The 72089-nt window shown below is 42.8% G+C and overlaps 1 protein-coding gene across 1 annotated transcript; it reads right to left on the reverse strand.

Annotated features, from left to right (window-relative positions):
• Positions 1 to 1374: 1374 nt before the first annotated feature.
• LOC127668480 (palladin-like) lies at positions 1375 to 39786 on the reverse strand. The gene is made up of 9 exons (XM_052162127.1): positions 39773 to 39786; positions 38354 to 38532; positions 28923 to 28989; positions 27226 to 27331; positions 24922 to 24996; positions 18706 to 18847; positions 17810 to 17833; positions 3892 to 4011; positions 1375 to 1721 (listed from the first exon to the last, which is right to left on the reverse strand). Exons 1-9 carry the CDS (start codon positions 39784 to 39786, stop codon positions 1375 to 1377), a joined length of 1074 nt encoding a protein of 357 aa, XP_052018087.1.
• Between the last annotated feature and the right edge of the window lie 32303 nt (positions 39787 to 72089).

Genomic DNA, 72089 nt, shown 5'->3' on the forward strand with positions numbered 1-72089 from the left:
TAGATGCCCTTTCTTTTCCTTTCCTTTTCCTTCTCTTCCTCTTTCTCTCTCTCTCTCTCTTTCTTTCTTTCTTTCTTTCTTTCTTTCTTTCTTTCTTTCTTTCTTTCTTTATTTCTTTCTTTCTTTCTTTCACTCATTTTATCTTCTCAGGGAGAACAGAGAATACAGGTGATAACATTAAGTATGACACATAATGCTATACACAGACCTGGCCAGTAGCTCTGCCACCTTAAACAGAGGCACCAGAACAATGTCAAATGAAATCCTGGGCAGCAATGGGTGGTTTACTACAATCACCTCCTAAGGTTGCCAGAAGGTAGACTTTATAAAGCTGCCTCCCCACTTGCTGAGGTGCTCTTTGAGTTGGTTTGCCTTTGGCGGCGGTCCATGAAATCCCTTGGCAAACAACACAGCAACGTTCAGTGTAAGGTGTCATTCCGGCTCGAGCTTCTAAGTGAGCTACTCTAACACTAACAGACCCACCTGATCGAAGACTGAAGAATGGTTAAGTATTTACTATTAAGGAAGCAAAGAACTCAGGGGTGAAGAAGCCTTCCTACTCCAAGTCAAAACCATCAGACACCACAGGGAACCCAGAGGCTTTCCTGGATGGAGCAGTTTCGTCGCCTGGAAATGTGATTCGGTAGGGAATGTATACATTCCCACCAACCCACCTTAAGGGACAATTAAGAACTGTTCTGCTATGATAGAGAACCTTTGAGGTCTAGCCCTGTTTCTGTTTCACTTTGTGATGGCTGCATTCGTGACAATGCTTGCCGCAGAGTGCCAACAGAAACAGCTCATGCAAGACTTATGATCCTGAAAGAATAACAGAAATCAAACATGAGTGGTGGAAATGTGCAGTTCTATGGATTTCTACAAATGAGGAGGCTGAGGTGTGGTGACCGCTCCTCCACCTGGCAAGCGTGTCTCTCTGCTTTCCGTCTCCTGGCCAGGATTAGCCATTGGGTTCCCAGTCTTCCTTTCTCCTTTCCCCCTTCTGTTCACATCTGTGCTTCTTACTGATGTCTCCAGTTGAAAAGTTTGCCTTTGGTTTAATAGAGAACTCCAAGGGGTTCCCTCCTCCATCCTGCCGGAAGAGCAGTTACACCTCGCCGCAAACTGGAAGGCAGCGGATCTCACGCAACACAGCCACAACCAGTACAGCTTCCAGCAGAGGGCTATTTACCTTCTTTATTTTAAATATTCTTTGTATTTTTGAAGGACCTCACTCAGCAGCCAGTTAAGAACAACTCGCCAGCAGAAAGGGCGGTGTGCCACCCCATCCAGTCCTGGAGAAAGCTTTTTTTTTTTCTAACCAGAGAGGAAATTGCACAGGGATATGGAAAGTATTATAAAGCCATGCAGAAATACTCACAGTTTGGGTTTGGCAAGGAGTGGTGGTGGCTCCTTAGTGGGCGAAAGCAGGGCAGCTGGTGTCGGAGGAGATTTATTGCCATAAGCTTTGCCGTTAATCAACCCGTTGACTCCGTGGCTGGGATGGACTCCGTTGGCCTCCCTCTCTGCAGAGTTGAATTGCATTTGAAGAGCTGCCATGCTAAATCCTAAGTTAGGGCTATTCACCTGCTGGATCTCAGATGGTTTCTGGGTTGGCAGCTCATAGGAACCTGTCTCCAGGATCGGAGGGGGAGGTGGAAAGTGTTGGAATTGATCACTGTTGGGTTCTCCTGTTGAGTCATAGCTACAGTTCTCGGTGTTGGCTAGGAAAAGGGGGGGACAGGACAGGGGGAAAATAATAAATTGCTGCCCATTCAACAAATGCTTTTCATACTCATAGACTGTGGTGGTTTGAATATGCTTGGGCCAGGGAGTGGCATTATTAGGAGGTGTGGCCTTGTTAAAGTAGGTGTAGCCTTGTTGGAGGAAGTGTGTCACTTTTGGGGGTGAGCTTTCAGACCTTCCTCCCAGCTGCTTGGAAGCCAATCTTCTCCTGTTTGCCTTCAGAACAAAATGTAGAACTCTCAGCTCCTCCAGAGCCATGCCTACCTAGATAGATACTGCCATGCTTCCCACCATGATGACAATGGACTTAACGTCAAATCCAGTAAGGCAGGGCCAGTTAAATGTTGCCATCTATAAGAGTTGTCTTGGTCATGGTGTCTCTTTATAGCAATGGAAACCCTAACTTAGACCTAGACCCAGTGGGAGTTCCTTGCATGTCATTAGGGAAGGAGTACTACAGTTCTGTCATGGGATGTAGAGTATTGCCAGCCTCATGGCCTTTGGAGTGGCCACTCCATTGTTTCTGAGAACACAATTGCATGACTTTTTTTTAATTGGCCTCATGACCTAGTGAGTGTTAGTTACCTTGAGCTCACTGTAGAAAAACTCACTTAAGATACGGTATCATCAAACATGACATTGCAATCAGTGTCAACCTAAATACTTTATCCTCTCACACCCACGTCAAGAATCCCCTTGGACATCCTATCCATTCACACTGAAAGTGCTCAAGGTCTGAAAAGGCTTATGTAGTCATCCCTTCTGAAGCCAGGGGAAGAAAAGTTCTGAATCAAAGTGAAATTCTTGTGAGTGCTTAGAAAGTTTTCATGTCAGATAGGAAATTATGTTGTCTCAACCCTGACTTAGTAGAAAACAGATTTTAAAAGGTTGTTCTCTATAGAGGAAATGTATCTTGAAGTCATACCCGTTCTAAATCATTTTCTGAGAGCCCAGCAGACCCTTCTAGTGCACCAAGAAATGTTTATTGAAGTAGGTAGAAAACCAAACAATTTATTGATCGTGTTTGTCATATAGAAGATTGACATAAAAAAATATTACAATTCCAGTTTTTGCCATTTAAACTGACAGAGGCTGGTTTTTGTCCTTATTGTTTGGGGACTGTTGTGATGGGACACTCTTCAAGTCAACTGGAAATTAAAATGCAGGATACTGCCTGCTATGTAACTCCAGCAGCTGCACTGTAGGTTCCAGCTGGTGCTTACGGAATTCATTGATGTCCACCATTTCCCAGTAAGGTGAACCCTTCCCTACTTATCTTAAGGAACAGGCCTTTATAATCCCCAAAGCTAATTCTGGTTGTGCCTCTGCTGCCACCTAGCCCCCAATCTCTTGCTGTTCTAGAAATCAGGCAATGGAATAGCCACCCACTCTCCCTGATACCTACTATGTGTTTTACTGTGTGCTAGGCTTGGTCAAAGGGTTCAGTTTTAAATCTCTATGAGTCACTTGAAAGATGAGGCAGCTACTGCTAGCTGCAGAGCAGAAAACTGTCATAGAAAAACACAAATAAAAGTACAGATCTATTTCTTTCTTCTTCTTGAGTTCCCTGGTGAATTTGTTTTTGAGTTTGGATGTCCCTGTGTTTTTGAACACTGGACTAAATTCTGTTCTTTTATCTTTCATATCAGAGTTGTTCATTATTCACATTAATATAATACTGGAATGAAATCTGCTTTCTAAGATCTTAGCCATTTCTCTACATTTTACTAGTTTGCATTCCTCTCTCGGAAGTTAAGATCCTGGTTTACGTAGTGACACATTCGGACAGGTTTCTGCAGGTCCTCTGCACTTCTGAGGACCATGAGTACACCTGTGACTTAGAGGTGGCATTCTGAGGCAAGAGAACCTAATTTGGCATGAAGATTATGCGCTCCATTGTTTCTGAGAACACAATTGCATGATTTTTTTTAATTGGCCCCATGACCTAGTGAGTGATAGTTACCTTGTTTGTTACCTCCACCTCCACTGCTCCTGCCTCCCCCCAAAGCCTTTTGTTTACAGATGAGGCACAGGATTTTCAGGTAACTCTTGGAGTGGTCATGAACATTCCTAAGGGCTGGGCCCTGTTCCTGGGAAACTACTCAAAAACCGGGGAGGAGAACCCAGGTGCTTTTGATTCCCACATACCGGAGGTTATGACAAGACGCGCAGTGCTGGTCACTGACCCATAGTCATTTGTGGCTGAGCAGGTAAAGATGCCTGCATCTTCAGGGAAACTCTCAGCAATGACAAGGGTGCAGATCTCCTCTGGAAGCAAAGAGACCAAGACAATCTGTCAGAGGGAAACTGAGAAGTCATGTGACGGTCAGCCCAACCTCCTCCTGAGCCTTTCTTAGAGCAACTCTCAGGCTAGTATGACTTTTCTTCTCATTAACATCATCAACGGAGAGGAGTAAGTTTGCCTCCAAACTTATTATATCTTTCAAACACTGAGGGGAAAGTCTCAGCTATGGTCAAAGTGATATCTCACAAGAATTCTTTTTGTTTGCTAAAAGAATCATTTTTATATATAAAAGTGCAAGCAGTAAGTACAAAGATAAACCAGTCAAAGCCCGGGATGAAAAGTAATGTCTCCTTTTATAACCTAATTCTCTCCATATCCCAGTGCCCCTTAATATTTCTCCCGAAACAAACACAAAGTATTTATTTTATTGAAATCTACAAGATAATTACAGCTTCTAAACACACACACAAATATTATCAAAGTACATGATATGGGGTACCATAATATTCAATCAGATGTCTGTCTAAACTTAGGGTTTTTATTGCTGCAATGAAACACCATGACCAAAATCAAGCTGGGGAGGAAAGGGTTTATTCAGCTTACATTTTCACATTGTTATTCATAAAAGGAGAGGAACTCAACAGGATAGGATCCTGGAGGCAGGAGCTGATGCAGAGGCCACGGAGGGGTGCTGCTTACTAGGCTGCTTCTCCTGGCTTGCTCAGCCTGCTTTCCTATAGATTCCAGGACTACTAGCCCAAGGGCTGGGCCCTTCTTCATTGATAACTAGTTGAGAAAATGCCTTACAGCTGGATCTCATGGAGGTATTTATTTCCTCAGCTAAGGCTCCTTCCTCTTTGAAGACTCTAACCTGTGTCAAGTTGACACAAAACCTTCCAGGACAATGTCAAAATGGGGTGTGCCAAACTGAATCAAAGCTTAGTTAAAACAAAGTGCAGGAGCTGAGGAGACAGTGGTTAAGAGCACTGGATGTTCTTTCAGGGGTCTTGAGTTCAATTCCAAGCACCTACATGGCAGCTCACAGTATAATGGGATCCAATGCCCTCTTGTTGTGCACAGATGAACACGCAGTCAAAACAACCATATATATTAAATAAATAAGTCTTGAGAAAAAACAAAGCACAGAATTAATATCATGTGGTTAAATGTAAGGAAATATGTCAGGACAAACATCACAAGTTTCTCTTTATAAGGTCTCTTAACAAGCCAAACTCCTCCTACAGAAGACAGGCGCAGTAGCCGGGCCAGGACATGGGAAGCTATGCTTAGCGTGGATGCAGCTACAAACATGCCAGTGAGAACATACTGGAAAGATCTGCTGTGCCATGGTGAACGAGAACAGCACACAGTGCACTTTAAAAAGCATATTTTGTCATAAACTTTTCTCTTGTTTTGCTCTAGCCGAGACTATTAAAACAGCAGAGTAATGAAATGTCTCTTATGTATCCACTGAAATACCAAGTTAGGCAAAGATTAGAGACATTCCCAAAATATAAAGAAATTCATGTAACAAGATGTTGCTTGGGTAGTGTCCATCTTTGTTGAAGAATAAGAACACATGAGCTACAGTTCTAGCAAGAGGGAAGAAGATAGATTAAAGGCTCCAACAGCCTGACTAATGAGAGGTTCTAAGATACCAAGAAAGACTTCTGAGAGAGAGAGAGAGAGAGAGAGAGAGAGAGAGAGAGAGAGTCTACAACCTCATCCTACACACAGAGCCTAGACATTCCCAATCCACCCATCTATTTGCTGAGTGTGTTAAGGAGTGTACTGCTTAATATTCTGTAGTCCTGCAAGGTCTCATCAGTAAGGCACAGGAGTTATGATTTTTACATTTTATGATCAAAACAGTCCTTTAAAAGACACACTTGGAATACCCAGTGTGCATGTGATGTAAATGGAGAGCCCGCTGCAGAGCTTTCTCTAGTTCTTAAGGTTTACCTAGGAGGAGAGCAGAGCCCACTAAGTTAAATGTCAGCTTCCTGTTGCTGTAGCACTGACAACAGCAAAAAAGCAAAAGATGCTCAAAAATGAACCTTGGGCTCCACACTACACTCCACAACACATTTCAACAATGTGTGTCGTTGGCATCACCTTGCACGATCGGGCAGCTGCGCAGGAATAGGCGGATGTAAACCCAGTTGGCCTCACCTTCCTGCCTCTGCCATAGAAAACGGCCTCTATCTCAAGACGTACTGTGGGACCTGGGCAAACACTGTGAATGAGGAGGGCCAGGCTATGACTGTGTAATTGATATTGAAGGCATTTTTGCCTTTTAAAATGGGCTATTCTACTTATAGAGCAGAGGAAAAGTCTAGAGGCTAGGGAGATGCATTTGGTACTTGATGGATGCCCAGGATCCTTCATCTTTATTTACACTGTGTACATTTACAGCCAGAGTGCCTGGGCCCTTGACTAGACTGGTGATGTTCTGTTGCTGTTGAGGGACTTTACTCAGGAGACCGGCTACGGAGGACTCTTTGCTTTGGAATTTTGATTCCTGCATGGAAGTGCTTCCCAGACCTGACTGGTGATAGGAGTCACCTGCAGCGATTGCTAAGTTTGCTGATTTCTCCGGCTACTCCCTCACCCAGAGTCTGACTAAGCAGGTCTGGGATAGAGCCAAGAATTTTTTTTTAAATATGCTTTCCAGATGATTTTTGTCTTTAGAAAAGTTCTAACAAGTGAATTTTAAAACATTTATTAGAATGAACAGGAGATATAGTCTATGTCCAACCTGTACAAGTATATATACAAACTACACACACACACATATGCACGCGCGCACGCGCATACATGAGCACACACACACACACACACACACATACACATACACACACATGCTCATGCACACAGATGTGTAAGCAAGAGCACACACACATAGTGGCAAAAAATGTCCCACAAAACTTGAAACTTAGGCACTCTACCACTTATTATTTGTCTACTTTTTGTGTTAAATTTTTGATTATAGGACTGGAGAGATGGCTCAGCGGTTAAGAGCACTGACTGCTCTTCCAGAGGTCCTGAGTTCAATTCCCAGCAACCACATGGTGGCTCACAATCCCATTACAGATGGGATCTGATACCTTCTTCTGCCATGTCTGAAAACAGCCACAGTGTACTCACATACATTGAATAAATAAATCTTTAAAAATAATGGAAGTCTTGGGGGTGTAACTCCATGGTAGAACATTCGCGAAGCATGGACAAGTAAGTGCTGGCTTTGATCCCCCACCCCCACCCGCATATGAAAAAATAAAAAAATGGTCACCACCCACCTTGATGACTCATTTTGAGCCACCATTGGAACAGTAGTCAAACAGCTATGCCTCTTGAGGCTGGCAAGATGGCTCAGAGGGCAAAGGTGCCTGGTGCACGCAGGTATGCGCGTTTGATCCTTGGAACCCAGTTGGAGGGAAGAGAGAACCAACTCTTCAAGTGTTCTCTGAGGTCCACAGGTGTGGCCTCACCACCCAAAACAAATCAGGAAATGTGAAAATAGTAAATCAATACTGTTCCATAGCCCTGAGCCTGGTTCCCAGATTACTTAATAACCATCAATCCTGAATCATGAGACTATTAAGGGAAGGGCCTGAGATGTGGGTTTCAAAGACACAGATACACTTATAGGACACACTTATTTGATTACAAATGCTCACTGAATAGAAGGAAAATAACAGAAGGACAGACAGCTGTGAGGCCACCTTGTATGTTTTGACAATATCGTGACAATGGCTTTCCAGTTGAAGCAGGCAGAAAGTGGGGTAACAAGCCAAGCTGGAGTCTCCACATCTGCATGATTAGTCATCGTGTATGTGGGAGACAACTGGAATGGTACAAGACACCTGCAGCTGCAGTGTGGTTTCCTTTTAATTGAATTATGTGGTTATGCATGAGTTAAATGTGGACGTAAGCAGAGGAGAGTAAATAAAACCTGGAGTATTTGCTCTCTAAAAGGTGTTAGACAGACAGGTCCAAAGCCCTGATCAGGTCTGATCTCAAGAATATGGCTAATTAGTCTTGTAGTGCAGCTTCTCCAGGTAGACTCCTGGGCTGGCACGCGGTGTGCTGCTTGCTGCTAGAGCACAAAGCCTCTACAGTTGCCCTGTTGGTTTTCCACATTAACGACATAGGGAGCACGGGGCAAAGGGAGGTAATGAAAGATTTAAGTCTGGAAACGAGTTTCTCCATGCTTAAATGTCTAATTAGCGTTCCCAATATCCTGAGAGACAATGGTTCTCAAATGCACAAGGAGATTACTGAATGTTCCCCCTCATAAGATATCAGATTCCTTGGATCAATTATGCTGGCACTACAAGGAATAAAGTGTCTTTTTCTTTCTTAATTTTTTTTTGAAGTTGAGGAAAACATCCTTAGGCAGTGGCTGCCTCTGAGTAACAGACTTCCAGCAGCACTGAGTGTGTATATATGTGTGCGTGTGTGTGTGTGTGTGTGTGTGTGTGTGTGTGTGTGTGAGCATGCAGAACAGGACATCAGGTATCCAGCTCTGTCTCCACCCTCTGCCTTGCTTGCTTGAGACAGTTTCTTGGAGCTAATTTGGCAGTTTCTGAAACACAGCTTCTGGTCTGCCCATCACAGTGCTTTCGATATAGGTGTGTGCACTTTCGATATAGGTGTGTGCACAACCACGTCCAGCTTTTATTGTGGGTCCTTTGAGTGCAAACACAGGCCCTCATGTTTACACAGCGTGCTCTCACACTCAGATCCATCTCCGAGCATCCTGACAACTCTTAGTGAGTAGTGATGCTTCTTCTTTCTCATCCCATCTAAGACTCTGGGCTTTTCTAAGTTATGTCTCCATAAGAAAATGCAAGGGTCTGTACACAGTTGCCTTTTCTTAGCTGAAGAGCTAAGGAAGAAGAGAGCTGTTTGGTTTCCTGGTCCTTGAGTTACTTGAGTATAAAGTCAAGAGCTGGGATGCAGCAGACAAAATCCTGCGTCTGCCACATCCAGGCAGAATCTGCCAGGGTGCCCTGGGCTGTTGAGCTTTTGTTTTGGAGGATTCAGCTGCTGTCCTTACGTAGCAGTTTCTGAGTTTCCTTTTACACACAAGATCTATCCTAACATCCACACTTCCCTCTTTCTTTAAAAAGGTAGACTTGGTCTGAGCTTCCCCTCACCGTGATTTGAGGATGGCAAGTTTCTATTGGAGACCTGTTATCGACTAAAATGGAATAGCTTACTGAGTAATCACTTTATTAGTTTCATTGGTTTTGTTCATGGCTCATATTCCCAGCATTTGATACATGGCAGCCTCGTCAGAATTGCTTTTTAATAAATGCAGGGGTAAATTTAGATGGCAGAAAGAATATTTGCTTCACCAAACAAAACAAAAAGATTGACTTCCCTATGAGATTCCTTTGTAATTCCAATCCAATCACACAGGACGTATTTTATATGAGTTTTCAGTAATATTGTTTTAAAAAAAGATATGCATATGGTTGTGACCATGTGTGGAAAAGATATGACCTAGTGAACAAAACTAAACAAAGAACAATGTTATATTGTGACATGACAGTAATTGTAATGTTAACTCCAAGTACCAAAGGTTGTTTTCTTTGCTTCTCTTGAAAGTGTCCCTCACTTGGACAACAGGCTCAGGTTTGGAGGTTTGAAAGGCACATCATGGCTTGGAAGGGTTGAACATCATTAGATAGAAGGCAAGTCACAGGGAAATGAGGTGTGCCAGGATGAAATGTGGAATTTCCATCTGATTACAGCTAACTTAAACAAAGGCCCCTATGACATCTGTAAAAGAAATTCTGGTAAGAACCAAATTCAGAAAATGTCCGGGGCTGTGTGTCAGGTAAAGGCAGTTAGAGGCTTGCTGATCTGTATGGAAGAACTGTCTCCAATACAAATAGAAAAGTCTAAGGTTATTAATAACTTTAATTGTGATTCATTTTTAACCCAATTTCTCTAAATTTGATCTCCTGGGGTTGTGATTTGAGGACATCTAATAAATTACTAAGTCAGAAATTACTTTAATTGGTAATAAATACTTGCCAAAGTTAACCTGAAAAATCACTCAAGCAAAACAGAAGGCAGTCTAGAATCTCACTCAAGTTCTGGGATGTATTTAACACTTGGCGAAATAAAGACAAAAACCAAATTTGCAGAAACTCGTACAATGAAGCAGCAGCAAGGCTGAGACCACTTGGTCCCGTAGGTTCTCAGGATGACATTTCTTACACCTCTACCTTTGCAGCCCTTTATGTTGTTTATGGCAGACACAACTATTAAAAAAAAAAAAAAAGACTTTGGCTAAACTCAATGAAGAGGAACTCCAGAGTGCTTAAATGGAGTGTGGGCATCAATACATTCAGAGGATCATGAAAGACGATCAGTTCTACCCAAATAGAGAGAAGGATACTTAAAATGTGCAGGATAAGGAGTGCTAATGAAATGAACCCCTGTACATTTGTGAACTGGAAGAAATAAAGCAATACCAGCACGTTAGAAGCGGCTTCATGTCCTCCTCAATTTAATCCTCCTTCTGTTGAGATAAAGGTTCCTTTGATGATCTATGTACATATCCTTTAAAAACTAGGTATTAAATATGTCTATTTCTATATATGTGTTATTTAAAGAATTGTGCAGTGAGTCCAATTTTGTTATTTTGTGTTTTAAAGACCTGGACACCTAACAGTTGCTGCTGATGGAGTCAGCACCAGGAAATGTCATGCTTCTAAATTCAACATGGCCAAATCCCAGGTCTCAGGACTAGGACAACATGGACCAGGTCCGTGGGGGACAACATGAGTGTCTTTTGAGATCATGTGTCAGTCCATGGAAGAGAATTCAGGGAATTCACTGAAACAGGGAAAACTGGCATTGTCACCCAGTCATTCTGTCGTCAGGGCAAAAGATGGAAAGGAGCTGGGAAGAAGCCCGCGGTGCTGCCAGCCTGCGAGGGTGGGTCTGCCTCCCCACTCACACCCGGCAATCTGGTTTGGGGGCGGGCTGTCCCCCTCCCTGGTGCACAGCTGGTGTCCTCTTCGAGGTTCCCTTTGATCCCTGCTTCCTGTTCTCCACATTTGCATCTTCCTCTTTCCGGTTTAGCTCCCCGGTTGTGGTAGAGAACATCCTCCTTTACAGATTGTGGCAGCACACTTTTGAGGCTTTGCAAGTCTGGAAATATTTTTTACTAGATCTTCACACAGACCTGGGGACCTGGGTAGAATTCCACCTTTGAGGTGATTTCGCATTTGAAGCTTTGGCTTCACGGTCTCTTTGTATCTAATGCGGCTGCTGAGAAGGCCGGAGGCTCGCCGTGTTCCCGGGGAACACGTTCATTCAGTGGTCCCCGTATCAGGGACATTCCGAACTCCACAGGGATGTGCACAGCTCTGAATTCACTTCGCATACTGAACACTTGGTGTGGATCTTCAATCCAGAAGTAAATGGCTTTAGATTTGGCGAATCTGTTTCTGTAGACAAGGAATTCGCGTGCGTGCGTGCACGTGTGCATATTCTTGCTTGTGCAGTGCATGCTGGGGTGAGAAGCGTTTTGACAGAATGTCGTCCTCAGTTGCTCTCTCACTTTTTTGAGACAGGGTCTCTTGTTGAATCTACTGATCTGTGATTGGCTGGACTGGCTGGCTAATATACCTAAGGGATTTCCCTAGTTCCACTGCTAGCTTTGGGGACATAGGGAAGCCCAGCTGTTGTGTGGGTGCCGGTGGGGGGGGGGGGGATATGAGGTGAAGGGCTCAGGCTTGCACAGAAAGAGCCATCTCTGCAGCAACAGGAGTCTTTGAATCATTTCTTTGACAGGGCCTTCCCCCTCTGTCTTTCCCCCCTCCTCCTGGTGTCTCAGTTATATATTGTCTCTTTCCCTGTCTCTGCGGTTTCTACCATTCTACCCTGTTCTGTTAGACTTCTTGGTGTGTGTGTGTGTGTGTGTGTGTGTGTGTATGTACACTTTGTAGGCCATTTCCTTAATTTTTGTTTCTGCTACCTTTTCTTTTCTTTCATTTCAAAAACTCTTATTTTCAAAAAGACAGGTTGAGATATACTGCCTTAAGTATATTAGCATTTTTTTTTACAGTTATCTAAGCCAACAGATAGGCCAATTAGCTCCATGAATTAGGTCATTACTCCCATAGAACTTCATAACTTACATCAGAACAATTTAAATACTGCTAGGAAATCACACAGGCATTAAAAGAAAAATTACTTCTTTGTTCTTAAATAACCACAATTGCATTTTAATGGATGTGAGTATTAGCTAGGGGCTATACAACCCTTTGTAGTCAGATGTGGACATTGCAAAGCTCATTTCCAGACAGATTTTCAGAAATCCTGGTTGCTTGTCACACACTTACCAAATTCTCAGTCATACAAAAATAATGTTTTGTCACATAGAACAAAAAGGATATTGACCCAGTGTTAGCTAGTTATCGAATTCTATCTGCTAAGCATCAAGAGTCAAGGTGTTAGTGTCAAAAATGTCAAACCTCTAACACACCCCTGACAGTGCGGAGACACACCTTGGGTGTCCTGTCATATAGAAAGGGAGGCACAGGCTGCACACAGGGTAGTTTGTCTTACACAGCTACTCTTCTAACCTAAGACATAATGCTAGCTGTGTGTAACCCACTGTCTTCACAGAAAGCATCTACACAGTTTCCCATTCACAGTTCGGTCCTCAGGACAATGAACTACCAGACTTTCCCTCATCTTCTGAAGCCCACAGTCAGTACACAGACAAAGATCTAGGACTGCATTGCTAAGTAGAGCGCCATCTTGAAAAAAGACACAACACATCTAATTTTATCTTGTTTTTTTCAAGACAGTGCTTCTCTTTTGGAACTCACTCTGTAGATCAGGCTGACCTTGAACTCACAGAGATCCACCTGCCTCTGCTTCCTGAAGGCTGTGCTTTTCTTGCAGAGGGCTGGCGTTCAGTATCTAACACTGAGGCAGCTCACGACAACCTGTAACTACATCTCCGAGGGGATCTTATGGTCTCTAGACTCACGAGGTACCAAGACACAAGTGTATTTATGTATGTATATATAGACACATATACATATAAATAAATCTTTTAAAAGAATGTGGATACATTTTGTGTGTGTGTGTGTGTGTGTGTGTGTGTGTGTGTGTGTGAGAGAGAGAGAGAGAGAGAGAGAGAGATTTTTTGTGGCTTTCATTTCCCATGCCATTAGACCATTAGGCAATGCTTCAGAAGTGACCCAAGACAGTCTGTGGCTGGTCCCAGACAGCTGAGTAACAGCTGGAGTATTAGCATCTGTGAATGAGTCTTCATCCTTTTACCCCAGATTAGTCCTTGAAGGATCCAATCAGGGTAAAGCTAGAATGTCAAAAAAGGCAGCCTGGCAGGTAATATGACAAACCAATGTTGGTCTTAAGTAAGCTGACTCGCTTTTAATTCACAAACCAGTCTCAAAAGATTTGTGATGAAGCTGACTCCTGTCTAGACAGAGAGGGGAGTGCAAAACACATTAGACAGACACAGCGCAGTAGTGACAAGAAAAACCTGTTCCCGTTGCACAAATGCACGGGGGAAGGAATCAGCTCCTCCTTGAGCTAAATGTGCAATGCTAATGGACCCATATCTACAGCCCAGGGAATTTCAGCTTTATTTTTAGAGCCTTAAAGTGTCTTATCCATGAATAATAGAGGCAGTGAAAAGGAAACTGGGTAAGAAGAATGAGGGAGTTGGTGGAGAAATGGGGGAAGGAAGAGTGTACGACAGAGAGAGACAGGGATGAGAGACCAGGAAAGGACAACTGTATCAGAGGACGGAAAGGGAGAGCAGTAAAATCTGTTTAAATATTGCCCTGGATTTCAAAGGCTATTTGTGTTTTAGCATTTGGAAAGCATCATGGGTCGAGGCCTATAAAATTTATCTCATGCCTCAGATGTTCCAGAGCCATGTGTGTTTTTCTCTTTCTACTTAACAGTGATTAAGATACAGATATCAGAGAAGACAGCCCCTGCATTCATTCTCTGTAGATGTGTATACCAGTGGCTGGCGAGATAAAGTAATCAATTTGGCTATTTAAGAAAAGTAAGTTGTTTGAATACACACACACACACACACACACACACACACAGGCACACATGCACACACACATACCACATACTCCCTTGATATGGAAAGATGCATCTCTGAGTTGTTAGTATGTGCATGTGTACATTTCTGTAGAAAATAGATACAGCATTGCGTGTCTTTCCTTGATTTCTCTTCATATTATTTGTCTGTCTGTCTGTATATGCATGTATCTATCATGTATCTATGTGTCACTTATTTACATTTTATATGATACATATAAAATGAAGGTAAATAAATCTTTAAAAATGTAAGTGCACCGTGTACTTAGAGTTTAAAAGTTCATCATGTGCGTGGAATGCCGGTTGCGGCCAGCAGAGAGCGCTGTAACTACTGGGACAGAAGTTACAAATGCTTAAGAGCCTCTGTGTGATAGGTAGGAGGGAAATCAGGGTCTACTGCAAAAGCAGCAAGTGCTCTTAACCTTTGTTTTGAAACAGGCCCTTTCACAACACAGCACAACACAACACAAGAGAAACATTTGGAAATTAGAAAAAAACTCATACTTCATTTTGTTAGGTATGCTTAACTTCATTTAAATACAAATATGTTTCAAAATAGACTTTTTTGTTTTGATTTTTTTTAGTTTATATTCTGTCCAACTCACAAAAGCAGTCATGTGACTAGTCACACTTGTGGGATTTTTTTTTTTTTGTTACTGTTGTTGTTTAAAAAGCTATGATCATGGGTTTTATTTAATACTGCCTAACAAGTGTAGAGTTCCCAAAGTGGAATGTATTAGTGTTCCATTGGGAAAATAAAAGGGATGTTTCCAGTTGTTGTGGTAAATATGATGGTGGCGAAAGTATCAGAGGCCAGGAGAAGTCTGTCTTCTTTTTAATAGTTCCCAGCTACATCTTTTTCTTACATTGACAGATTTTCTCAAAATATTTCTCTGCCAAGGTACATTTTGCTTTTAACAGATGCTGTTATTATGGTTGGGATGGGTGAAATTCTGTTGTCTTAAAATGCTTTCAGATATAATTAAAGGGATGAGAAAAATGAGGAATTCAGCCAGCATGGTAAGGAAAACCTTGTATGCCCCGTCAGGCCGGGGGGCTGAAGATGAGTGCCTTCCATGTTCTCAGCCTTCAGCTACGACACCACGATGGGGTGTCTAACCCCCATGCTTGCCCAAGAGGCATTTAAGCAGGTTCTACAGGACTGGAGCATTCAGAACAAATTTTATGAAGCAACTCATTGCCGAACTTTTATTTGTTAAAGCAAAACAAGCTGTAACTGGAATACTAAGACTGTCTGTGGGAGGGGTCTCGAGGGAGTGGGGTGACAGTGGGACCTGATTCCATCAGTCTTTCTCATCCGAACTTACTTGTCTGCAGAATAACCTCACTCTTATCTTTTCCTTTTTGGTGTGTGTGTGTGTGTGTGTGTGTGTGTGCTGTGTATGTATCTGTGTGTTTGTTAGTATGGGCATGTGCATGCGTGTGCATGTCTGTAGAAAATAGAGGTTGGAATTGGCTATCTTTCCTTGATTATTATCTGATTATTCATTTAAATATTTTAAAGATCTATTTACCTTCATTTTATATGTATCAGTGTTTTTGGCGTGCATCTAAGTTCACCATGTGTGTGGAATGCCTGTGGAAGCCAGCAGAGGGCACTGCAACTACTGAAACAGAAGTTACAAGTAGTTATGAGCTGCTGTGTGATCTGTAGAAGTCAAACCAGTCTTCAACAAGGATACCAAGTGCTTGCAACCACTGCATTCTTATCTATACAGTTACCTTATTTATTTATTTATTGATTGATTGATTGGTTGATTGATTGATTGAAACAGGCTCTCTTCCTGAATCTCATGGACTTAGCTGGACTAGCTGAGCAGTGGAGTTCAAGAATACATCTTTTTCTGCCCTGTCCACCAGTGAGTTACTTTTTCTATGCATTCAGGATTAAGCACCACACACAGACATCTGTTCCATACACTCGGGACCTAGCATTATTCAAGTTTACATAAAGACATATCACAAATAAAACTCAAAGCGGTCTGTTTCCATGGTGTAGAAAGTGACAGCCGTTTTTGATGTGGTGACCCATACACTGAATGGGGCAGCATGCTCTAGCTGTAAATCAGAACCACTGGGTCCACTACAGTCTGTCCCAAAGGAGGTTAAGAATCAACCTTTCAACTTCCAGTCCTAAGGGCAGGGCACTTTGGTTTCAGTGACCTGATGCTCAGGTGTGACAGGCTCAGGGTGGCAGGAACAGTCCCATGCCCGCTATAGCTAGCTAACTGGGAACCTTAAAATTCCCAGGCAAGGGTCAGGGCAGGGCCATGGCTCCCAAGGCACATTTGGCAGGCTCTGATTGCCGCCACTGCAGCAGAAGCAGAAACAGCAGAGATGGGAAAATGGCATGTTTTCCTAACCTCTGTGAAGAAATAGTGGGACTGTGTCTTTGCGGATGGGAAAAATTCAAAAGAAAACAATTTGGGGAAGGGAGAGGCATGGACTATGAGATACCTGGACATGCAGTTTTTTGGTCCATGGGGAATCATAAATAGACCAGAGGTCAAAGGCAGAGAAGAAGTCGGCACTCACACTCTGGGATCACAGAGCACTTGAGTGAGGTCAGATGACCTGGTAATGAAGAGAGCTCCCAGGACATGGTGTTTCTTCAAGCTTGTGCAACAGTCAAAGTTTATGGCTTCAGGCAGTAGACAGTTATGCCTGAAGGGTCACTGTCACGCCATTAAAGCCCTCACTCTGGCGCATTCTAAGCCATGAATAATTTAATTATTTTATTTATCTGTATCCCAAATGTTGCTCCCTCCTGGTTGCCCCCCCTTGAAGAGTTCTTCCCTCTCCCCTCCCTCTCCCTATCATCTCTGAGAGGGTGCCCCCTCATATATCCCCCTCTGCACCCTCCCCCCCCATCATCCTAGGGCATCAATAGGATTAGGTGCTCCCACAGACTGTACTGGCTGGTTTTGTGTGTCAACTTGACACAGGCTGGAGTTATCACAGAGAAAGGAGCTTCAGCTGGGGAAGTGCCTCCATGAGATCCAGCTGTGGGGCATTTTCTCAATTAGTGATCAAGGGGGGAGGGCCTCTTGTGGGTGGTGCCATCTCTGGGCTGGTATTCTTGGGTTCTATAAGAGAGCAGGCTGAGCAAGCCAGGGGAAGCAAACCAGTAAGAAACATCTCTCTATGGCCTCTGCATCAGCTCCTGCTTCCTAGTCTGCTTGAGTTCCAGTCCTGACTTCCCTTGGTGATTAACAGCAATTTGGAACTGTAAGCTGAATAAACCCTTTCCTCCCCAACTTGCTTCTTGGTCGTGATGTTTGTACAAGAATAGAAACCCTAAGACACCGACCAAAGAACCATGGAGTCTTACAGTGTCTTTTGGTCAGCAAAAGCCTAGCCTGCAACAAATTTCTCTTTTCTATTGGAATGTTAGAAGGTTTTTCTTTTGGATCATGAGTCTGAGTATGAAATGCTATATCTGAAAAAGCCATACGTCACCAAGCACAACGCTTGTCTGAGCAGCATGTTTTACTAATAAAGATGATGAGGGTTGCAGTGCGCAGACCCCATGATAAAGAAGACATTGTTTTCAAGACGGCTTCGTGTTTCTGAGGAACTGCAAATACATCATTTAGTGTAGTGTGTGGTTTTCAAATAGAGACAAAGGCCCACTGGAAACCAAAAGATACATTACCCCCAATAGCAGAAAACTCTTACCGGGTTCAGCTGTTGATCTAGGTTCTGTTTGTGTGAGAAAGGGAAAAGAAGGGGGAGAGTATTAGAACAGGGTCTCAGGGATAATTAACCCACCCCTCTTCTCCCAACACTTTGCTTAGGCTATGTGTGCAGAAATGGCATGGGCCCCCTCTGTATAGGACAGAGCTAAGGCACCAGCCACTCAGTTTACATTTCCATGCACGGGGAAGTGTGACACAGTGCAGTTCAAGACAGGCTTCCGCCAGTTGACTTGTAGACCTCTTAAAATGATTTGTGCAACTACGTGAGTATGTGGGAATTTCATTCTAAAGAAAAGGCCTAGAGAGCTCATCCACTTCAAAGGGGCTCCTGTGGTTTGTTTGTCTGTTTTTTAAAAATGAGGTAGAACAATTCTTTTATGTATTTCTCAATTAGCATTTTGGAAGAGGTTACGGGGGGGGGGGGGGGGGAGGACGACATTCCAGCATTAAGTGCCAACTCTATGAATATTTTGAACCAAAAAGAACATCAACTGCCCTTTGAATGCAGGCCGTGTCCTGCCATTTAACAAACAATGCAGATGTTTGAAGGCATTACTGAGAGAAAATCGGTATTTTACTTAGGCATTCCAGCTAATAAGCTACTTAACACCATGTGACCAAGCGTCTGAAGGCTGAACCATGGAGATGACACTCACACCATCTGTAGACGAGCTTCCACAGAAGTTCTTTTGATTTACAAGGTGTTGTGAGGAAGGGGAGGGCACAGAGAGGTGTTGAGTTACATTAGTTCACTCCCTGCGCATCTCGGACTATCTAGACTCATTCCGCTTTGAAAATACAAAACAGCTCCTTTTATTTCTCTTGAAACCACAGAAAATCCAACTGAAACTCGGGACAACGGGCACCTCTCCTTACTTTTCTGGAGAATTCTGAAGTCTGGAGAGTCCTGGATCTCACTCCCTTGTCGGAACCACTGGACCCGCAAAGGAGGAGCGCCCCTCACTCTGCATTCCAGTACCACCACCTGGCCCTCCGAGGCTGCTGTGTTCTGTAGTTCCTGAAATTCAAGAAGCAAGTGACCCTCTCAGACTTCACACCTCCTTAAACAACCTCACAATAGGGAAGAAAGATGCCAAACCTTACACAAAACCCCAGAGGAACAACCACCACAAAGGAGTTATCCAAAAATAATCACTGCAGTCTCAAGCAAGGATGAATTCCTTTCAGTCCGTTGGTCAGCAGCTTTTCATGAGATTAGACCGGTTTGTCATAAGGCCTGTGGCACCTTGGGGGTTGTTTACAGATTTGTGCTGACCCTTCTTGTCTGTGGGATTTGATGGTAACAGGTGTCCATTTCTTTTATCTACATGTAGAGGCAAGCTGGTGGGACTCAAGGCTTCCAAACAATTAGTATTCCAAATGGCTGCAGATCCGTAGGGTAGCCAGATTAGAAAAAAAAAAAAAAGACTCAGCTTCTTTTGGCAGGACCCACCCTGTCACGGGTTCCCCACCATCCCTGCCTCACCGGCTTCCTAGTCAGGTTTATGAAGCTAAGAGGTTTGGCTTTTTTTTTTTTTCATTTCAAGATTCTGAGTCAAACAACACAACCCGCTGCACTGCTGCAAGTCTTCCTTGTTGACCTAGGTCTCCGCCTCTCTTGTAACCAACTTGTTGTCTTTACCCTGCTCCAACTGCAGGCTAATAAATTTTTATGATGCAAAAGATAAATTAATTTAAGTTTATGGATGCAAAGAGGTGAAGTTTTTGTACTTGTTATGAAATGCCAGAATGCTAACAATGTCCTCACATAGGTCCTCTCCCTACCTTCCCCTGCCAAGATTAACTAGTGACTGGAGATCTTCACTCATTTAGACTCTTTGGTAATTTTACTAGACGTAGATTTACTGCATTTGCATACCTTATAAGGTGCGTTGGTCTTTTGAAATAATTAAGCCACAATTAAAAAAAATGACTTACCTATAAACAAGCTAATGGACAGAATTCATCAGGAAGTGTGTGGACTTCAGGAAGGTTTGTTGTTTTGTTTTGTATGTTAAGGGTCTGGGGGAATAACAGCAAGTCACAAATCTTACAGCAAGTGGGGAAAGGCAAAGTGCTTCAGGAGATATTCTGTAGGAGGTGTGTTAAGGCACTGTGCAGATTCTAAAAGCCTACAGTATTTTCCAATGAATTATTAAAGTATAAGAATAATGTCTGGTTTGGGGCCATTAAGAAGAATATCATATACATACATATATATATATATGTATATATATATATGTATATATATATAAAGTTTAAGGTTATCAACCACTGGGGTTGGAGTTGTAGATTAGATGGTAGAGAACTTACTTACTATGCTTGAAATCTCATTTATATTCAGCACAGACAGCATATTAAAGTGATCCTCAGCTATATTGAGAATTCAAGGCTATCCTGAGCTACCTGAGACTTTCCTTTTAAAAAAAAAATCAACTAATGCTTGCATTCTTTTCTCCATTTGTGTCTTAAAGTGTAGCAAGTAGCTGGCTTTGAATATCGTCTCATGCTTTACTATATTTATTTATTCCCTGTGTGTGGCACTGGGGTGTACACATGCCAGAGGCTAACTTGCCAGAGTTGGGTCCGTTCTATCATGCGGGTCCCAGGGAATAAACTCAGGCTTGGTACAAAGTGCCTTTATCAGATGGGACGTGATGCTAGCCTTAGAAGGTCTCTGATGTTTAAGTAAATGTTTTGTAGTTCGTGAATGTAGCCAGAGATGAGTTCATTTAGAATTTCAGAGCACAGTGTGCGGTCCAGCTTCTAAGGGCCGACCTATGAAATGTCTCTGGGAAGCTGATTCTGGTACATAACAAATGACACTCAAACAGTTTCCATGCTTGAGCTCGTAGGCATCAAAGGAGATTAGATTTACTCCGGAAATTATGTGGCTTTTCCTCTTGTGTTTAAAAGCAAGAGAGACAGCAAATGCAGAGGTAGATATCCGTCCATAATAAGAACAGAAGTCTATGCTCCGAGCCAACTTGCCTTCGACTGTAGTCAGAGGCATACACATATGTACACAAAGACACACACACACACACACACACACACACAAAAGCGCATGTGCACGCCCCATAGATGCTTAAGCCTAGTAAGACATTAAGACAAACAAGCTTCAGAAATATAAGGAGAAGCCTCAGAACGATGAGGATCCACCGTCAGAAGCTGTGCCTAGCGTCTGGATCATAATTCTGTGTAGTTCCTGGGAACCCTGGACATTCAGACCCCATATGAAGACCTGTCAACCCAGATCACGCTCCCTCGGCATTGTGGTTGTTTGGAAGGGTTTAAGGAAAGAACAGTCCTGTGGAGTAGCCATCCCGTGACCATCCCCGTTACCCGTGCTGGGAAGCTTTAGAGAAAGGTGAGAATATGGATGGAGGGCCTCCTTTGACAGGAAGAGTCAGGCCAGTTGCCATGCTTGTCACCACCATGCACAAGAGGAAGAATCAGGGTGCTGTCTAGGGTCATCTGAGTTAAGAGCAGATCGTTGTCTAAACCTGAGCCTCTAAACCCTGGCCTAAAAAGGATGCTGCAAATCAGAGAGAAGCTGCTTAAAGGAAAAAGGAGAAGGCGGTTGCAGGGAAGAGATTCACCCTGCAGAAAGCAGGCATGCCGCCCCAGGCACCAGGGAAGAGGGCAGAAACACACATGACTTCCACACACTCTCTGCCTAATATTTCTTAGAAAAGGAGCCCACATGAAAAGTGGTATTTCCCAGCCATGTTGTTAGTACATAGAACACTTCATGATTTGATTTCTATGTGTGGTGATGGTGGGAGTGGGGGTGGGGGTTGGGGGGAGATGACTGTTAAGAGTATCTGGGTCCTAGTGGTTGGATTGCAATGGAGGACTCTGAGGTTTCAGTGCTAGGTTTTGAGCATGTTCTAGGTGTCCAGGAAGGAATCTTATATACACGCCAGACTGTGGCAGAGGAAGCATTTGACCTCAGGATGGAGGAAAACCAAGTGGCACCTTTGTGTTCCTCCACCTGTACTCCCAACATGGACTAGATCTGTTTAAATGAAGAGTCATGCATAGTGGTACAATGTTTAAAATCCCAGCACTGAGAAAACTGAGGCAGGAAGGTTGTGAGTTGGAGGCTAGCCTGGGCCTAGTAGTAATATCTACTGTCTTCACCAACAATGGGGGGGGGGAAGGTGTGTTAGCCTAAGGTGCCCCTAAATCAGCTGAATCATGGTTAACAGCGCGTGATTTAACAGTCTTCCAGGACGCCCTGGAGAAGTTGCTGTGAAAAACTCTCACACTTCATGCTGACTGTGAGCATGGTCCCTCCAGGGGGTTCCTGTTGAAAGCATCAGAAGAAAATAATCTGTTCCAGAGCCAGGTTTGTCAGGGTCTTAAAGGGTTTCCTTCCTTCCTTCCTTCCTTCCTTCCTTCCTTCCTTCCTTCCTTCCTTTTCTTTCTTTTCGTTCTTTGTTTATTTTTTCTAGCTTTTTTGGAGGGGCTTTTCAACAGATACCATTTGTTTTCTACGCTCACTGGGAAAGGTGTGATGTGAGGAAAGAGGACTTTACTAAGCTTGGATTCAAAATCAAACCACTTCCCCCACAAAGAGAACAAAGCTGCTTTTGGTGTGGCCTGACAGAAATTCCTTCTCCACATCTCTCTCTCTCTCTTTCTTGAGAGGGTTTGCACTTCCTAGTCCAGGGTTATCTTGAACTCAGTGCACAGCCTTTGCTGGTGTTGAACTCAAGGCGATCTTTTGACTGCAGCCTCCTGAGGGCAGGTGTTGGGGTACTGTCTAAGCTCCACCCCACACCTACTTGGCAACAGCCAGGTATGGCCCGCTATAAAAGGGGCTACTTGCCCCTCCTCTCTCTCTCTCCCCCCCCCCCTCTCTTCCATCCCACTCTCACCTCTCTGCCCCTTGGGCTCTCCTCCCCTCCCCCCTCTCTCCACGTGGTCATAGCCAGCCTCCACTACTCTCTCTCTCTCTCTCTCTCTCTCTCTCTCTGCCTTTCTCTACTTCCACTATACCACTAACTTCCAACCTCTACCCTGAATAAACTCTATTCTATACCATGCCTGTGTGTGTGTGGTCCCTCAGGGGGAAGCGGTGCCTGGACAGTGCCCAGGAGCTATTCAGGTGTCCTCACAGAGTATTGTAGAGTTGTTTCCTAGTGTGTCTTCAGCTTACTTGGGATTTTTGTGAAAAACATGGAGTTCCATATATATATAAACATCCTACTAAAGAATTCACTGTGTCCCCAAGTATCTCTACATGCCTGCAGTCATCAGAATATCTCTGCAGGTGCTATTCTGACTCAACAATTTGAGGAGACTCGTGCCTTTATCCAAAAGTGTTCTGGATCTGGGATTTGGATTTATTTTAAATATTGGAATGTTTACATTCCACTGTCCTGTGGACAGGTCTGTGTGGTATTTCCTTGATTACTAATTGATGTAGGAGGGTCCAGGCCACGATGGGTGGTACCAATCCCTATGCAAGGAGTCTTGGGTTATAGTAGATGCTACGGAGCTGGCAGGGAGGCACAATCACTCCATGACTTTGGCTTGATCACTTGTTCTCACTTCCCTCTAGGTTGGGTCGTGACCTGGAAGCATAAGCCAAATTAACCTTTTCCTCCCCAGGTTGCGTTTTGGTCATGGAGTTTTTTTGTTTTGTTTTGTTTTTTAATACAATTTTAAAATTCTAGGCAGTCTTTTAAGGGCAGAGCATGGAAGTTACTGGGGTAGTGGAGGCAGAGAGAGGCAGAGAAAGAGAGTAGAGAGGTGGAGGAGTGGAGGTCGGCCATGACCACGTGGAGTGAGGGGGGAGGGGAGGAGAGCCCAAGAGGGGCAGAGAGGACAGAGTGCCAAGAGGCAAGAGTGATGAGACTTGGTCATGGAGTTTATCACAGCAACAGAAAGCACACTAAGGCAGGGCACAAGCAAACATGAAATCCATTGTTTTCTGAATGCCCAATACACATATCCCAAGGGAATTTTATACAGCATTTATAGTTCACCTGTGCATTGACTCAGACTTGTCATGTCGTAGGCTGAGGACAGGATCTTCCACTCAGGCATCAGTCAATATGCAAAGTTTTAGTTTTTAAAGCATTTCAGATTAGGGATGCTCAACCTTTACTGTAGCTAACAGTCCTTTAGGGTGTCTTGGTATCTTACAGGACAAATCCATTTCTTCCATACTGGTGCCCCATTTATTTCTTCAGTAGGACCCTGGCTATTCACAGTAACTCACCCCACCCCCCCACAATATAACTTTTAGAACCAGGTTACTAAATTCACTAAATAGCAAACAAATGGATAGAAACAAGGAACTTGCTGGGAATTCAGCAAAATTTGCATTAGATATATTCTATATTGGGGGACTTCATTAGTCTTTCTACATGAGAACAGCTTATTTTCCCTCATATTTGGCCTTTTAAAATGTCCATCAATAAAGTTTTAGACTTTCTCCATAAAACACAAAGAAAGAAAGAGAATCTGCATGGATTGTTTTTTGACTTCTGTAATCTCCCAATGGCATGGGACTTGTTCAACTTGGCAATGTAAATCTCCAACTTAAAACCAATGAAAAATCAGGGTTTTTTTTTTTTTTTTTTTTTTTTTTTTTTTTTTTGCTTGGGTTGTTTTGTTTTGTTTTTGTAAAGCTTCCTAGATCTTTCAAGAGGTTTCCTTAGTAGTAAAAAGGTAACTTGCTTGATTCTTGGGATTCATACAGACCAGTCTGTCCTCAAACTCTCAAAAACCCTTGCACTTCTGCCTCTAAGTGCTGGGACTACAGTCACATGCTACCATGCTCAGCTATAAAGAAAGAAAAAAATTTAAACACTGAATTATTCATACCTCTCTTGGCTTTCCCACCAGGCCAGGCATCTGGCTTCACCTGTGTACAACCATGTTTCTCAGTCTTACATAAGAAAACAGCCATACAGTCATTATTCAACGAATACCTACCTATCCCCTAAGGTAACCACGATGATCTGCCTATTAATATCTTCATTTCAAATCTTAAGGGCTGCTACATAAAGTCACATGTGAATGAAATTTAAGCACTAAAGAAAACACGGAGAATGAGACTTCCAGATGTCAGACCTTAGTAAAAACAGGAAGAAGGCAGCCCGTGGTGGTTCCATCAGGTCGGCAGAGATACGAAGTAGCATTGTGAACCTGAAAGAGCAGAGACACAGGGATCAGACTCTCCATCTATAAATCTCTAAGAGATGAGCTAAGGAAGCCTTTCATTATGGGGACTGCTCCACTTGAATGATTCCAGGGTACGGAAGTGTCGCCACCCGTTACCCGCTAGTCTACTCTCATAGCACAGACATTGTTCTGCCCCCTAATTTCACATCTGTTACTCTTCTCTGTTCAAAAGGATATTGGAGGCAGGAGCTCCCTGGGTCCTGGGGGAATCTGAGAGCTTTTAAATGCTATTACCAAATGGGTTTCTGTGTGTGGGACTTCCACAGGAGTCTTTTTAGACATTCTCACAGACACTATATTTTATTTTAAAATACAGTCCGGATTCATTGAATCAAAAAGGATAAGCTATTGGCAATGAAGGGTAAAGTAAGTAATGGAAACATCTGCCGATCTTATTTTTAATGTGAGCTCTTTCAATAAAGGGGGATAGAAATTATGAGTGAAAGGAATAAAACTCATTTATTGATGTGTAAAAAAATCTCAAGGCACTGAAACTGTTACTGAAGCATTCATCTCAGGAAGTAAAAGCTTTCAGAGTTGTGGATGGAAGACAGAAAGCAGTCAATGGAATTTTTTTTGTGTGTGAAATTGCTTATTTTCAAGTAATCTGGACTTACTTATAAATCCATAGCCATCTGATAACATTCGTCTGAATGCACAATGGGACACCACAGTGCTGTGGAGATACTACGGCAGTGACAGATCTTATTCACTGTCCCAGGAATACATTTTACTGGCTTATGTTTTGGGAGGCCTGTTTCTTCCTTTTCACTATCATTGACATCTAAAGAGTACATGAACGCTTTTATAGTATTGCCCTGGGTCAGACATTGTTTGAAATGTCATATAAAAACCAACTAAGAAACTTCACGACACCCCCCAGGGGACTGCTGGTATTATCAACTCCAGTTTGCAGACAAAGGAATTAGGCCCAGAGAGGTTATGCTGTTTTCTCAGAAGTCCCTTCAGTAAGTGGATAGAGCTGGGATTTGAACCCAGGAACTCTGACTCCCATAGATTAAACTTTTCTTCTCATTGGCTGTAAGGAAGAAATGGTGAGCACTTCAATCTCACATCTGTAAACTAGGATGTATTACTCAGAGTTCTTGTAAATAAAGCCATTGACAATGTACTCTGCATATCATTGTAGTGTTTGCATCGTCATATCAACGTATAGCTTTCTCATCTGAATCTCACAATAAATCTGGGCCATATTAAGAAGCATCTCGAGTTTTGCCCAGCCTAGTCTATAGCCTGGGAAGGAGTAGGCACCGATGACCGGCTTCCTGCTATTAAATATCTAGCATGGTGGCTAACATTCAAATAAATTCTAGTTGATAACTAAAAGCCAAACTCTTGAGTTAAAACTACCCTTGGTTTTGAATGAAAACTGTAGTCCAGTGGTTTAAAGGAAATATCCATTATGGCTGCCGTTTCTGGGTCACTTATTCTTGCTAGTTCCTCTCCAGTTTATGAACACAAATGTCTTCTCTCTACCGAGTCCATCTTTTACACATCGCGTGTGGTAGTTGTTATGATTCTCATAATATCGTGGGTAATAAAAGCTCAGAGAAGGCGTGGGGGGTGTCCTGGAAACCTTCTGCTACTGTTGGATTTAAAGATTTACATCATATCAATTCTTTACAGGCATCTATCTGATTTTGTCTTTTACTTAAGGAGCAAAGCTGATGGTGTTTGGAGAGAAAACCCACCCCAGTCCCTTCCCAGAATCTGCTCTTTCTTTGATAAAGCAGTCTCGCACGGACCTCAAACCAATATTTAAAAACAGTATAGCGAAAGCAAAGAATTTTAATTGATTTTTTTTTTCCTAAGCTATACTGTTTGGCCTTCTAAGATGAGAAATTTTCCTGTTGGTGTGTGAACTTTATTGGTCTCTTTAAATAAGCTAATGAGATAGGCTAACTGGACGGAAGGACAGAGGGGACAGTCAGAGCTAAGGCTTCCTATTTGAAGGCTGGCGACTTACTGGTAGTGTGGCTGTGATTACAGATTATCCTTAATGAGCAAAAATGAGAACATTAACCACTAGTTTTTCTTCCTTCAATTGTGTTTTTTTTTCTCTCAGAAAATATTGCACAGGAATGTGTCAGTTAAAATCACACTCCTACTCATAAACCAGAACGGCCTGCTTGCTCCTGAACTCAGCTCTTTGAAGGCCAGAGGCATAATTACCTGTTGGCCAGGCACAGACAAGGGCTGAATCACAGCTGTGGTCACTCCTGCCTTCGGAGATGAGGGTCCTATCGTTAAGGAAACGGACGTTGTCTTCTTCTGAGCTCTGGAAAATAGGGAAGCGAGTGTTAGAAGCTTGTTATTGCTGTTGTTATTGGTATTGTTGTTGCTGTTGTTGTTGTGTGTGTGTGTATTTTAAATCAGCAATTGTTCTTTAAAATATATATATTTATTTTTTTTTTGGATTTGTGTTTTTTTTTTCGAGACAGGGTTAGCCCTGGCTGTCCTGGAACTTACTTTGTAGACCAGGCTGGCTTCGAACTCAGAAATCCGCCTGCCTCTGCCTCCCAGAGTGCTGGGATTACAGGCGTGCGCCACCACCACCCGGCTCTTTAAAATATTTTTACAGAAGCCCTGGGTTTCTTTTGTAGACCCAGTGTACTTCCATTAAAATTTGTTTCAGAAGTTGGAACTTATCAAAACAAATTGCCAAAAGGATAGAACAGACTTTAATAATCACACAGGAGAAAGAAAGTGAACCAGAGGCAACTCGCACTGATAAAGATTTTTAAGGTATTATTATTTCAAATCCCAAGAGAAAATAGGAACTTGGAAAGCTTCGGTCTTTATCAGTTAGCAAATATTTGACTTCTTTACGGTACGGTCCTATATTTAACTCAGTTTTAATGTTTATTTTAGGGCTGACAGCTGTCCCTTTTGCTGGCTTCTAAATTTGTTGAGAGTGGCTTGGAATTTTTGTCTTCTCTTAGTGCTGAGACTTTAGTGTCGTAGAAGAGAAAGACCCAGGGGAGCCCATTGCCAGGCTCCGTGTGACCCCAGAGGGTGTGAAATCTCTGAATCTGAATTCTAAAGTAAATCAGGAAAACTGTACAAGTGTATATACAACAATCTCTTCTTTAGCAATGGTGATTATCTGATGTTGAATGGGCATGATTTTTCAAGGAATATACTATTATTTTATTATTGTAATAGTCTTACAATACAGGACTTGTATTAATGTGTAAAGATGTAATCAGGGAAATTAGCATCTTTAAATAGATATAACTGTTATGTATTTACTAGCAACCAAAAACATTTGTTAGCACATTTCACCATTAATGGAATTTTCTACCAAACTCAGGTAGACTTGGCTATATTTTTGTAAAATAGAAGAGATAGAGGAGACAGTAACTTTTTTTTTTTTTTTTTTTTTTTTTTTTTTTTTTTTTTAGTAACGCATATCTCTCTCAGTAGGGATAGAGCAAATTCCGTCCTTTTCAGATATAAGGTCTAACTAGCAAAAAAAAAAAAAAAAAAAAAAAAAAAAAAAAAATCTTTATCCAATGAAAAGAAAATCCATTTTTGGCTCAATTAGACATTTTGATTCTCATTGGGACCTAACTGATTTTCCTCTCAGCCCTGCCATTTCTTTCATCAGCTCAAAGGCTGTCTTTGCAGCTAACATAGCACTTGGCTCCAGTTTGGCATACGGATGATGAAACACAGACCCCCCCCCCCCCCACACACACACAGTTTAAAGTAATACGAAGCAAACAATTGTGTCCCAAATCCAAACACTCCCTCTCTGATGGACACGGCTTGACCATTCGCAGCCCAGCACACCTGGCTTCAAACCCCGGAGGCTCTGCTACCCCTCTTTGTCACCAGGGCCATCAGGGGACTCAAAAGCAACTCACTGCGGCATAGCTCCAGCTTTTGACACAAAGGATAAGCTTTCGCTGTCAGAGTCCGTCGAACTGGCTCCTGGAAGACATTAGCGGCCATGAGACAGTTAGGACACGAGCAGTACCAGCCTCTGCACAACTTCCAAAGAGCATAATGCCTTCGTTTGTAAACAGCAACCTGCAAAGTCTAATTTGTGCTATAAATAGACATCAACATTGAGGATGATTCAGTGTTGAATCAATTTTTATTGCCGTTTCTTCTGAAAATAGTCTTTTAACGGTACTATTAATAGCTTCCTTTAGGCCACTGTGCTTACAGTGTCTTATTTGCTTCCTTTTTTTTTTTTTTATCTCTTTGGCCATCTCAGCCGTCTTTTTACAAGGCTAGACAACTATGAGACACATGTGAGTGTCTTTGTGGAAAAAACGCCCCTGGTTTTAAACTTTAACCCTGGGAGATCACATGGGGTGGGCTGTGGATGTCTTCCCTTCTGTTCATCAGAAGCAGTTTCCAGACTCTTCATCTGAATGGGTTTGGTGCCTAGACAGCAGTAAAGTCTCACAGGTCTTTTGTTGACCTTGAAAACAGTCATGCTGAGGTAACTCAGTTGGAATGTTTGCTTTGTCCCTTCCCAATTCTTCCTGTGTGGGTGTTCTTCACCTGGCTCCTGTCTTACCAAGAAGGCTCCGGACTTTCCATTTCTTTCCCTCCTCTAATGTCAGATTAATTCTTTCCTAGCATACACCTTTCCTATGAAGGCACGAGAAGATGTCTGATTTTAAAGGAGAACTCCTCAAATCTGACATCCATCCCACAGACTTCATGATTTGTTTGCCACACTTCCTGCATTTGCAAGTCACGTGATCCTGATCCACGTGATCCCGATCCACAGAGTTGAATGTACTCAGTGGCGGCCACGGCTTAGGGAGCTGGGATGTGGTCCCAAAGACATTCAACCTGTGCACAGACCCTTGCAGAGTCCTGTTCTTGGGAGCACACAGACAGAGGAGCCAGAACTCAATACCTTCTATGGTAAAGCAGGGAAAAGTCAAGCTGAGAGAGGGTGTGGGCGAAGAGAGGAATGGAGTGAGCTTGCAGTTGTAGGTAGGGAGCACGGAAGGCTTGCAAAGGATGACGGGAGGGAGAGGGCGGCTCCTTGCCATATCCCAGCTTCCTCCTTTGTCCCTGCAGCTACTCCCTTTCCTAGGACACACTCGTGCTACTCTGCCTATTCAGGGTAGCCTTTGTCTGTCTTCTCTGGATTCTGAGGGCTCCTTGTTTACACCACGCATGTCACCTCTCATTTCTGCAGAAAAATGATCAGTCCTCTGAGAATTCAGGGAAGGTTGAAAAAGGAATTACCGAACTGTGAATGGTTAATACGTAGTCAGCGGTCAGCTTGGCTCCTTGCACCTTTGGATTATGATAACCTGTTATAACCTCGCCACGAAGTAAGTGATGCCCACTTTATAGGCAGGAAAATGGAAGGAAGGACCAAGCTGCATTGGTAATTTTGCAGGTGGTGACAGGCTGCACTCTGCTTTTGAATTGTCCCCCTCCGCCATTCTCCTCCCCCTCCCCCACAACCTTCTAGGCTGTGTGGATCTGGATTCCTCAGAGTGCTTAGTTCCATGCTTGCTCAGAGCTGGCCTTTATACTTTGCTGGATGCATGTGGTCAGAGAATTGCAAGACTTATCTGGGGACAGGGCTTGGAGTGAATGTGCAGCAGAAAACTAGCAGGAGGCTGGAGAGGCGACATTTGGGGCCAGTTAGACACACAGGGCAGGCCTGGTGTCTGAAAGGCCTGGAGTTTATTGGCAGGGCACTGGGGGTGGTGAGCTGACCGAAGCGTGGGGTTAGCCAGGGGAGGGGGGTGGGGGGAGGTTGGTGGGGGAGGAGGGTGGGTGGGTGGGGGCGTGGGTGGTACATAAAAACAGGCAAAAGATATGGAAGCAGTAGAAGCAGACTTTAGAGAGAGGAGGAGGAGAAGGCTTACTCTGTGACAAAGAGGTGGGAGGAGCTAGGCAGGGAAAGCCTCTGGAACTACTAAGAAAGTTTGATAAATGTATGGGCTGGGCTACTCTGAGATAACAGCTTAATTGGAATCATAAAATGGATTTTAAGAGGAGCAAAGTCCTATGCTGGTCTCAAAGAGGTCAAAAATATGGGAGAAAAACCGACTATGGTCACCTGACTCCAAACATTTCTAGCAGGTTAAAAATAATTTTCCTGGTTATGATTTATTTGTATTTTAAAAGTCATTTTTTTTGTTTGTTTGAGAAACTTAGTGTGAGGGAGCACACACGTGTAAGCCAGAGGACACACACTTCACAGTACACACGTGTGAGTCTGAGGACAATCTCAACAGAGGCAGGTTTCTCCATCTACTCTTTTATGTAGGTTCTAAGGACTGAACTCATGCTGCCAGCCTTTGGTGGCAAGTGCCTTTACCTGCTGGGCCATCTTGCCGGCCCTACTAAAAGATCATTCTTGCTGGGTTTGTGGTTTATACTTCTATTTCCAGCACTGGAGAGACCAAGGCAGAAGGATAGCCTTGAATTGAAGGTGAATGTGAACTACTTAAGCAGTTGAGTCCTAGACTAGCTTTGACTAGTCTGACCCTGTCTGAACTACTGCAATAGCAATAGCAATAACAATAACAATAAAAACAAAGGCATACAGCAGGATTTATTCTAGGAGTCAGGCATTGTGATGCAGGACAAGACTTGAATCCTAATACAGGAAGATTCTTGTGAGTTCACAGCTACCTGTACTACAAAAGGAACTCTTTGTCTTAAACAGAACAAAACCAGCCAGCCAACCAGCCAGACTTTCTTGGACTGTAGCTACAGCACAGAGGCAGAGCTCCTGACTAGCACTTGGATGATCCAGGGTTTGGTCCTTACATAGACAAGTTTAAAAAAAATAAAAAATGAAAAGAAGTTTTCTTTCTCCCTTTTTGCAACTGATCATCTGAGAAAGATAGTGAAAAGCATTCAGAACCCTGGGGTGTTTTCTGCACCTGCCCTGCCCTTGTGGAATGTCAATGTCACCTTATTTCTCAGGTGTCCAAACAGCAGTGGCAGGGCGGACCAGATCAAATCCTTACAGTGCCAGCACCTTCCTTTCCCTCTCTTGATAGCAATTCCTCTCCCCCTCTCGAGTCTGCCCTTGTGGGTTAACTATTGCTCAGAAATGCTTATGACACGGGTAGATGCTTCAGAGACAATAACTTAAACTAAAAACAAACAAACACACAAACCAGGTGAAAAAAAAAAAAACTATTTGAAGGCAAGCGTGCCCAGGAGAAAGATAAGACATAGTAACATCCTGAAAGTGACTTAGGCCGGACTATGGCTTAGTGGCACAGTGGTGTGTGCTGAGCATGTGTGAAGCCCTAACGTCAGTTCCCAGCAACACACACACACACACACACACACATACACACAGAGGATCAGAAAATATTATCTTCATGATCTTTAGAATAGCCAGCACACTCTAGGATCAACCCCGTAGATGCTGACAATGATCTGATTTCAAAGCACAGAGCTACTGTTAAAGATCGTAGAGTAATCCATAAAAATATTAGGAAAATTATTTTAAAATATGTAATATGAAAAACAGCCTAAATATCCTTAGGTCCTCTATATACATTTTCAAATCCAGCCGAAGGAATATTTGCTTGGATATCTATTGGATATCGGACACTGGTGCACTATGGTGATCTGGCATTTGGGGCTCGACCTCACAGGTGCCGAAGGAACACTTGCCCATGCAATGTCATGGCATCCTTCCAAATCTCACTACTTAGCATTGAGCAAATACAAACCAATGCCAAGCAAGCAGTACCTGCCTCCTCGCGTCTCTCTTCTGCATTCCTGTCCAGCCTCCCTATCTTCCCATGCTGACATCCTGTCCTTTCCTCCAGATCCATATTCTTCATGCCCACAAGGTCTAGTTCTATCCAGCTTTGTTCACCAACACTTCAGAGCCACCACCCTACTACCCTCTTCAGAATCTTGAAGCTATACCAATCCCTATAAGTAATTATACAAAGGTAAGAGGAAGGAGTGGTAGAAAGTTGGAATGGATTTATTCACATGCTGTTCATCTTTCCTATTTACATATTCTTGAGACCATTCCTTCACTAGGTAACCCAGGAGGGGCACCTCTGTTCCCCATCCTATACCTACCTGAGCCAGGATCTTCTGCCTCCTTAAAGACTTTGTATCTTAATCCTTTCTCTCTTCTGCTCAATCTAATTTCCCTTATTATGTCTTTTCATCAGCATATAAACATATTCCAGTAACTTCTGCCTAAAAATAAACTATGCTTTATGACCTTATTGACTTCATATTCCTTTCCAGATATTGCCACTGTTTCTGCTGGTGACTTGGCAAAACTTCCTGAACGACTATCTAATATCTGCTACTGCTTCTACAGTTTGCAGACTTTTCTCATCTAATGACACCCTGTCCTCGAACTCCCTCTTGCTAAAAATCACCAACAATGCCCTGCATTGCTAAAGGCAGAGGTTTGCTCTTTGACCTCATCTGACTTCTCAGTAGAATGGACACTGCTACCAAGTTCCTCCTTCCTGAAGTCCCTTCCTTTTCCTCTGGTAATGTTTGGTTGTAACTACTTGATACAATGTATCATCAGGAAGACATGAGACATTGTTTTGGTTGATCCATGAGCATGTCTGTGATAGATTGTCTTGATTATGCTAATGGACATGACAAGGCCCCAGCCCACTGTGGACAGTGATATTCCCAGGCAAGGGAACTTAGGCTAAAGCTAAAGAACAAATTAAGCACTATGAAGAGGACAAGCAATGAGTTCTCTCTGTTCTTGACTATGGATATCATGTGACCTGCTGTTTCAAGTTCCCACCATCTTGAATGTCCTGAAACACTGGACCCAAACCTAGAATTCTGAACTAAAAGAAACCCTTTTATCTCTAAGTTGCTTTAGTTCCTGTCACCTGGCTGATGAGGTCCAGGTACCTTGGAATCCTTTTCTGGCCTTCCTCACCCAGGCCTTTGCACGTGGTCCCTCTGCCTGGAGTGCCCTTTCCACTGCTTCTCCTTCCTTTTAGATCAAAAGTCACCTTTTCAGAGTTGCTTTCTACACACCCAACCCATCAACTGCTTTTACGTCCTTCATAGACTTGCCAGGATTTCTTGACTTTTAAGGATTTTCCTGGACTTTTTCTTCTGGACAATAAGCTCCAATAGTTATGGATTTGCAAGTGGAAGCTCTGGGTTGGGACCAGTGCCCATTTCACAGCAGTTATCAAACAAACATATGAGGATGGAAAAAACAAAACAAAACTTTACTCTGCCCTGGAAAATGCTACCAAACCAGAGCAAAGCAAGGGTAATAGCAACCCCAGGGATAGGAAGAACTTCCTCTTATTCTGAGGCAGCAAAGAAGTGGAAGAGTTGTCTGGGTTTGAATCTTTCACTTAGGTGAGCATGCAAGCATGCATACACACACACACACACACACACACACACACACACACACACATACACACACACACGGTGGAGATATCCAGCCATTATTTTATTTATTATCCTGTTATTGATATCATTACTACTATTGTGTGTGATGTGCACACTCCTATGGCACATATATACCACAGCAATTTCGGAGGTCAGGGGAAACTCTCGGGAGTCTCTTCTCTTCTGCCATCTGGGTCCCAGATTCATGTTAGCACGCTTGACATTAAGAGGCCCTACCCACTGTGCTGTCTCATGGGCCTAAACAATGGCATTTAGATAATTTCCAACTAATAATAGTTTTTGAAACATTCAGAAAAGGTTTTTTGCTGATACTTAAAACTTTGCCACTTCTCTGCTTCTGGTAACCCTCCAGTGTCTCCTTGCTGATGCAGAATTAGCAATGTGTTTGAGCAAGGCCTGACTGCATCTAAGCAGCGCTGGAATCAGTGAATGCAAACATTTCTTCCTTGGACTCACGGTGGGATGAAGAATGTACCTGACCTTCTCATTCACGTCACTGTTCTCAGGGATAAATACACATTATAATTTTTCACTTAAAACTTAAATGTTTATCCATATTTAACGAGGTCAGGGTTACCCAGTTTCTATAGTAATTTATGTTATTCCTGGGAAGATGAATCTTATTGGCTCTTTACTGGCCCAGCTCCTCTATCCTTCCTTCAATCTGTATAAGGTTGTACACCATCTAAATTTGAAAGGATAGAAAATAATACAGCCTAACTCTAATGACCCCAAGAAGTCAGAAGTTTAAAATGCTATCTCGCTTTGTTAGAAACTAGATAAAAGGTCACATTCCAGAGCCTGCCTTTTGTTTAGACCTAGCAGAAAGGCCTTGAATAGGTGATCCTGGCCCCATAAGGTAACTGGAAATGGGCTAAGCTTATCTTGCTTCTGTAAACTGCTTACGCCATTACCCCTATGCAGGAGTTCATGCAGCTATAGACATTCAAGAAAATAGGAAACGAATTGGTCCACTGAGCGCGGGCTCCGATAATTTAAACTGATTGGCCTAAAAACTATGGAGTGGTACAAATCGATTGGCTCACATTTTGCGGGCTCTCCATGCTAAGAAATGATTGGTTTGTGATTTGAGGCCTTTGTCGTAAACTTATAAAAGCTGCCGCAATTTGGCACTCGTGGTCCACAGTCCTCTAGCCCTGCGCGGTGTACAGCTGTGGAACCCAGAATTCTGGAATAAAGAAATCCCCATGTAATTGCATCAAGACTGTTTCTTGCGAGTGATTTGGGTGTCGCTTTCCGGGGCGTGGGGTGCTGGGACACTCTCAGTTTTTGGGGGTCTTACAAATTCACAAAAACGTACGACCAGGGGCTCCAGTTCACTGAGCATCATGGGAAAACTATGCATCGGGAAAGAAAAATCCAGCTTATTTCTACCAAGCCTCCAAGTAAACAAGGCATTGCATTTTAAAGTGTTCTAAATGAACAGGCATGAGATCATAATGTGCAAGCAGGTTTCCTTCAGTCCCCTCCACTGTGCTGTGCAATGCCACATGAGGGTCACTATGGAGCCTGCCCATTAGTGACATTTACTAAGAACTCATGATAGCATGAGAAGTCTTTTGCCATCGAAGTTTCATTTATGGAGCACTTTGAAATATTCATCATTGTGACGGAGTGCCTCAGAACCTAGGCTTTAACTTGGGAGAGCCCCTCTCAGTCTGGGTCTGCTGCTCATTTGCAAAATGGAAATCAGAGAAATGCCTCAAAGGACTAAGAGTGAAGCTTAAATAAGTTTATCTGCATGTCTTTGTGTGCACTTTCCAAGTGCCATGTGGGTAGTAGGTATCACCCAAGAGCTGTTTGCTTTTCCTAAGAAGAGAAGGTTGCTTGAGATCCCTGGCAATACTTAGTGCAAAGTAGAAAAATCCTTTCAAAAGCAAAGGTACCCGTTTTGAGTCAACAGTACTTGTTACTTTTAAAATTCTTTTTGTCAGTTCTTTTTTTTTTCTTTTTTTTTCTTCGATATAATTTATTTACATTTCAAATGATTTCCCTTTTCTAGCCCCCCCACTCCCCGAAAGTCCCGTAAGCAGTTCTTGAAGGAGCTCTAGACAAGAGTTTGGGGGCCTTATTTTCTTTTGCTTTCCTATAAAGTAGTATAATATAATTAGCCAAAATAGCTGAAAACTGAACATCAACCTAGTAGAGGGGCCTCAAGTATTTTCATGCTTATTCAAAAGTTTAACTCTTATTTTAAGAAGCAATTGACTTATAGGACAGTCATGGAGTTGTAGATTTAAAGGCAATCTAAGAAGGGTGGCTAAAACCTTTCCAAGTATTTAAAAATACTAGTACCAACGCAAAAATAGTTATACTACCTCAATGGTACTTCACTAATCAAGCTTTCCAATTTCACCAGGTGTGGTCATGTTAAAAAAAAAAAGATTAATAATTGGCCAATAGAAGAATTCCAGTCTCTCAAACTGCTCTCACAGCACTGAGTTTTTAAGCCATCCGCACCAATGCATTCAAGTTCATGGTTAATTAGTGGAAATGAGGGAGTCTCAACAACAACGAAAACAAACAAAAGCACAGTGCTCAAATTTAGTAAAAATGAAAACATTTCAAAGTACTCCTCACCTCTAATTTCCACGAGTGACTTCTTAAACCTTTTATAACTTTGGATGATAAAGTATTATCATTCACTTAAGGCAGGGGTGTGGGGGTTGGGGGTGGCTAAATTGGATGCTTTAAATTGTAAATAAGTTCAATCAAATATGGTGGAGAGGAAAGGGAGGGTTGGTTATTGTTGGTGTTTTGTCTAAGCTCCACCCCACACCTACCTGGCAATAGCCAGGTATGCCCCGCCCCATGGATCTGGCCCACTATAAGAGGGGCTACTTGCCTCTCCTCTCTCTCTTTGCTCTCCGCTCTCCCACATACTCTCACCTCTCTGCCCCTTGGGCTCTTCCCCACTCCACATGGTCATGGCTGGCCTCCACTCCACTTCTCTACTCTCTCTCTATTCTCTCTCTCTCTCTCTCTCTCTCTCTCTCTCTCTCTCTCCCCCACTAACTCCCATCCCCTACTCTGAATAAACTCTATTCTATACCATGCCTGTGTGTGTGTGGTCCCTCAGGGGGCAGAGGTGCCCAGGCAAGGGACTGCCTGGGCACCCCCCCCCATGCTGTTGTGCCACACTCCCTTAACCCCCAATCCTCTCCTTTTAAGCCCCCTTCAGTTATGGTGTGCTTACAGACAGGAGTCTAGCATGGCTGCCTTCCGAGAGACCTAACAAACAGCTGAAAGAGTCAGATGCAGATACTTACACCCAACTAATGGACAGATGTCAGGGACCCCTGTGGCTGAATTAGGAAAATGTGGAAGAAGCTGAGGAGGAGGGCGACCACATAGGAAGACCAGCAGTCTCAACTAACTTGTTTTCCTGAAATCTCTCAGACACCAAGCAGCATATACCAGCTGGTCTGAGGCCCCTGACACACAGACAGCACAGGACTGCCTGGTCTGGCCTCAGTGGGAGAAGATGCACCTAACCCTCAAGAGCCTTGAGACCCTAGGGAGTGGGGAGGTTTGGTGGGGTGGGGAGGGTGAAGACATCCTCTTGGAGACTGGGGTGGGAAGAGAAATGGGATGAGGTGCAGTCAGAGGACAGCAAAAAGAGATTAAAGAACTAAAAGAAAAGAGTGTTGGCATTAGGCACAGTTGGTGCCTGCTTGACTGTCAGAACTGTTCAAGGAAGAATTCAACATACTCCAAGAGGTTTTGTTGTTTTTGTGGGTGGTGTTTTTTTTTTTTTTTTAGGATAAATAAGGCTTAACCCATCTGACAACAGTGCCATTTGCTTTGGAACATTGTATACACAGGACGCAAGGATGCTTGAAGAAAACAGCCAGAAGACCATCCACCCTTCCCCTCTCCACGCCTTCCTTACCTTCAATGAAGACCTCTGCGGACGTGCTGTCTGAGCCGCTGGGGTTTGTAGCCAGACACGTGTAACGGCCTGTGTCGTCTTCGAAGGCCTCAGCAATGACCAAGGTGTGCAGCTCCCCGTGCTCGCAGCGGATCTGGATGTCAGGACTGTTGTACAGCTCCTTCCCCTCACAGAACCATCTGCGGGACAGCGGAGGACAGGGATGACAGGGATGGGTGAGGCATGGTCTGGATGCTGAGCAAAGCTCATATTGTGCTGGAAGACGCTTGCTTGATAAAAGATCTGTGCCCATGCTACACATGGAAACTGAACCTAGACTGTGAAATTAATGACTAGACATATTTAGCCCACAAAGGATTTCTTTGCAAAGCATCTTGCACATTTTAGGAACCTTAAATTAAGGGACCTCACTGAACTTGTAAAGACCGTTGGGTTACAAAATTAAGGGACTAAAACATCAAAGTGTCTTAACAATATGTTTTATAATGAAAGAGTTCCCATGATCGTTATAATTTTACCTATTATTCTTATGTAAGGAAGCACATAAAAAATATGAATTCCATGCTCAAAATATCCGCAGTGCTCAGGAAACACGGTCATTAATGTCATTTCTACTGACCAGTAAGACTGTGAGTCCGGAGCAGGTCAGGGTCCAATGCCTTTGCATTTCTGATTTTCACAACAGTTTCTAGTTGCTTGGCTCTCCACGGTGGAGAGAGAGGGAGCAACTGGGCTGTACTTTATGCTTGCTAGCTAGCGCTTTCTTTGCCTGAAGAGTGGGAGAGAAGAGATTGACAGAGGCTCCCTCCCACAGACCTTTGATTTCCCTAGCTCCTCAACTCAACAGTAGCTGCTTTAACATAAAACAAAACAAAACAAAACAAAACAAACCTTCCCCTCAAACTTGCTAGTATGAAGTGTTTTCTAAGAAACACAGAGGAATGTGCTGGTTTAAACTAAGAATCCCAGAGATTCTTGATCTATTTTTTTCCATTCATGCCACCAAGAAATTGGCTCTGTGTCTGATATTCTGTAAGATTCTATGGGATTGGCACCTTTTTGTGAAAAGATGATGACACCCGGCGGGGGTGGTGGGGTGGGGTGGTGGTGTCACACTCCTTGAATCCCAGTACTTGGGAGGCAGAGGCAGGTGGATTTCTGAGTCTGAGGCCAGCCTCCAGGACAGCCAAGGGCTACACAGAGAAACCCTGTCTCAAAAAACAACAACAACAACAACAAACCTAACCAAACAAACAAACAGAAAAAGATGATGACACCGGGGACTAATTTTTTTAATTGGAGTCATGGGATGTAGACCCTTATTTCATCTGAAAATAAAGCTTGTGAAACAAAGGTACTCACTAATTCTCAGAGCGCTAACCCCAGAAGCCACATTAAAAACCACTCACAGATACTTACAAGAGATCAGCCATGACTTCAGGAATTAACGAATATAACATAGTTGGCCAATACCATGAATCATTTTATGTAATGTGGCTCATATCATTTGGGGGTGGTGACAGAAGTCTTTCTTGATTCTGGGGTACAGTGTGATTGTTCTGGTTTGCACAGAGTCCTAGAGATTCTTTCAGCTTTCCGCCTTGTCTCAATCCCTTCCTTCTCTCCTTCCCAGCCACAGTCCAGCGTGCTACCCACTGTCACTAAGCAGCGATATTGGCTTTAGGTGATCCCTTATCTCTGAAATATGATAACGTCCATGTCCGTCATTAGACTCAACCTCTTGAATTTCTTCCACCTGTCACTCCTTAAACTCCAGGTCTGTCATTGATTGGCTTCCCGGTGACTTCACCTTAGCTTTATTTTCGATTGTTCTTTTTATGATAAACGTCTGTTTCTGTCAAATATTCCAGGGACTCTCTACACTGATACATTGCCTCAAGGGTTACTCTCCTACCCTTCTTACCCACACCTTCCCTTCTTTGCAATTCTCTTCTGATCCTTTGCATTAATCCTCATTACAGATGTCTTCTCCCAGGCCAAGCCAAAGGCTTACTCAATGGACACACTCTACTGACCACACAACTGCTGAGTGTTGTCTAAACAAAGGAACAGAATTGTGTTTGGTAAACTCTGAAATGAATATGGAGTTTGTGCATCTGTTCTGGCAGTAGTTTTGTCTTCCAGGAAAAAAAAAAAAGAAGATATAATACGCTCTTAAGGGAAAATGCATCATGAAAACGTACAGGGAGGTTTAAGAAGAAGATGTCCTTGGTGTGGATGTACCTCAAAGAGAGGTCTTTGTCAGCTATACGTAAGTATGTGCAGAATCACATAACTCAGCAAATGCATAGTCTGCAGCCTGTCTTAACATGGTTGCCAGCAAAGCCTACTTGATCTACTTCTGAATGGCTGAGAGGGGAAAAATCAAGGGAAGAGTAATATTTTGGGACACTGGTAATTATAATAACCTCAAACTTTGGAGTCGATAAAGTTTCCTTTTTTTTTTTTTAAATATAACCACATTCATTCATTTATATATCTCCTGTGATTGCTTTTAGCTTATGATGGAGGGGCAGGGAAGGAGTTTAAATACACTACCTCGCTGAAACTCAGTTTGGAGGTAAAGTTCTCCGATGCCTGCTTTTTGGTTTCTCAGACTGTGGGCCTTGGGACAGCTGACTCAGCACCACCTGGAGTTCTTAGACATACAGAATCCAGAGTCTCATCCTATGTCTATCACTGCAGATCCCTTACATCCAGATCATTTTTTTAAAAAGGTTTATCTATTTATTATTATATGTAAGTACACTATAGGTGTCTTCAGCCACTCCAGAAGAGGGCATCAATATCTTGTTACGGATGGTTGTGAGCCACCATGTGGTTGCTGGGATTTGATCTAAGGACCTTTGGAAGAACAGTGAGTGCTCTTAACTGCTGAGCCATCTCTCCAGCCCCCAAGTCCAGATCTAATATGCCCTGAGCTAACCCTTATCAACAACTCATGAGTCTTCATTCCAAGGCCATTGTTCCTCAGATCTGTGGTCTCTTGTATTAAGACACATTGACAGTTCTTTTGTCTTGTCCATTAATACTTAAAAACTTCTACTATCACTTCACTTATTTGACAATTGATCACTTACTACTTTTTAAATGATTGGTTTATTTTGTATGTACTGGCGTTTTGCCTGTTTTTATGTATGCGTACCATGAGCATGGTTGATGCATGTGGTGGCCAGAAGAGGAGGCCAGATCTGATCCCCTGGGTGTTGAGACATCTCTCTAGCCCTACTTACAACTAGGTTTTTATATTTCTATACTATTAGCTTCTAGCATGACTCAATGTCTAATGTATTCATATCTTATGTTCCTACTTAGCAAATGGATTACTTTTTATTAGTACAAAACAATGGGTTTTATTGAGATAATTTCATATATACGCCATAACATATTTTGATTACATTTCCACCTTCCCCTAAAATTCTTCCATATGTCCCTCCTTGCTTTCTCTTTCTGATTCTTTTTTAAGATAGGGTCTCACTCTTTAGTCCAGGCTGGCTTAGAAGTTACAGTGTTCCTCTTGCCTTAGGCTCCTGAGTATGCTAGGGTTGGAGATCTAATTCACCAGGACTGAATTTTCTTTCTCTCCCCATACTTATACACCTTTTGAATATGAACTACTTCTTTATTGCAAATAATGCATTTCTAGCAATTTCTTATTGATCGTCTGTGTAAAGCACTGAGCAGGTGCATATCTGTCACACATTACTCTATACACAGTCTTCGAGGGCTACAATTCACTTTCCTTATCAAATATTCTGGGAAGGCCTACAGAAAATACAGTTTTTTTCCCCTGATCTAGCAGTTGCCAAACTTAATAGATCATGGGATTTTTTTTTTTAAAAAAGACTTATTTATTGTTATATGTAAGTACACTGTAGCTGTCTTCAGACACACCAGAAGAGGGCACCAGATCTCAATATGGATGGTTGTGAGCCACCATGTGGTTGCTGGGATTTAAACTCAGGACCTTTGGGAGAGTAGTCAATGCTCTTAACTGCTGAGACATCTCACCAGCAGTCCCCGATCAAGGGATTCTTATTAAACACCTACTAAAATCCTATGTGCACATTATGAGATGCTTTTCTAGAATATTAATTTCATAGAACTTGTATTTTTAAAAGACTAACTATGGTTTAATAAAGATAAGTTTATGACTAAAAGAAAATAAAACTTCTAAGCATAATATACCTTAAAGAGTACATATTCCTTATACCAGACAGGGCAAGAGGGCAAGGTAAGTGCTTTCTTTGCAACAATGGACTTAATACACACACACACACACACACACACACACACACACACACACACACACACAGACGACTGCACATATTTACATACATGCCCAAGTTTTTAGGAGGTGAAATCTTCTGAGACAGGTTCTTTCATACCAGGCTGGTCTCAATTCACTGTGACAACTTAATATCTCCCAAGGTTGGTCGTGAACTCATGATCTTCCTGCATCTGCTTCCCAAGTGTGGGTACTATGGACATGTGATCTCCCACTCAGCTGTCCATATTATATTAAAAACAGTTCTTCCTGTGTTTTCCTTTCCTAGTAAATGTAGGTTTCTTCCTGGTTTTTGACTTGGTCTTTTATACATATTCACTGGGCTTCAGTAGAGTGGCTGGTGTGCAGAATGTGCTAAATACACCTTTTATTTTCCATGTTTCTGCTTCTTTGGCATCTGAGGTCTTGTGGCCATCGAGAGACTGACTTTCTTAGGGTCAGCCATACCTAGAGATCTCAAACTGCCTGCAAGCATGCTTTTCACAAGCAACCCAAGCAACCCAGAGCTCCTGCCACATTCTCTACTGGGCTGTCACTCTGAGTGACCACCCGCTTACTTGCCCTCATGGTCCCTGAGCCAGGTACTGAAAAGTAGGGTCAGCCCTGAATTTAGAAACCCACTGAATCATCAAATGGGCCCACCATCAGTTGACTAATTCCATTACCATCCTTCCCATAGAAATTGTAATACTGGGCTCTATCCTCAGATTCCTTATTCGGCCCAGGGGCTGACTTGGCTCTTCTTGTAGTATGGCTGTGTGCCCTCCTTTTGTGAACTGTAAATATAAATGCTCTTTGCTTATTTCCCATAGCGTCCCATTATGCTGCCCTGGCTGGCCTTGAACTGGGAGATCTCCTACTTCAGCCTCCCCATTAATAAACTAACTTTTAATTATAAGAAGATCCTAGCCTGTTAGCCTCACAATAGCTGACATTTCAAAACTTGGACCACTGATGGTGATTTAATAAAGGAATAAGTGTATAGAAGATGAAAGGGCTGGACAGATAGTTTAAATTATACCAGTGTTACAGAGTTTGCTTTAGAATGTTTATGTCAAGAAGTTTATCCACTCTGACCAAGTCAAACTGAAGTGTACTTCCCAAGTATAAACTTAAACTTAAAGCAGTATAGTTAGTGAGCACATTAGTTGAGATCAGTCTTTTCCACTTTCCATACTAGCTTGTAGCAGATGTAAATCACTTTCTTTGCTAAGCTAAAGGAACCTTTGATTTTGATGTCTTGACAACCCACATTAGACAAGATGTATGCTATAGTCATGTTTGTTTAGCTAAGTTTGCACAAAGTCATAATTCTAACAGCTTTCTGGCAAGGGACTCAGCGCATTCAGTATTTAGAGAGGAGTTGAAAGTCAGGTCTGTTGATCAAACGCTGACCTCCTAAATGTTTTCCCACATTAAACGCTCATTGCTAGAGGAGTTTAAGAAAACCAATGTTGGCATGGTAAAACTACATCGTAAAGCATGGCCAAGGCCGTGACATCGCCCCACTCCTCCTGTGACAGACATCACTAATCAATCAGAATGATGTAAGGGATCAGAAGCCTCAGCAAAGCTGTTTGGGCAGACTACAAAGCAGATGAAGTCAAAGCTTAAAGTGACACATGATTGCCAGCATAAGCTTGGTCTCTTTCTAGAAAACACAACCTTCTGTTCCTCCGAATCTTGAAAGTCAAAGCCCATTGGTTCAGAGGGAACTTAGAGGAAAACGTGTAGTACCTAACAAAGAGTCTACTGGGTTCAAATTCCAGTTCTTTTGTCTTCTGAATTTGAATATGCAGTATATGTGTTCCTATGTGTACTTGTCTGTGTGTCTTCGATATGGCGCTCTAGTTTTTGAGGCAGGGACTCTCTCTGAATCTGTAGCACACCGATTGGCTAGACTGAGTACCCAATGAGTTTTGCAGATCGACCTGCCTCCATGGCCACAGCACTGGTGTTATAGACGCATGCTGCTGTGGCAGATCAATAAGTGAACAAATCCAAACTCAGGTCCCCATGCTTGCATATCAGGCAGGCTTACCCACCGATACCATCTATTCTGTTTCTGGGAATCAGTTTTGATGTGTAGCTCAGGCTGTCCTTGAACTTGTGCTCCTCTTGCCTCAGGTTTCTTGTTTCTGGAGTTATAGGTGTTGCCAATAATGCTTGGCCACACCTTGAAAACGTTTTTTTTTTTTTTTTAAATAAAGAAATGATTAAACCATACAAGTGCAGTGAAGAGGTGACATAGTAGTTTTTAAATAATAATACTTAAAAGTAATATTGTCAGATTAGGGGGGAAAGTTAATGTGTTGAATGTGTGTATTATATACATTGCACGCTTTGCATGTAAGACCTGATTTCATGTGGGAACTCATTGCATTTAAGAACTTACATTAGTCTCACAGCAACCTTGTGAAATCCTTGCCATTATATTTTTAGATACAAGACACTCTCATTCATCTATAGTAATGCAAACAAGGATCACAGGCAATTAAATCTAGATAATCCCCCCTCCCCCTCCATTCCATTTCCCTCCATACTCCCGATCTCCATCTTTCGTCAAGTTCTCAGCTCTGGATATAAACATGTTTTAACAAAGTTTTCTGATTCCCACTTTCTAATCTCTGTTACTGCTGCAAAGCAGTCAGGTAGTCCCTGCACAATAGGAAGTGCAGGGAAACTGGAGAAGCCAACCTCAAAGAATTAGTGTGTGTGCTTAATCCCCTCACAATAGAAGGAAGGGTGTGGATGGAGAAGTAATCCCAGTGCCACCAGCTGTCAGACTTCAAGGCCATAAACAGGGTGTGATGATCATTTTGCATTAATTGGAAACAAAACATATAGGGTTAGGTTCTATAGCTGTAGTCATCCATTGATTTATTCAGTTATTTATCCGTCACCAAGGGGCCTCTGTACTTGAGCTCCCACTTAGGCGAGCCTGGGAACACAGGTGTCTACTAACCTGCCTCCAGGCATGGAGGAAAGCCAGCTAGAGGCCCCGAGGAGCTGCATCTAAGGAGCTCAGGTTCCTTCTAGGTTGTAAGGAAGCACGGGCTCCTTCAAAAATCTTTCTAAAAGATGCTTATAGATTCATATTTCCATACTTAGAAACTTGCTTTGGAGAGAAGGTGTTGGCCACTGTGAAGAGGATAATGCAGTCAGAGTTCAGGGTTTTCTCTTTTTGGTCATAAGGGAGTGTCGTACACAGGTGGGAAAAGAACTAAAATATTTAAAGCTTTACAGAACAGTATATCTATATTATTCTGGGCTAGGTTTTGAGTGGAGTTTTTAATGTATATATTTCTTTTTTGTTGGGCAATGGCCCTCACTGCCAAGGACCTCCTACAAACTCTAACTTAAAGTGTGATTATGCCAAGCATCCCAGGTTCATGTGATAGCAACAGCAGGAAGTGCTTGGATTGAAATCCAAGAAGATGTTTTACATCAAGCGGTTCCCTATTTCATTCCATGCTCTCTGTATTTCAAAATGAAGTCGAGGGGGAACCCTGCTCTGCTGTGCATTCATGGGTGTCCATCTGTCTGTCTGCAGCTCTGAGCTTGCTCAGAGGTCAGACAGGGTTGAAGAAGGAATAAAGCCAGGGGACTGCAGATGCTTCCTAGCAAAGTACTGCCCCCCAGAGCCTGGGCAGAGGAAACTTTAACCATTTGTCTCCCCGAATGGTCTTCCTCTTGCATTGTCAACTGGCAGTGAGGTTCAGAGTGTTGTGTTGGAGTGAGGGTGGACTGTGTAGAAGCATTACAAGTCACTAAAAACCTGAGGGCCAATACACTGAGGCAGGATTAGAAGACATAAGGCGGGGGGGGGGGGGGGGGAGAGGGAAGGAGAGAGAGAGAATAAGAATTGGGAATAGTCAGACAGGGAGGTTTTGCCACCTGAACTCAGAGGAAGTTGGACGTATGAAATTGAGGAACCAGCCGTGTGGCAGACGTAGAATAGGATAAGTAGGATAATTGAGTTATAAGCTAGTTGGAGAACAAGCCTAACATAAGGCCTAGACATTTATTAATAAATGTATAAGACTCTGAGTCGTCATTTGGGAACTGGGGCTTGGGTGGAAAAGTCCGTGGTTGCAGGGTATCTGTCTGTACGTGCTCAGAACGCTGGGATTCTATGACAGGACTATGACTGCTGGCTTTTATGAGGATAAATCCAACTGATAAAATAAGAGGAACCATCAACATATCAACAAAACATAATATGCATTTTTCCAGTTGTAACGTACTCATACTTTATGTTTTAAAGCCACTTACAGCATCACTTGGCTATGAGTTAGCTGGTAATTCCTCTCCAGTGCTACCAGCTAGCGAGACATAGAGATTTTATGAGCAGTCGTCTCTTTGGACCGTTTTTATTTTATGGACCCACAACTACGCATCACGGAAATGTTTTTTGCATGCGGCGTTTTAAACACGTGGCTTTTAAAATGAAACAAATCTGATTTTATAAAAGGCAAAAAGCTTCACTAGCAAATCTTGACTAATGTGCTCTAATGCTGCTAAGCAATGTGGTAAATTAAAAAAAAAGTTAATGGAACTAGGAAAACATTACTGTACTGAGTAAAAACTTTTGAAGACGATAGAGATTTTATGTTTTTGTCTAAGTCACTTTATTTGTGTTCATGGGAAGGTATTATGCCGAAAAGATGCCTCTTGATTTCTATTTATATATTTATCTCTTAATTTTCTTTCATTACTTTCATTGGTTCCTGGGGTGATTTGTCTTCAAAGGTATGCCAATGATAAGGTCAGGGAGCAAGCACCCTCTCCTCAAGGGCACATGATTCCTTCAAGTCCATGTCTGAAGAAAACCACAGCGATCACTTCTTTAACATCACTCTGATGAAAATGAACGGAGCTGAGAAACTCAGGAAGAGCCAGGTGACCTGTTCTCCTCAAGGGATGGTAGGACTCTGCCCTGAACTGGAGACCCTTGAAACCTAACGGCCAGTCGGGCCTAGCGTGAGCTTTGTTTATGTCTGATCTCACTGTTAGTCAGCCCACCACCATCTGTAAGCGCTGCATTTTCTATGTCCGCACTTAAACACCAATTAATTTTTATGGAGTAATTTTTGTCTTGTCACCAAAAGATTTCTTAATTTTTCACATGTGCTCATATTAACCACAAGATGTTCCATGTTTATTCTGTCATGTGGATTTATGGGCAGGATGAACTGAAGGGAGTTCTTGTTTAAATTTACTATGGCTATAATTTCGTGATTGCTTAGCTTGAAGGGCGATAGCTAAATCTATGTGGACAACAGACGTACTTTAACCTAACTGTCCAAAAGGACCAATAAACGAACCAGCTTTTTGAAATCCAAAGCCCAGGGAAATCAGATAAGACAGATTATGAACCTAAACCAAAGCTCATGGTTAGCAATTCTTTTTTCAGTATTTCCTTGATCTCTTTTGGGGGGAAAATTAAAACAAAACAAAAAATAAAACAACAAACAAACAAAACAAAACAAAATAAAACAAACAAGAAATGGGGGGGGGGGAACTGGACCAACTCAGATGATTAAACTCTAAAAGGGATTTTATTTTGTTTTGACTATGAATGATGGTTTTGTGAAAACACATTACAAGCACAGAGTTATTTCATTGTTTTGCTTACAAAACAACTATAAAAGTACTCAAGTTAAATCTGTGCTGAAATATTATGCTGGCAGAGCTGTTAAAATCCTGGATTGCTCCTAACACTCTCCATACCAGTGGTGCAGTAGAACGGACCTAGTAAGGGCAGTTAGTAGGTCTTACTTTGCCCAGCTTCTGCAGCTGCTAAGGCTACTGTGATCAGAGTTTATCGCATTGTGAAATCTGAGACGGGTTTGCTAGTGTTTCCTCCAGTGGGACCCAGAAAACTAGGACTGCCACAGGTTGGCCAGCAACACTGGAAAGTTGTGTAGCCAGAAACACTTACAAGACACTGAGTTAAACAAAACTAAACATCTCTCTCCACTACAGGTCTTCCTAGGGCTTGGACTGAGCACTTGACTCAATCCCGGTCGACTGTGGAACATGTGATTTTTGACAGTCACATGAGAAAGAACCAGAGGTAGTGAGGCGAATTCTGGGGAAGAAGAAAACCAAGGTGAACTGAATTATCACTAAGATTTCATCTCACTCTGTGATCGTGCCATTTAGTAGTACCTGGTGTAAATTTTAAATACAAGGTGGGGGATGGGCAAGATTCTCACTCCCCGTCCCCGCCCCCCCCACATGTCATTCAATTACAGACTTTTCGAGTTACACCTGCTAGTTTAAAAAATCAGCTCATTCTCACTACTTCTCTAGGCGAGCACACAAAGAAGTCAGCATGAACCAACAAGTCGTACTTCAAAGCTACACTGTGAAAATTTGTACTCAGTGCTTCCAAGAGCTCAGGGGGGGAAGGAATGGATTACAGAGCCTGGGAAGGAGACGTCACACGCATAAAAACAGCTAGAGGTGCACACTCAGCTATTTTGTTGCTATAGCTACGGCAGGTACTTACTAGCTATTGTCGTAACTTGGATGGCATTCCAAAGGGGATAAAATGGGAGATGTTTTATTAGACACCTGCTGTCAATCATGTATGCTCTTGGAACTTGTCCACCCAACTAACACCGATTACCTCAGACTTATGAAACCTAAAGGGCCCAAAGCCAAAACTGGAAAAGGGACCATGGCTCGCTCTTCTTGGTGTCTCCAACCCTGAAGCTGCAGGAAGCAAGCTGCAGTTCATGTCTGGACTCTCAGAAAGCCTAGTGCATGTCTGCTCCTAATGGTAAGCAACAGGACCGAGCACGGCTTCCTTCCTCTGTGGGAGCATCTTTCTCCACAGGCAAAGTGATGGATGTTCACCTAAACTTCCTCTGGTTTGCTGTCTTGCTTTAAGGATGCTGCGGCTAGCTGTTCTTGATTAGAGGCAAAGGGCCCAGAGCAAAGGCCGTTCACACTGCTTTCTAAAAAAAAAAAAAAAAAAAAAAAGATGGTTCCTTTGCCATTTAAGAGGTCTTTCTTCCTACCTTTTACTCCATCAAGTGAGCTGCAGTTGGTGGAAGCTGTGTCAGCTGAGGAAAGGGACAAGAAGAGAGGCTTCAGCTGCTCAGATAGGTGGCTGGCCTATAAGAGGCTGGAGGAGTTCCCCTCACAGCTTGCTGGGTCTCCGCTAGTCTAACATCATTCTAGTGTGGCCAGTTAGATATCTCCAGAACCACAAAGCAAACACCTAAGCCCAGCTGATTATGCATAGTTAAACTGGCCCTGCCCTCAAAGACGCTGTGTAGAGAACATGTGAAGAGAGAAAGTGAAGGCTTTTGCGCAGCTAACTTCTTTCAAAACCACCTTGTCTCCTCTTCGTTTTCCCTGTGTTCTTTATTTTATGTTCCTTCCACAAGTCTGAATGCAGAGAAGTTAGCTTTCCAAGGAGAGCTGTATTAAATGAAGTAACTACTGAGGAGAGCATGCTTTCAACTCAAGAGGGAACATTAGGGGTGGAAGGGATTTTATTGCTATCAGGCAGCATTCATGGCCCAGCAGTGACTCTTTGCCTGGATAGTAAACAGCTTCATAAAATATGTGCAGTAACAGACACACACACACACACACACACACACACACACACACACACACACACAAAGTATGAACGACATACCTATGTACCCAACTCCCTAGATTAAACATGTAACACAGTCCTTGAAGCGAGTTCCTCACAGGTTCCCAGACACCTTGCAAAAGCTGCTCCACTGATTGTAGCTGCAGTGGTCACTCAAGTCATTCCCTAAATCACACCTCTCTCCTCATCCCCCCATTTGGATAAAGTACATACTTTCAAATCTGCAGACAAGTGAGGTGGTTTCCCAGAAAGCTGCCTCTCCCAGTCTTCAGATCTCCCGGGTGTGTAGCTACTGCCTGAGCAGGGAGGAGCCTCAGGTATGTGGGGAAGAACAGGAAGTCAGGATTAATTATAGGTCAGTGTAGCTGGGCATTTGAATAACGAATAAAAAGGCATTTCCCTCTCAGGTGACTGTTCCGGGCAAATTGTCTCAGGCTCACATTTCATTCTAATTGGTCACATTTTTTTTTTTTTTTTACTTTAAGTGTGAGAATTTGTATTATGACTTACAGAGTTAAAATTTTGTCTTGGGGGGGGGGAAGAGATGTTTTTATTATGGTATGGTGAAAGTATTCTCCTTTCTGATTATATTTAGAACTCCTCCTTCCTTTACCTGGAAGTATACCATCAGAGTGCTTCCACACTATGTGTCCCAGAGGTTTAGTGATGTCACTATATACAATGTGTAAAAAGTGGTATTAGAAGTAATACAGACTGCGCAAAAGGCAAAAATAAATGTTACTGATTTAGAAACATTACCATATGACCCCTTACCATAGAGCAAAGCATCTTTGAGTACAATGTGTTACTGAGGAAGGAGTATGGAGTTGGGGAAAATGCCTTAGCATATGTTATCCATTTGTTGAAAGAAACTATAACATTCCTGTATAATAGCAAATAACATAGATGTATTTGGATATTTTAAAATGTTACTGATAATAACATCTGCATATACTTGCTCTGCAGCAAAGGACTCCATAAAATATATACAGCAACATTCATACACACACACACACACACTTGTGCACACAATCACACACAAACATGTACATCACAACCCTATGTACACAACTACCTAGATTAAGCATCTAATGCAATCCGTGAAGCAAGTTCCTAACAGATTCTCTGACACCCTGCAAAAGCTGATCCCCTGATTCTAGCCACACAGTATTAGTACTTAGAACCGGCCTTGTGGATGAGGAGGCTAGCTTACATGTAAAGTGGAACATCTCTGGTCTCTGCCTCTGCCACATCTCTCCTTGGAGTCTCAAGTCTGTGTGCATGATGAGAGTCTTTTCTTACGATCTTACCATTTTGATGAGCTCCGTGTTGGGGAAAATTCAAAAGCATCTTACTTGGTAAGATGAAAGAGGAGGGCAGCATGCTGCCAGTAACTGCTGTTTCACATATGTGTCTTTGCTTAATTTCTTTGGCCAAACATGACCCTAGTGTCCCTAAGGATTTGTGCGTTCCATTGGTACACTGTCTGTCCAGTTTACTGGGAGTTGGTCTCAAACTGCTGGTCAGATCAGGCGGAGTAATGGCTCGGCAGGTAACAATGTGACAACCTGAGTTTGTACCTGGAACCCACACAGAAAGGTGGGTACTGTGGCTGAGCCTGTAATCCCAGTGCTCCTGAGGCAGGATGGGATGTGGGGACAGGGGAAGTGGCCAGAGGAACTGCGCTTACTTGGTACAGTAGCAGAAAGAACAGGGACAACAAGGGGAGAGGCCTGAATCCTGCAAAGTATCCTTTTGACCTCTACACACAGTCTATGGTACCTGAGGGCTTATGTTCACATACAAAACACATAAATTAAAATTTAAAACTCTTAGGCCAACTTTGAAAGAGTTAGAACAGTGGTTCTCAACTTTTCAAATGCGGAGATCCTTTAACACAGTTCCTCATGGTGTGGTGACACCCCCTCCCCTCCCTCCATAAAATTATTTTTGTTACCATTTCTTAACTATAATTTTGCTACTGTTATGCATTGTAATATGAATATCTGTGTTTTCTGATTGTCTTAAGTGACCCCTGTGAAAGGGTTGTTTAACCCCACCCACCAAAGGGGTGGAGATCCACAAGTTTAGAACAACTGATCTGGAAAATCCCTTTGATTTTTAATAGCTAAAATTATTCCATTATGTCCAAAGATGGAATGGTTCAGGATGTGCTAGTGAGTTCTCTGCCGCTGGAGAATTGAAGACGGGAGGAAAATGGCAGGGATATTGAAAAGAGAATTCAAGAGCTCAGGATAGGTGACTGAGACGCTCTGCTGACCAGGGCTGTAACTTTTCATTTAGTAGATGGTTGACGGCTGAGACACGAGATTGGTAGGAAGCATCTAAAGTCTAGTATGCTGGACGCTGAGATGTATCAGAGCCCTCTTAATTGTGATGTACCCCATACATTATCCTTACTTCATCAAGATAGTGCAGCAGATTTCTAGGGGCCCTTTAATGAGAACTATTTATTGGAGATGTACTGGTTGTTGAATGAAGCTTACATTCAACACACACACCCACATACATACATACACACATACACACACACACACACAAACACACATTATTTCCTTTTTTGTAAACAGATTATGTTGTGAAAATATATCTTTAAAAAGGACTTCACAGTTTGTAATAAAAAAAAACCTAACACATACATTCATACATCTGACATCTAGCCTCTCCTCCAATGACAAGGTTTCTGCATTTAATCATTTTTAATAGTAACTACCTATATGTGTTTTTCCACTTCTTTTCTTGGGGATCATATCCTGAGCCTCTAACTTTTACAAATGCTTCTGCTAGGAAATCACATGTTAAGTTCAAATCCAGTGAGGTGTAATTTAAGTTTCCAATGACACACCCGAGAGTACTAAAGAAACTCTTAAAGTGTTGCTGTTAGACTGGAGAATAATTCTTGAGAATTATTTTTTTATGTATAGCTTTCTATCCTGCCCTTTACTCTTTTGCTAATATCTATTTTTTGATTCCCACTCCCCCACAATATTCTTCTCAATACATCAACCAAAGATAGTAGGACTGCCATTCGTAAATATGTCTGAGATACAAATGTGCTTTTTCTCTAGAGAAGGAACGTGCTACCATGATGCAGTGCACGTGGGAAGCTGCCCCTTAACTTGGCAATCGCTGACCCTGACTGCCAGAGACAGCATGTTCACCTTGTTCACCTCTACCCAGGCACCATCTACGTGCTAAGAGTCAAGAATACTGAAGGCAGACCATTGGAATAGTGCTCATAAGTGACTGTGGGTTGGTGTAAGCTTTTGTGTGTCCGTGGTAGGGTGTACACGTGTGCAGAAGTGTGTGTACCCATTTGTGCAAGCCATAGGATAACCCTGGGTGTTGGTTCTTAGGAGCTGTGATGGTTTGTATAATGCTTGGCCCAGGGAGTGACACTATTTCGAGGTGTGGCTTTGTTGGAATAGGTGTGTCACTGTGGGCCTGGGCTTTAAGCCCTCTGTCCTAGCTGCCTGGAAGTCAGACTTCCACTAGCAGCTTTCAGATGAAGATGTAGAACTCCAAGCTCTGCCTGCACCATGCCTGCCTGGACTCTGGCATGCTCCTACCTTGATGATAATGGACTGACCCTCTGAACCTATAAGCTAGCCACAATTAAATGTTGTTTTCATAAGAGTTGCCTTGGTCACGGTGTCCATGCACAGCTATACAACCCTAACTAAGACAGGAGGCTTTTACTTGTTTGTTTTGTTTTTTTTTTTGTTTGTTTGTTTTTGAGAAGACGTCTCTTATTAGCCCAGAGCTCAACAGTTGGGCTAGGCCGATAGTTTAGCTGGAGATCCTAGGGATGCTCCTGTTTCTTATGCCTTTGTCACCATATCCCTGGTCTTCTTTGTTACTGTCGTTTAGTTATTTTACATTTGTTTAATTATTTGCATGTTTCACATATATGAGGACTTTGCATGTACACCTGCACACCAGAAGAGGGCGCATCAAATCCCGTTAGAGATGCCTGCAAGTCACCATGTGGTTGCTGGGAATTGAACTGAGGACATCTACAGGAGCAGAGCAGCCAGTGTCCTTAACTATTGAGCTATTTCTTCAGCTGCCATCTGTCTGTCTGTCTGTCTGTCTGTCTATCTATCTACCCCCCTATCTATCTATCTATCTATCTATCTATCTATCTATCTATCCATCATGTATTTGAGCTCCTGTGGAGGTCAAAGGTCAGCTTGCAGGAATTAACTGTAAATTCTTCTGAAGAGGTGAAGTGCATGCTTTTGTAGCCTGGATTGACCTGAAAACCACTGCACAGGTGGGCTGGCTTCAAAGTCTTGGCAATTCTCCTGCCTGCACCTTTGTGGTACTGAGATGCCAGAGTGACCTCCCACTGCTCTAACTGGACTTAAGTCACCAATGAGAGTGGCAGTGCCTCCTCCCTCCCCACTTCTTCCTGGGAAACATCATTATGTTTTCTGAGTGAATCAGAGCCAAAGCTCTTAATACCTCTAAAATTCTGGTGGGATTAGAAATTGTTCTGGCCAGTGACTAAAGAGTTAGCATTGAACATTACAAAGAAAACGTTAAATCTGTTGCCAGGTCATTTACTGCAATGTTAAAAGCTGAAGAAATGAGTCTGCCCAGCACGCTGGAGCCTAATAATGTAATTGTAGCTGGTGTGTGGAGGAGGTGATGGAAGAGTTTTCCCGCACAGCTCTTGAAGGGGTTTCTTGATCCCTGCACAATAACTTTTCAGCGATTCGTATAACCGTCACTATAGAATCATTCCTAAGTCAATGCATCAATCTCCCAAATGCAATTAGCTAAGTTAAATCATGATCCTCAAAGGGCCTTCCCCACCCCTGTGCACAGTGGTTTTCCAAACTTTGGGTCATATATTTAATGATTAGAAAGCCACTTATAAGTACCCTAGTATCAGCAGAACATACAGGCTGTATGTAATAAAAGACATGAAAATTGTAGGCAGGTAGTAGGATGATGGCTCAGCTGGTAAAGATCCTACTGCCAAGTCCGAGGACCTGGCTTTGATCTCTGGTGCTCACAGAGTAGGAGAGACCCAACTTCTGCATTCAGGGCTCTGACTTCCACACTGGTGCTGTGGCCTGTATACACAAACCCACTCCCAACAAACGAATACATGTCATCATTTTTTAAAAAAAGCAAAGCACAAAGAGCTACTCAGAATATTCAGTGCTCCTTTCCATAAAGAAGGCAATAAAGATATCACTGGACTTTGTAATATTGGATTATATCTGTTCCGCGTGTAGGTGGTGGCCAGGGGTGGACACAAGTTTCTGTTTGGGAACTGCATGACCCTACACTAGGAAAACAAGCACATTTAAAGCATGTGCTCAGACTCCTTGAAAATTGCTGTTGGCTGACACGGATCTAGTGTCTGTGTATGCTCCTCATAAAAGACTATAACAGCTCTAAGAATGTATGCTATTTGATCTACCGGTTTCATTTCTAGGAAGTAAGGTTTTGATATACTCACAAGACACAAAGACACAAAGAAAAACAATAATTTATAATTTTACTTTTATATACACACACACACACACACACATATACAGAGAGAGAGGGGGAAGAGAGAGGAGAGAAAGACAGACGGGCAGGCAGACAGACAGAAAGACCGACTGACCAACCAACCACTGGGCGTCAAAGGACAGCGAGAGAGCATTCTCTCTTTGCATCTCATGGGTTCCAGGGATTGATCTCAGTTTTTCAGCAAATACCTTAACTGGCTGAGTCTTGGGTGCTCACCTCATCTCGATGGCCAAGCACTAGGACTGCAGACCCGCACTACTGCACCCAGCTTTGTGTGAGTTCTGGGGCTTCAAACTCAGATCCCCATGCTTGCAAAGCAGACACTTTTCTCACAGATCCTCCCCAGCCCTGCTCTGGTCTCTTAAATCCATGTTTTGTCTGTTCTTCTGTCCTATGGTAATGGGGAATAAAGGAGGTAATGCATGCCTATAACCTGATGTGAGCTTGATGAATTTTACATCGCCAGGCTAGGTAGCTGCTTTTACACTAGCAAAAGGAAGAGGTGTAGAAAACATATTCAGAAGGGATGTCTGTGACTTTGGAGGCAATGAAAGCATTGATTCCCTATATTATTCCCATTTGCTCCCACCTCAATGGAATGGTATATTAATATATTTGTGGTATTTCATTCTGCTCACAAAGCTTCACATTGCCACAAAGGAATTGCCTGCTTTCTGATCACATGGTAATATATGGTAAGAATTACAGTGGACCCTACGGAAGACAATACTGGGGCATATTACTTGATGTGAGCGCGTGCATACACACACACAATTACATATACAACCCTTGAGCTAGATCTACTGATATAAGGAGTTGTTTTTTTTTTTTTAAATCACCCTGCTGCAGAATAGGTGTAAGATACCACACCACGTCACAAACGAGGCTATGTAGAATGTGACACCTTAGGGTAGCATTCTCTTGTGTCCTCAACAACTAAGCAAAAGCTTTGGGAAAAGCGCTTGACTCTGTATGAAGTCAGCGTCCCAGGAACAAAATGCCTTTCAGTCCTGAAACGTTCTCGCAGAGCACAGAGGAATCTCACCTCCATCCTCTTGGGAGTCTGGGACCTTACCAGTTTTTCTTGATAGGGGAAGAAGCTAGTTATGATATAGAAGGGAAGATAGAAAACCACACCAACAAGCCAGTTTCTAGTTCCTCTCTCATACAAACCACAGGTCATAGCTCAGAGGCGTCACATTAGGGAGTTGTGGAAATACAGTGAGCTCATTCTGACATGGCAATACTAATTTGCTTCACTAGAACTCTATAAAAAAATAAAGGTACCAGCATCGGCATATGACAGAATACTCATGAGTATGCATGGGGATATCCCGAAGGCAGATGCTTGGTACCAAACTATATCCATACCAGGTTCAACTGTAAGCAACAACATTGCCTATCTGCAAAAAGATTTCCCCACTCAGACTGATGAATAACTGTCAAGTACCCTCCCCTCCAGGCAAATGGCCTCTATGTTTTCTTTTCTAAGGGCATTCCCTCACATTAATGTATTTGCAAAGACCCAAAGCACTTTCGCCTCTGACAATATAGACCCCCGGGTCTTTCTCTACAATGAAAAGATTCATTTGAGAAAATGACCCTCCTTTATAATATGGATTTTTAATTTTTTTCACTCTAAGTAGTAAGACAGCTTCTCTAATGAACATGGGGAAATTTTAATGCTGAACTTGCTATGTTATGATGAACGGCTCTGTAGCAGCTACTGGGGACTGCCTGGCCTCCTCTGTTGTATGAGCAATCTAGGGAGCTCTGGTAAGCAGGCACGCCGGAGGAAAAGAGCTTATGGGGTTGTTCCAGTGACCTCAAGGAGCTACTTCAGTGGGTCGGTAGGAGAAGGCAGACAAATGGCATGGCCTAGTTCAACAGCACAGATTCATAGGTTAACAGATTAATATCCATAGATAGGAAAAGGCTATCAGTTTTCAATGCAAATGCATTCACATTCTTATTTCTATCCTTTCTTTCTACTTATGTCCTCTTTCTTTCCTTTTTTCCTTTTTTTTTTTTTTTTTTTTTTTTGAGACAGGGTCTAATGTAGCCCAGGCTGGCCTCAAATTCACTATAAAGTTAAAGGCTATCTCATCCTCCTCCTCCGCCTCCTGAGTGCAGGGACTCTAGGTGTGCATCACTGTCTCTCTCCAGTTTTGAGGCAGTGCATTACACATGCCAGGCCAGCACTCTGTCAAGTGAATTACGTCATCCCTCCAAGCGGTCTCTCGCTTGAGGCATGCACTGTAACCAAATGGTTAACAAACAAGGACGGTGACTGGGCAAGAGATTATGCTACATGCAGATTGATTTCCAGCAGCCTTAGAAAAACCATTTTCTGTAAAAAAAATTTTATTTTTAATAATTAATCCTGATCTCTTTCACAAAAGCTATATGAACAAGAAAAATACATTGGACATGAGAAATGAGTCACTGTTTCTTATCCATTTTGTATTTTGATTAAATATAATCAGACAGATCTAATGACTTAAACTAGCTTGATCCTTACAAAATGTTCATAGAAAATATTTTAATTCTAATATTTATATATCTCTAATGATTAATAGAGTACCTTCGAGACTGTTAGAATAAGGAGGAGAGATAATACTATCTTTGGATTGGTAGACTTTTCAATTTTGTTTTTTTTTTTTTTCCTTCCCGAACTGTTTAGGTTAAGTTTGTTGAAGATCTTAACTTGTCCATGGCTCCATGATGCCTGTGCATATACAATGGTCTTAGATATTCCTAAAATACCTGCTTTAAAGTTTTTGGTAGTTTTGAAGGCTGGAATCAGGATTTGGAGAAGTGATCAGTATTTTAAAAACTGCATTCTCACCAGAGAAGCGGAAAGGTTCTGTGTCATGAAGTGCTAATTCTTGACGATAAGACTTGGAGAGCCATGTGCTTATCTCCTAACGCTTCGGTACCACAGGACTTCTGGGTTAAGGTACTATTTATTTCAAGGCCCTGAGAAAAAAGGCTGTTCCTATAATTATCGCTCAGAGCTGTGCAATGTAATTCGATGCCAGTGATATCAAGGGGGAAGCCAGAGGCCACAGGCTTGTGCTGGCAGTGTGCCACATTTGCATTCATTCCTGGATGTGCCCTGCCCACCACTTCACAAGGGATACCTGGAGACTACTTAAGTCTACGCCATTGTAGTGTGGAGATTCGTTCTGGAGTGAGGAATGCTTTCAGGGGTGGGTGGCAAAGTTGTAAATAGGGACCGTGAGCTCCAAAATTACAGAGCTCAGCGCACTCCACATGCTTGTCAAGGCTTGGCAATGAAGCCCTGGGCTTGACCCAGTCTAACACTGGAATCCTGCTGTGCTTGCTGGTGGCCTCTAGGTCATATACACTGGCACCCAAGGGAGTTCACTGCCAATATTCTACTTGGTGGGTTCCGACTTAGAACGCTAAACTCTGCCTCTGATGGTGCTACTCAAAGGAGAATCTTGGGGTTGAGATGAAAGGGGGCGAACATGGTGACAGGCATATCTAGGCCCTTCTCTGTGGGTAATTGAGCTGACCTGCACACGAGTGAACACTGGAGGGCCTACATCTGGTGAGGTGAGGCAACACGTTGCCGTCCCTTGAACAGCAGCCAGTAGACCACTTTGTCACCTGGGGATAAAGTTGGCTTCTTGCCCATTTCTTCTTAAAACAGCAAATAACACACAAGGCTCAGCATCCCTGTGAGGTCGTCTCCTAGCTTTTAATAATTCCTTGTACTTATTTATTGCTGTTTCCCTCTCCCAGGAGCTAGCAAAAAGCGTTTTCCATATGTTACTTCAATAATCCTCATTACTGCCCCTTGCCAGGGCTGGTTAGAAAACGGTGCTAATGGGGTCAGCACTCAGCTTCCCACAAGCACCCTGTCTGCACAGCTAACCGTATTCAATTATTTTAGAGAGCCTGCAAGAAGCCGCTAAGATCACAGACAATACCACCACAACAACAGCAACGCTAACAACAGCACCTAATACTTACCAACGGCTTACTCTGTGCCACACATTTTCAAAGCACTAATCAGATATGAGTGAATCCAACCCTCTCCCAAATTTAAGAAAGATCCATTATGGGTACCCATTTTAAAGAAGAGAACCAAGGAAATCCAGTAATAAGTCAAGTCACACAGGGAGTAGTGAAACAGAATGATCCACTCTACCAGTAAACTCAAAGAGACTGAAGTCTTGCCCATAAGACAAGAATGTTTCCCTAAAGGTGATAATTGGTGTGGCATGACTTGGTTCACAGATCTGTGCACGAAGAGCAAATGGCTGAGTGAGGTAAGTTGAAAGAAACACAACTACCATTTGAAAGGTAAAACTAGTAATTCAGACTAAGTGCTATACTATACACCACAGTGTATACTCTAGGATAGTAGGTGCTAGCCTACTCAATCTTTGTGATAACACTTGGACGTAGACTATTGCCATCTCGTTTTCCAGCCTGGGAGGGTAAGGGTCTGAAAGGCTAAGTTATTTCAATGTTGACATTGAAAAGTAGAAAGGGAACCTACTTCTCATGCACATGCGAACCAGATGACACTCCACTTTATTGAAATGAACTATGTAGATTAAAAAAAATGGAAGAAACAATTTCAGAAGCAAAAGCACTAAGTTATCAAGAGCAATGGAGTCCACACGTTTTGGGCTTCCATTACTGAGTCCTTTTTTTTCTTAAAATGGCCACATGGCTTTTTGGCCCTATTTATTTACCATAGATAGAAACCAAGTCAGGCCTTTGGGTCATGGGGGCAAGGCTGAAATATTGGTAAGGGCACTAGGTTGCCAGTAAAGTAAGGAATCTGTACTTAACTCATTGGCTGCAGGATTCAAGTCTAGAACACATGTAAACCCTTGGGACAAAGTCAGTGTTCCACAAGTACTTTGAAAGATACTACTATCTAAAGAGCACTTGCCTGACATTTGAAGCCTATGGGACTATGGAGCAACTACTGCCCTGTCTGGAGACACCAAATGGTTTTGAAAGAATGACATCCAGGAAGTACAGGCTCTGGCATCATGCAAGTCTAGGTTGAGACACTGGTTCTGTCATTTCCTCTTCTATGAGCTTGGGAAAGTTAGGTACTCTGCCTCCCTTAGCTTCATCTCCTTAATCAGGAAATGGGGATGATAACTACTTCTGTTGTAGGATTATTAAATAAAGAAGGAATTAAGTGTGAGGAAGCTCCCCACCATAGCACTGGTATACAGGTTAACCAACATCGGAGGAGGGAAAAGTCATCATGAGAAAAATCTGTGCTTCCACTTCCAGGGTTTTGCTGAACCCCTGGGAGCTGCTCATGAGAACTCAATGGTGGGCGATCTCTGATGCTTCAGGTTGCTTTATGAGGCCTATTTTCCTGACAGGGTTCACTGGCAGAGGGGACTTTTCCAGTGGGTAACATTTCAGAGTGCATTGTCAGGACACGTTGGGTGTCTTGATGTATAATTTGGTTCCTGTGTGTGCTGGGATTAATGAAGTCCCACAGAGCCAACTGTGCTCCTCACATTATGCTAAACAGCAGTAAGACCATAGAGCAGGCCATCTTGGTGAGCCTACAATAACTGTTTACATTGTTCAGCCAATCACAAGATGGCTTGCCATCTCTCTGTAGCTTAATAGCAAAACCAAAAGAAAGAAAGAAAGAAAAAAAGCCATTATTGCTTACTGTATATTATCCTCAAGTTAGACAATGCAATCTGGATAAGGATTCCACCCTAATGAAATTCTTCCACTGTGGTTAGCAAACCAGCCTCTTTGTTTCTTTTTTTGTGGCACTTGACCTAATCACAGGTAGGGTGTATAATCTCCTCATCATGTCCTGACATCTTCTAATAAGTCATTTAACATTAGTATTGTTCTATATAGCCTTTCAAGTTACAACATAGCAGGTAACAGTTTCTTTAAAAACAATAACAACGACAAAAAGACAAAATATGTGTGTGTGCGCACGCGTGCGCGCGCACACACACCTTCAAGTTTTGTAAATTGACAGTATTCTAAGGCTCTGAGGCTAATCTGCATGGAGGCTTAAAACACCCCTTTCTCTCTAGTCTCAAGTCCTTTGTTTTCTTCTCCAAAAGCTCTCACATCTGCTAAAGGGACAATGAGGCACACGTCTGACAGCCTCTCAGGACACTTACACTTGGAAATTTCTTTTCCGGGTGTTGCAAGATAGCAGAGACCAAGGTGAGGGGGTAACACTTGGCAGTGCTTTTTGCCGTCAAAGTTTATTTTTGTTTCCTGTCCAACAAGCACAATCTGGATGTTTCTGGTGAGGCACAGGAAGCATCAAATATGCTGTAAAAAGACGCCCCACACTTGGAAGAGGAATGTAGCAAGGAGCAATGATAGGCCGTCAACACAAACTGGGACTTCCAATGTGTTTCCATGGAAATTTTCAACCATGCTGCTGGTCTGCATTGAGCTCAGATGATTTCTTTTCTTTCAGACTTAACCTCCTTTTTGGTGAAACATGGTTAAATGAATCTGGTCAAACACATCTCATTCCTTGTACATGAAAGACCCAACTTTCTCTGGTAGATAGTGGGTTTCTGTTGGTATTTCTAATTTATGAAATACTCATTTCTAGGTGCCTTAAGAGCATCACAGAAAACAATCTTAAATACGTACTGTACCAGTAAGGAGATAACAAAGCACAGTTCATGGGAAGGGGTCAGCCTAGTCTCTGGTACCCAAGTATGCCTAGACCCTAGCCTTCTTTTAGTGTATGAAAACACCTGGATTGAGAGAACAATGTGTTTTCATCTTAGCTAACGGGATGGATGGAATTAGCTATCAAGGTTTCTTCAGCATACGTTGTAAGTGATGCTAAGGTTGGTGTGCTGGCTAGTTTTATGTCAACATGATACAGGCTAGAGTCATCTGTGAGTAAGGAACCTCAGTTGAGAAAATGCCTCCATAAGACTGGGCTGTATGAATGCCTGTAGGACATTTTCTTAATTAGTGATTGATATGGGACCCAGTCCATTGAGGGACCATCCCTAGGCTGGTGGTCCTGGGTTCTGTAAGAAAGCAGGCTGAGCAAGCCATGAGGAGCAAGCCAGTAAGCAGCACCCCTCCATGGCTTCTGCATCAATTGTGGCCATCAGGTGCCTGGCATGTTTGAATTCCTGTCTTGACTTCCTTTGGTGATGAATAGTGCTGTGGAAGTGTAAGGACAATAAGCCCTTTCCTCCCCAACTTGCTTTGGTCATGGTATTTCCTTATGGCATTAGTAATCCAGAGTAGGACAGTGTTCACCACAGCCATGTTAACCCTTACTAGGACAGTGTTTAATCACAACAGTGGAAGCCTGACTAGGAGAGGGTGTGCAATTAAAGGGACACCAGTGCAAAACTTCTTAGTCTCAGCATTCAGGATCAGGTCTATTCTAAGGCATTGTTGAAAATATATCCTGTTGGGGGGCTGCAGAAAAGGACAGAATTAAGAGTCATTTATCTACAACCAAAATGGGAAGCAAAGGCAGTTGGTAAAACTCAAGAGCTAGGGCTGCCAGTGCTTTAGACACTTGCCATTGCAAGTGTGTTGACCATGGTCCAGATCTCCAGACTCTACATAAATGCTGGGCAAATCACTTGTAATTTCAAGATGGGAAGGTAGAGACAGGGGAGTCTAGAGCAAGCTGGATAGCAAGACTGGCCATGTTGGTGAACTTCAGGTTTGACTGAGGGAAGCTAACTCAATGAATGAGGTAGATGAACACTGAAAATTATTCTAACACCCACCTGTAGTTTACATAGCACACGCACACATGAACTCTCTCTCACAGATACACCTGTGCCTGAAAACATGCACACATGGACACGTGTACCACCACACATGCACAAACAGAAAAAGACAAGTCAAAATGAGTCGAAAGCACATTTGACTCAGAAGAGGAGAGGTAGCTGGTTCTGAGAGCCACAGCTGTGGATGCAGGGGAGCAGGGGAAGCCATCGTAACTGTCTGGATTATGGGACTATTATTTTTTACCTGACTGTGATATACAAAGTCAAATCTGCTGGTCTGGAAAAGGGGTCCTCAAGTATGTCTACTGAGACCTTCTAAATAGCTTGATAAAATGCAGATCCAGGCTGGGATACTGCTCCCAGCTAAAAAAGTTTACTTGGAACAGTGCTTGCCTAGAACGTATGAAACATTGGGTTTGGTACCCAATACTACATAATCCTATCATGGTGGTACATTCCTATATTGCACCTACTGCTCTGGAAGTGGAGGCAGGAGGATTAGAAGTTCAAGGTCATCCTTCACTACATAGAAACCCAAAGGCCAGCCTGGGCTCAAGTGAAGTGAAAAAAGAAACCTTTCCAAATGCTGGTTAAAGAATCTGTATTCATTTCTTTTGCAAAAACAGGTCCACCCAGGCTAGTAAATTAGTATGTCTTGAAGCCTTGGTCCTAGAATATGTATTTTTGATAAGCATACTACTTGTTAGGTATTGGAATTTGGGGGCAGGGTTGGCAATTGTTTGTTTTTTAAAGTTCTAAGGTTTTAAACAACTGTCACACATAACACTATGACAAGGGCACGCAATGACAGCGCCCTTGAGTACTGTCTTAGTCTTCTGAATCACTTTATTTCATTGAGCCTTGAACTCTTCACCTCAAACCTGGGGTCAGTGAATATCTGTGTAAGAATTGTTGAAGATAATTAAGGTAAATGCCATTTATAAGATCCAAATTTTTGTAATGATCACGTTTTTTCGGCCAAAGTGGAATCTTGTAAACTTCTAAGACAGACCACTTGTGATTTTAACCTTACCTGTGCTACAGCCTCTGAGTATGAATTTCCTAGATGGCTCTTTGGTGATCTATTATTCCATTCAGAATTTCTAACCTCATTTGACAGTTCACTTGTGTACCTGGTGGTGGGAGATGGACCAACTTGCTGGATCCCTGAGGGAGAAGAGCTGCGGAGGCCTGGAAGTATTTGGGGGTCTGCTTTTATTGGGGGTAAATGGATATACTGGGTGGGACAGTAGCTGGTGTTAAGAGTTAAGAAATAATAGAACCGTGATTAGAGTCCCCAGTGAGTTGATGAATTAGAGAAGAGCGAAAGACAAAGGAAAAAACAGATCACTGGGAAAAGTTCTGGCTGATCCTGGAGGAAGCTATCATTATCACAAACACACAGGCAACGTCTCGCCAAATGAGAATAAGCTGAAAACGAGCCCACGAGGTCCAGCCAGCACTTCAAACACGGCTGTGGGTGTTGGCTGCACTGACCGAAGCACAGTTTGAAGGAACTGTGAGGCCCTTTTTACTTTATCATACCTTTATGGGCCTTCTTTGTCCAGTGCTGGACTTCACAGTTTGAGAAGCATAGAGCCCTTGGACTTAGTTCAACAGATAGAAATAAAGATGATGAACATCCTGGAGATGAACCACTCTGGGAAAGCAAAAGGAGCCAGGGTTATTTAACCTAAAGAGAGGAAAGCTACTCCACTCTTCCATTCCAAGAACTAACGTTGACAATCACCAGATGTTCTTGAGGAAAAAAGATGCATAAGTCCAGCAGAAGGGTTTCACGGGTAGCAAAAAAGTCTTTCTTGTGAAAATCTGTTCTCTGAATGTGATCATTGGGGTAGGGGGAGAGAGAGAGGGAGAGAGAGAGAGAGAGAGAGAGAGAGAGAGAGAGAGAGAGAGAGAGAGAGAGATTGAGGGAACTTTCCAAATGCTGGTCAAATAGGCTGCATTCATTAGGTTGTAAGCAAAATACCTGGTAGACACAACTAATGAGAGGAAAGATTTCTTCTGACCTATGGTTTCTGTTCATCAGTCTTCCTTCTGTGGCAGAAGGAACAGAGTTGGTTGCTCACAAGATGGTGGACTGAGAAGTAAATGGCTTGGGGGCTGTACATAAAACTTTCAAAAGAACACTTCTAGGGATTTACTTCCGGCAGGTAGGCCTTACATCCTAAAGGTTCTTGGAGTCTTCAAAAACAGTGCCACATGCTGGGGACCAGGCCCTCAAAATTCAATCTGTAATGAACAATTCTACATGCAAACTCTAATGATCAATATCAGACTAGAATGTGAAAATTATGAAATGCAACAGTAGGTAAATTTGGAAGCTGTCCCAGGTCTGGGGCAGAGTTGTAGTTTGGGGCAAGGGAGTCAGCTTTTCTGTCATTCAGTTTTCCCATGTGTAAAATAAATATAACTGACCAGATGAATCCCATGGTCTCTCATGATTACATAGATTCATATTCTGTGATTTGGAAGAACAGTCCAATAGTTGTAGGTTACCCTGTCAAAGTGTTCTGGCCACTGCAAAGAAAATAAGAAATGTGTTGAGAGATTTGGGCATCGATCCTAACAGGCCATGATATGATACTTGTTTGACGGGCTGATGTCATGAGAAGGACAAACTGGAGAGAGCGACAAGGTCTTAGGGAGGAGAATCTATCTTAGAGAAGGGCAAAAGAAAGAATGCAGGCCCTTATAGAGATAGGGGTGTGGGGAGCAGAAATGGAGGATAAGGAGTACCAGGAAGCCACCTTGGAATGAGGACAGGGAAAGGAGCAACTGTGGGGGCATTCTGGGATACACTGACTGTTTGGTGTGAATGTTGGTGTGAATACATGACTCATATGTTGGAAGTATTGCCTCCAAAATAATTACTTGGAGGAAGGAGCTTTTCAGATTAGCACCCTTATTATGAAAGAAGGCCAAGGGACCTCTTTAGTCCTTCCTCTATGTGTGAATATCATGAGAAACACCAGCTTATGAGCAGTAGACCAGATTCTCACTCAACATGAGGTCTTCCTGAATGTCTGCCATGGAGTTCCCAACCTCAGCTGTGAGTGATAAATTTCTGTTGCCATCCAGTCTGGGACATTTTGTTATAGCAACCTGACCAGACTGAGACTGACTCAGATGAAGCTTTAGTTAAAGGACTGAGGAGATGTTAGCTAAAGGAGATGCTAATTAAAGGACTAAGCAGCCCCTAGCATATGGGCCAGACTCAAAATAGATGAGGTGATCACTCCAGGGACTGTCACCTGAGTCCAGTCCAACCAAGAGTGTCAGGGGCACTGTTCATGTAGGGAAGGTATTCACTTCTTCATAGTCCTAAAGCTCTGAAAGCATAGAGCGTTGAAGCTAGACAGTTGTTTTCCATTTTGCCTCCACTATTAGCCTAATGATCTTGAGAAAGTTGGTAATCCTTACTAGTACAGTTTCAAGATACTAAAATGGTGGTATCTGCTGCATAACATTTTCTTTTTGAAGATTGAAACAGCTTATGTGCCTGATCTTATGCTAAAGATGAAGAAAATGAATCTTGGGTTGGGAATTGAGACCAAACAAGAAGGAATTATCAGTAATTTTATAGCTTTAAGGAACTGCCTGGACCTGGACTGTTCCCAATGATGGAAACTAATTTTTATGTAGCCCACTATTATTTCAGGGCTAATTTCTAAGGAATATCAAACGCTAATGCACTCAATTCATAGGTAAGCAGTTGAGGCTTAGAGTACATAGTGCTTACCTAAGCAAGTCAGAGAATTGGAATAGTTACTTACATCTGTCCCCAAAGTCACTGTCCTGCTTATAACATCAATTTCTTGGAAACAAAACAGGAAGAACATGGACAAAGGATTAACGTTTTGAAGATTATAGCTAAGAGAGATGAGCAAGATAAGATTCAATCTGGTTGCTGGTCATTTTCTAGCATGGTGGGTGAACTCTAACTGGTAGTTCTGGCTTCTAAGAACACTGCTGGGAGATAAGGCTCTCAGTTCCTGTGCTCAGAGGCAGTATATTAAAGCAAAGTCCCTTCTCATTCTCTCTGCACCAACTTCATCAGTACAAATCAGCCAAGAAGAAGCCGATCACAGCGTACTGCTTGCCCCTCCCACTGGATAAAGGAGGCTCTATTCCCTCTGTTCCCATTGCTCTTTCAATCACCATATCCTTTAGGATATGGTGATTGAAACCCTTCCCATCTTGTAATTCCTTCAAACCCACTAAGGTATGTTAGTGATTCTTTTACTTTAGATCTTGACAAAGTGTTAGTTATTATTATTATTATTAGTAGTAGTAGTAGTAGTAGAAGTAGTAGTATAGAGAGTTTTATATAGCCAAGACTTGCCTTGAATTCTCTAGATAGCCAAGGATACCCTTGAATTTCTGATCTTTCTTCCTCCATTTCCTAAGTGCTAAGATTATAGTTATATACACCATGCCTGGTTTATGCAGTGCCAGGAATTGAATCCAGGACTTTGAGAAAGTTCGGGAAGCATTCTACCAACTTGTAGAGAGAATATCTTATTTCTGTATTGATGTGGCACCTGTCAGTAATAAGGCTGATGGCCTATGGCTTAGGCAGGAAACAGGAAGTGGAACACCTGGGAGGCAGAAAGGATTCTGGGATAGTGCCAAGTGTGATAGATTCACACGGGAAGATGTGACAGAGTGCAGGCACATGGTACTTGGGCATGGGTAACCAGCCATGTGGCAGAATGTAGATTAGAATAAATGAGTTATTTTAAATCATGACCTAGTCAGAGAAGGTCCAAGGTATCTGTACATATATTTTGAGTCTGAGTCTTATTTCTGGGAGCATAGGGGCTAGGAGGAAGAACCATCTAACTTTTATACTCACAGGGCCACACCCTTAGCCCCTCAATGTTCACTTGTATTAAGGCAAGACCCAACTTTCAGAGAGTTTAGAGTTCCCTAAGAGCCCAGAGTTCCCACTGAGCACTGACATGTCACTTTTCCTCATTCCTCACTGTGCTCTGTGTTTGGACAGTCTCCTGGGCCAGGCTCCTTTCTGCACTTGATTGTAAGAAAAAGGGCTTTATTTTCCTTTCAAAATAGTCGACAGAGGCCTGCTGGAAGTGAGGAGTATGACTAAGTGATTTCTTAAACTCCTTTCCAGCCAGTGATTCATCAGACACAGAATTTTAACTTGGACTGGTCTACTGGTATTCTGAGCCAAATGTCTCATTTTTGCAAATGAGGAGAGTGAGGTCCATAGAGGTTAAGAGTAGTGGGGCTGCCTGCTACGGTCGAAAGAACATGGGATTTGACGTTTACAAAGGTCTGAGTTTGAGACCAAATACCAACACTGACTTGCTGTGTGACCTTGAAAACATCAATAACCCTTGTAACTCACTCCAGTTTCCACAATTGTACACTGGAGATAATACCACCTCCTCTGTTTGCTGTCTAGTGCTAGCCCAAGGATACTACATCTAAGAAGGACAGGATAAAGCATAGCTCAAGCCTGTCCCATATGTTAAAATTTTAATGTAATTTATCCAAAGTTACTTGGATATCAAGGTGCAAACAACACCAGCATCTTCAGTTCCAGTGTCACTTGATTTTCATCATCCAGTATGTCTCAACTTTTTTCTTCCCAATTCTGTGGTTTTAAGATTTCCCGGGGGTGGGGGTTGGGGGAGTAGAGAGATGGCTTAGTGGTTAAGAACACTGGCTATTCTTCAAGAGGATCTGAGTTCAATTCCCAGCATCCACATGGCAGGTTTAACTGTTCCAGGGAATCTGATTCCCTCGCGCATGCATGTAAAACACCAATGTACACGACATAAGCATTAAAAAAAATAGATTTTCCCAGAAGCCACCACGTATTTCTGATCTCCACATGCTTTCTTTCAAACTGTTGCACATAGGCTCCAACCGTGGGACTCCAGATGGGCTTAGACAGACTGCAGAGCAGGATCTCTGATGACTTGGTAGAGACATCTTAAGTAGCCTTCCATTATCTTACAGTGATGGCTCTCAGATGCCAAGCTGAGACTGGTCATGTTCACAAGTGAGCTTTCCTTGTACCTTACCTTCTTCAGCCAGATTCCTAACATCAAGCTGGAACTTGACAGTTGTCTTTTGATTAGCTTCTAGTGGACTACCAGGTTAGAGCACATACTTTGGATTAAAATAGGATGGATGTAAGCCGCAGAATGAAGTTAATAATAGCCATTCGTGCTGGAGAGAGATTTGGGAACTTGTCTGGTGGTAATAGCTGGTTGACTGTACCAATCTATGGTAGCCTGCTTAGAAGGGGGTGGTAGATTGATCTCACAAATGAAACACGGGCCCAAGGGTTATGTGTTTCCGAAGACCACTAATGAGAAGAGGTCACTGGTCTCTGAGCTCATTCACCATTATTTGTGAATTAGGAAAGATTATATGTTTCCTTTGGCTCCATTATTAATCACAGGGTATACTGAATCCTCAGGAGGTTGACCCAAATCATTTCTTCCACTTATCAAGTAACATGTACCTCCACAAAGGCATTCTGTGACCTCTGTTCAGTCTGGCTTTTGCTTCTTGTGTAAGTGATTCTCTTCCAGGCTTACTAGTGGAGATCCTTCTTCCATTTATTGGGAAAAGTGGGGCTACTTCTTTAACACAGAGCCAAAGAGTACAGCCATCGGATCCGCATTCCCCTCTTTTCTTGAGCATGAAAAAGTTTCACAATTTCCAGAAATATGACGAAGGTCAAGCTTACAATAAATAGAGAATATTGCCTTTTGCCATAAGCCATAAAAAAAGAAAAAAAGAGAATCAGGGGTGGGGGAGGGGGTCACTGCGAACCAGTTCAGTCAACAAATTCCATGTTAAAAAGAAGTTGAAGTTGGAGCCATGTGGTCTCCAAAGTAGTAAAATATATTTTCTTACCCTACACTTCAAGTGCCCATAACCTTCCTTTTAAATCATCTCTAACCAGCCTCAAATCACTCTGACCGCAAATCATTTGGTGGCTTTGGTCTCCAGGCAATGGAATGTGCTGGAGCAGACGGGGAGTCGGGGAGTTGCTACCAAGTGTGCTCTGAGGGAGCCTCCACCCCCTCCCCACCCCTATCCCCCAGGCCCCCAGACCCCAGCAAGAGCCTTGAAAGTTCCACACTGAGATAGCACATGACATCATAGCAGAATCATTCCAGAAACACACATACATACAGACACACACACACACACACAGGCACACACACACAGGCACACACACACAGGCACACACACACACACACAGGCACACCCACACACACACACAGGCACACACACACAGGCACACACACACACACACACACACACACAGGCACACCCACACAGGCACACACACACACAAGCACACACACACACCGGCACGCACACACACAGGCACAGGCACACACACACAGGCACATACACACACACAAACACACACACAGGCACACACACACACAGGCACACACACAGGCACACACACACAGAGGCACATACACACAAGCACACACACACAGGCACACACACAGAGGCACATATACACAAGCACACACACACAGGCACACACACACAGGCACACACACAGAGGCACATATACACAAGCACACACACACAGGCACACACACAAAACTGCAAGGGTTGCAGAACAGCAATGCAATAGGACACAAACCACACAGGGCAGATGGAGCCCAAGAACAGTTTTCCTTATGAAAACATTCGCAAATACCACAGGCAGACTGGCAGAGGCAGGTTTAATTACATTTACAGAAAGTCATTGTATCCATCAGCCCCGCCAACTTCAGGGCTGACCAAAGAATGGGTGGGGAGGTCACCCACTGAAGCTGTCCTGGAAATGGGACAGCCAGGAGGGCCTGAAGCAAGAGTCCAGGTGTCTCCTGGAGCATGCGAGGAGTGGACCCAACTGTAAAAACACTGATAACCCTTAACAGGAATTAAGACCCAGACCTGTGTACTAACCTGTCTTTAAATGTATACCTGAGAAGTTAAGAGCAGTCCAAGGTGTGAGAAATCAATTATTCAATTCATGATTAATTTAGGAGACACCTAGCTGAGCTGTGGCAGGGACAAACAAAACTCTTGCGACTGCCACCTGCTGTCACATCAGAGGAGCCAGCCTTGTGTTCTGTAAGGGCAACTAGGTCTTTTGTTTGTTTATTTTTATTTATTTACTTATTTATTTTTTTTGAAGGAGCTCTTCAAAGAGTTAAGTCTTTGAAGGGATGCTGTAGGCTCCTCTGGGAAACAAAGTTTAGCACACACTGGCAAAGTATGATTAAGGCTTGAGGGGGAAACGTGTTCCAAATAAAAGTGCTATTTTAGAGGACCTAGCTATCATTTTACAGCAGTTGCTAAAGTGAGCGTTTTAAAGGAGGCTCTGCAGAACTTCTAGGAGGCAAGAGGGATAAGCCTAAATATCTAATTTTAGCCCTACAGACTCATCACTGCTGACTCGAGTCA

Source organism: Apodemus sylvaticus, chromosome 18, assembly GCF_947179515.1.
Source record: "Apodemus sylvaticus chromosome 18, mApoSyl1.1, whole genome shotgun sequence".
NCBI lineage: Eukaryota > Metazoa > Chordata > Mammalia > Rodentia > Muridae > Apodemus > Apodemus sylvaticus.

Excerpts from the sequence above, each read along its gene's own strand:
- LOC127668480 (XM_052162127.1), bottom strand. Across the intron at positions 28,990-38,353 it reads CGCAGAGGTCTTCATTGAAG|GAGCCAGTTCGACGGACTCT; the intron begins GTAAGGAAGGCG and ends AATGTCTTCCAG. Across the intron at positions 27,332-28,922 it reads AAAGCTGGAGCTATGCCGCA|AGCTCAGAAGAAGACAACGT; the intron begins GTGAGTTGCTTT and ends CCTATTTTCCAG.